Consider the following 72,089-nt stretch of genomic DNA (forward strand, 5'->3'; position numbering starts at 1 on the left):
CATTGGCCACATGCCTAAGAGTGTGAACCCAGTCACGTGGCATGCCAACCATAGGACGTTGCATATCCTCAGGAAGATCCTCTACCGCGTCCATCGGTACTCCGTGAGTGAGTCTCACCAAGTGCTGCTAGACTGTGTGAAGTAGTTTCTCTGTGTCTGTAGCTGCCTCTTCGGCCCCTCGGCTACAACATCTGTGCCATGGGAACTCATCTGGTCGTACCGGCCCAATATCTGGAACATGATCATCATATTATTCATTTGAATCCTATCAAAAACATTTTTCAAAATTCATTATTATATTTGAAAAATCACAAAAAATCATAAAATCAAAAAACACTTACCAATGTTGCCCCATGCTGCGGTCGGTGGTAATACTAGATCGGGATCTCCTCGGAAATCCAACCCAACATAAGGGTAGTCATCTATGGCGATGATCTGCTGATCCCACCAGGAAAAGAAGTCATCGTCAAATGCAGTCCGTGGGACGTCCCCACCTCCTAGACATTTCATCAGGTCAGCCCACCTGCCCATTCGTGGATCTCGTGGGGTGCTGATTGAAACTGGTACTCTAGGACGAAGTTCGGGGATCCTCTCAAAAAAGAAAGAACACAAAATAGTCCCATATCCAAAGTTTTTGGTCTGCCCTCTCTTGATGGAAGTGAGCTAGCTTCTTAGGCTGGACAAAAGAGGAGTACACCAGTCGAATACGGTGGTGAGACAGTCTACCGCCAAGCTCATGGCTACCCATGATGCCTGGTGCAGAGAAGCTGATCCGTTCACTCTAGCTATGGTGAACAGGATTATCCTCGGCGATAAACTCTCCACATGTGTGATTGAAAGCTAACTTCCAACCTTTTTTGGATGCCTCGGGCAATATATATGTACATAGTCCTCGATCGAGAGACTGCCTCGTGTCCTGCCCCTGGAATGTACTACCTCTCCCCTTCGAGAAAGGCCTGTGATGAAATATATATCTTCCACTTCTATCCTGAGTGGCATCTGGTCAATCATAAATGCATCATCCTCGATACTCTAGTAATCAATGAGCATCTCAAGTAGACATGTGTTTGCTTTCATATTTGGAAATTTGAAGAATTTTAGCAAACCACATCCCCGTAAGGCATCCAAAGCATTAGGATCGTTCATGACCTCATCATCCACTACGGTATGCTCTCTTTCTCACCAAGTCATTGGCATCCTGAAGAAAAAATGATTTTAGACCGTTAGTTTTTTTGTTTGAAATGTTCACGGCGTATACGCGGGTCCATTTACACACAGTCGCATGTAGGGCCCGCGTGTACATGGGTTTCATATACCCAACCCGCGTATACGCCATGATTAAATTTTTGACAAAAAATTCAACGGTAAAACATAAATTAAAAATTCTAAAATTAGTCACAATTGATTGCAAGACAAGTATAAGAGTTACCTGGGGATTTTGGAAGAATCTGAATGGTTGAATTTGGCGTATGGAAAATTTTGCTCCTTTTGCTCCACTTCTCTTCTCTCAAACTCAAATGGTGAAAATGGTGAGTCCAAAAACTCTTTTATAGGCTTTGAAAATGAATTTTTTTTTCAAAACTTAATTTTGTTTTGTCTCATGTAACTTTTAACTTGGGAGCTTGGAATGTCGAGAATGGTTTGACTTTCATGACATTTTGGACGTCTTTTCGACAGTTTCGAGACGGTTCCATGACTGCTGACCCGTCATGGCAGGTATTGTTTTCTTACTAGCATATAGGTTAGGGAAGCCATTTTTCCGTTGCATTATGCATACTAGCCTCCATTTGTCGATACGCTTGCCATAGGGTCAACCCCATCGTGTTATGGTTCGTAAACCACCTTCACTCGCCGATTTTTTAAATAATGCACGATGGTAGAGCCATCCTTTACATGGGCATCGTAGTTAGCACCTCACTGACATTTGTTGTCCATGCTGCTCCGACCTGAGTAGGCATGGGAGTCCTCTGTTGTCTCGCCATGACTTATGCGATTAAGACTCATTCCTCTTTGCTTCTTTGCTTCGTTCTGGCCTTATACCCTAGAGGCTCCTTTGTGTTGAGTTGTACTACTACATTGCATTTTGACCATTTGCACCTTTGGGCCTTGAGCCGGCTTGACTTGGACTCGTGTTTAAGCCAACTTTTGACCATGACAACTGCAAAATCAGACTTGCATACCTTTGACTTCTGTAACTTTCCACACCTTGACCTGTGGAAGGAACACACCTTTGAGTGTCTTTGACCAGTTTTCGCCTCCCTGCATTGAGCATAGGAATGTTCCAATCCAAAGAACTAGATCATCTGCTTCACTGACACTCGTTCTTTCCACTGTACTATAGAATTCTTTTATTATTTTTTCAGCTTAACAGAAAAAGACAAAAAAAATATATATTCCAAAAAAGAGTGGGAACGGGACAATATTTCCATTTATTGTTGGCAACTAGAGTCAGTCATGTCGCCCTTGAACAAAGCACTCAAAAGCAAAGTCTCCTCCATTTGGGCGGGATATAGTTTGACTTAGGTACGCCTTAACCTTGTTATTGAGTTAGTTCTCCCCTGATTGGTTATCTCTTCCAATCATATGGAGGGTTCGTTTGTGCCTCCTGCATGACGAACTTATACAGAGTTATCATATGCTACCACATAGTCACATTGAGTCGTGCTTTTGTTCAAGGGAAGTTAGCCTGAGTCAGCCTCTCTGCGGTGTCTCTTGACTCATTTTTCAGTCAGCCATCCCTGGTTGTCAGTATCATGTCTATCATCACATTAGCTATATTGGTCCTTTACTCGTGCTGGTTTGAGAAGGTCCCCATTGACTTCTTGCTAGCGGGTCTTGTCCTTATCGACGAAGAAATATTGCTCTGAGGACAAGCCTAGAGCTGCACCCTGGCCCTATTTTCATTATTGATAGGTCACCTTGTGCTCAGCATCGATTAGTATCATGGGTCTTTGACTGAGTGGATTCCCTTGTGTTCGACATCAACTTAAATTATCACACATTGGGATTCGTGTAGTACCTTGGTTTCCATTTGACCCTATTGGTGGATACCTCACCTTTGTGTCAGCTTTCATTATTGGTTGGTTCAGAGGGTTTCTGTCGTGCGCTAGCCACATGTTGTGTACGCCAGGAATGTGCTTCGGTTGGGTTACTACATCTTTTTCGTCGATTTCTTCCACATTATTGGCCTACGGGTTACACTCATGCTAGATTGATGAAGGATGCCTTAATGCCTTCCTTCTAGCGGATCTTTCCCTATCGACTTCGACTCATTGCTCTGGGGCTAAAATCTAGAGTCCATTTGGTAGTACCTTGGGGTTTGCAGTCATTAGTGGCAGATCCTTCGCTATCGATAGTGGGAAACCATCATTGTCTCCTTATTGATAGATTCTTACAGGTGTTAGACTTCAGCTCATCCATTCACACTTGTTAGATTGTGCTCGGTACCTTGACACTCATTATCATTATTGGTAAGTAGTCTCACGTTTGTTAACGGTATACATCAATGACCAGTAATCAAACGATTTCTCACATGGTTGACTTCAGATCATTTATTCCCATGGTGTAGAAATGTACCATAGCGGTCGGTGAAGACCTCAGCTTGCATCAGCATTCATTGGTTCACTTTGTTAGCGCTTGAAATTTCACCTCAGGCTGAGAAAGGTAAACTTCAAGGCAACATCAAACCACTTAGCCTCGTAGCTAGCCCTACGGGGCAGGAGAGGGCTCTCTCCGGTCTATCTCGGTAAAGATATTCAACGGGCGAGATAGCCAATGAGGAAACACTGATTTTAGGCTAGTAAACTGATCAAAAGGTTTAATTTGGGATTTTTAGGGTTTTGGTGGAAAATTGGGGAAAGGCAATTCTGGGTGCGGGGATTGGACACAGTTTTTGCAGGGGGTTCTTTGGGGCAAGGTAGGAGACTGTACTGATGCCTTTAAATTAAGTGAATGGATAAGAATGACCGGTGAGGAGCTAAAGAGAGCAAGAAACCTTCAAGAGTTCTCTTTAGACAGATGAAAACATAAATATTAAGCAAACTTAAAAGCAGAGCATGGCAATCATGAATTCTACTTTAACACTTCATTTGCCTAATTTGCAGAAGGAAAAGTAAGAAGATGAATCACATAACAAATTTACAAGTACAAAGAGAAACACACCATCAATACATGTAACCACAGGAATCCCAAAAAGGACTGCAAAACCCTGGTCTTTCTTCCTTTGCCAAAACTGCAGAGATACAATGAATAATACAATAGAGCTTCTCCCTCAAGAGTCCAACCATGAAAATGACCAAGAAAGTACATAATATAGGCAATATAACATCTTTCCTTGCCTCTAGGGGTCGAGCTCACCATCCTAGGAGCTGTTTCAACCAATTCTAAACTGAGCACTAAAATCTAGGCAGTCAAAACGACTTGCCTCTATAAGCTAGGAAACCAATTCATTCATTAAATGTTTGCTATTTCATGAATGAATCTTCTAGAATAGGCAAATAAGTGTCATGTAAACATGAAAATACATTAATTACATCAAAGAGGGTGAAAAATCCCATCACAAGTCAAAACTGGTCAAAACTGGGCGAATTCCTGAGCTGTAGATGAATTCCTGTGAAAACTGCCCAACAGGTCGTGCCCTCTTCCTAAACGGGTCGCGCTACTTTGGAGCTGATTTTGAGGTACTTCCAGGTGTCCAAATGAGGAAAAAGTGGGCTTGTTGGAAAGGTCTAGATGTCTACATTCCAACCCAAGTGGCATTTCTGAATTTGGTGGTCATTTGCCCCTCAAAATTTGCAATTTCCAAGACTGCTTCCTGTGTGTCAAAAAGGCGGCAGAAAGTTATTTTTTGCTTGTTTTTTGACTTTCTGGAGGCCCAAAACTTGGTGAAATTTCTTGGCAATAGCTGAGCAAGTGTATCATTGCATGAAAAATCCAAAAATGCTGAGTTTTCCCAAAACGGAGTTTCCCAACGAAAAGGTCGTGCGCAGCACGCAACCCGTTGGTTGAGAAAACCTGTTTTTTGCCAAAAAAACTCATAAATGACCAAAAATACTCAAAGTTTTTATAATTTTGTGCTGGAAGTGAGTTATTTAACACCATGCTCCTTCAAAGAAGCCTCAGCCAAGATGTGGAGGGGGTCGGGCCTTTTCCTTCGTTTTAGTGCTTTGGTCAACCGCCCTTGGATCACCTTCATTTTCGCTTTGCATACATGCATTCGGGCCCAATAGTGGTTTTTCATGTTCCGGAGCAGGTCCTTATCTTTATTGGCCTTGGCCAGCAGCCTCTCCAAATGAGCATTGACCCGTAGAAGCATAGCCTCACGCTCAACGGGTACCAAGTCACCGGGTCTCTTGCGTGCCAAGTTGCGGTCCTCATGGATCCTCCGCAACTCATCTAGAGTGTGCTCCTCCTCAAGTTGCTTGTTGCGCTGCTCCAAGTAGGTGATTGTCCAATTTGCCATGTCCAATCTTTGCTGCAATGAGTCATTTTCAGCTCTAAGGTGCTGAATGATCTCCTTTGACTCTAGGCTAGGAGAAATGATGTCAAGATCAACAACCTCTATGCCTGGAACACCTGATGGCCCCTCATCAATCTTGGGTTGTTTTCCTCTCTCTGGTACCTGTGCTGCTGAAGAAGGCGAGGCCCCTTCCACCTGGTGTGGAGATAACACTCGCTGAGCTGATGAAGACGGCGAGACCCCTTCCACCTGATGTGGAGAAAATACTCGCCGAGCTGCTGCAAATAAGGCCCTGTGGCCTCTCTGATATGTGACCAATGGAGGAGAGCTGACATGTTGGGTCTCAGGAATATCATGCTGTTGTGAAGGCCCTCCCTCCTCACGAACGATCTCAGGGGGTAATGATGTTGATACTGTGAAAAAATCCCGAGAAATAAAATCCTCCCATTGGATACCCTGCTGAGCCAACTGATGTATGACCACAAGCTGGATCAAACCATAATGATAGATGCTCCTGTGTTGCTATGCTGGACTCCTTCTCTGCACCAAGGGCACCATCCTCTCAATATTCCGGCATATGAAAACTGGTATGTTCATCATCTGTACCCGTGTGAAATGCATCAACAAGCGAATATGGTACGAATACAAAGATGCAAATCTGCCCTCACAGGTGAAATAGCGCATGATAAGCCTCATCAAGGGAACATACTCATCCCTCAAAAATCTGAAAGGAACTACACCAGTCATGTGTCTCATAAAGGCAGGTTTAATGTATGGCTCATACTGAAATCTATCCAACAGTTTGCGCTTGTTCCACACTTCTCCAATATTAGGTATCCCTGTTGCTTGGGCAATCATCTCAGGTGTCAATGTAAAATCCACCCCTGCCAGGTTCACATGCCCATCATGCAAATGCAAAACAAACAAGCGGACCAATTCCTTGTGATGCTGGATTTGAGAGATCCTTTCGCAAAATTCATAACATGACAGATAACGGAAACATGTGACTGCAATTGGACAAGCCTCCAAATCGGTCAAAGAGGTGGGCTCCTCTCTCTTATGGTGACCACTCTTACCACCCCTATGAGGCCTCCTTTGTACCTCAACCTCCGGAGTTGACTCACGGTCATCACTTTGCTCATAGTCGATCTCGGTTTCTGACATGGTTTTGAGAGCAAAGTGGCTGGAATGTACTGCTGCTTCTGCTCAAAAATCTGCTAGTTTAATTGTTGAAATGTTGTTTCAAGGGGACAAATAGCACAAGGGAAATGTTAGGGAAGGGATACTTTTAAGGGAAATTGGGAAAAATATATGAAATAGGGAGTTTAAGGGTAGGAATCATGATACACCCCATCACACAATTATCATTTGCAAAGTTTTTATGAGAAACAGGGTTTAGGATTAGATTCTTGATTTTTAGGAATAGGGGTAGGGTTTTAGGGCCTTTGGTATTTTTATTAGAGAGATTGAGTAAAAATGATGAGGGAGGTGGAAATGGGATGTAGGGAAAAAGTGGGGGTGAAGAGGATGACCTTGAAAACAGCAAGACAAACCCTAGCCTTACTAACACTTTGAGTTTCTTAAGCAAATATACATTGGACTCATTATTTCAAAATGATGACTTTAAAATACATCCTCATACTTTTCAAGCTTTGGCAAACAATGTATTTTAATGATGGGAGGCCTACTTGCAACCTTGAAGCAATCCGGAGTTGTTTTGCAGCTTGCAGGCGAATTTTGGTGGAAGAATCCCCAACAGGTCGCGCTCAAGGCTCAACGGGTCGCGCGCGCCCAACGGGTCGTGCCTGTGTTGTTTTTGAACTGCGATGGGCACCCTGACGGGTCGCGCTCACCCAACAGGTTGCGCGCAAGGCTCAACGGGTCGCGCGCGGGTACTCTATGAAATTTCGCCCAATTCCTCTTCAATCACTCTTCACTATTACTTTGAGGGACAATGAAGACTAAAGGGAGGGAGAGAGGAGCTTTATAGGTTTTGATTTAAATTAATTTCCTTTCAAACCCTCTTTCAAATGTTTTTGTCATGACACTTTTTCAAAATTTGAAAACTGCTGATTTTATAGTTTCCTTTTGTCCTGAAATTGGTTGAACTGATGTTTTTCTTGAAAATTTTTGCAGAGATAGCTTCTGAGGAATCTTGACAAAGGGGACCAGGGCTGCATGCTGACTTTCAAAGAATTTTGAATTTTTACAATGTTTTACAAAAATTTGAGAAAATGACCTTGGGCTTTAAAAACAGGGTTTTTAAATCCAAGGTAAAAATTAGTTGTACAAGATGAAATCTTTTGAAGAAACACTTTGATAGTCATCCCTCTGGCCTGCTGGGCATTTATTGACTTTTAAAGACCTGACCTTAAAGACAAATTGGACCCAAACCCTAGACCTAGGACTTTTGACCTCAAGACAAGACAAGTAACCTTGAAAGAGTTTATTGACTGAAACAACTTGATCCAGCAGTGCCAAGAGGGGAATAAAGACACCATCTCCTCCATCAGGGTTATGGCATGCCTACTGGAATGCAATGAGATGACATTGATGAGACACCTACTTATGCAAATGCAAAGAGTTTTGATCTCTGATGGAGGGCTACTAGACCGACTCTAACATTGGCTCCAATGGGGATGGTAGCTCCTTGGAGGTACCAAGAACCTTAGACCTCTGGGAGAGCAGACCAGCGCTTTATAATCATTGGGAAATGGAGTCATTATTTACACATGTGACCCAAATTGGGAGAGCTTTATTGACTTTGACAACTGACTGAAAATTGGACTAAATTTGACAAAAACTAACTCAACTTCGTACAAAAAATTGACTGATAAAAACAACATAAAAAACTCACACCAACTAATCTCCATCTTCAGAATTATAGCCTTCACCACGGGCCCCAGACTAAAGATGAAAGATCAGTTCACACTTGCAACGGAATAAAAGTAAAATGGTAATTACAATGATAATGACTAGAGCAGAAAATACTCAGACATGATACCTCTTGAGCAGCTGGCCATTCACCGACCCTCCAAGACAATCAACACCGTTCATTTCTTTGAGAAGAAAGGCATTTGGACCACGGTATGCTGCAATTTTGTAAGGACCTTTCCATAAATTATCAAACTTTCCGTGTTTCCCTTTGTCTTCATTTCGGGCATCCCACCTCAAAACAACATCATCTATCTGGAAATCATCTGGCTTTGCTTTTCTGTCATAGATTTTCTTTATGCGCTCTTGCAACTTAAGAGTATTTTGAAGGACCTCCTCTCGAGTCTCCTATAAATGAATCATTTGACTAATCCGCCTTTGCATTGGATCCTCCTCGCCACTAGTTTCTTGAAGCAACTTTGCTACCGGTATACTAAGTGAAGTAGGAAACACCGCATCTGTCCCATAAACTAGTTCAAAAGGTGACATACCAATTGACTTTTTCTGACTTACACGATCAGCCCATAATGCATTTACTAACTGTTTGTGCCAGCTCTTCTTATTGTTTTCCAGCAACTTCTTTATGATGTTTACCAATGATTTATTCGAAGATTTAGCCAGCCCATTTCCTTGCGGATGATAGGCGGTTGAATGCCCCAAGCTGATGTTATATTTGTAGCAAAAGTCAACCATCTTCTTTTATTTAAACGTTGCTGCATTATCTGTGATCAACTTATGTGGACAGCCGAAACGTGACAATATGTTATTTTCAAGGAAAGAAATAATTACCAAGTCTGTGGCCTGCTGGGTGGGAATGGCTTCAATCCATTTCGTGAAGTAATCGGTGGCTGTCAATATCCATCGATGCTGCCCGGAAGATGCTGGATGAATTTCGCCGATGAAATCTAAGCCCCACTGCTGAAACGATGCACTGACTTCAATGGGCTTGAGAGGCAAGGGCTGTAATTTCTGCTTTCCTTGAAAAATTTGACATTCATGACAACTTTTGACTGCCTTATATACATCTGAAAACAACGAAGGCCAATAAAAACCGGCCCTTAAGATCTTGTTTGTCGTGGTCTTCCAAAACAAGTGACCCCCGCAGTCACCTTTGTGAAAATCCTCTACAGCTCTCTTAGCTTCCTCCTCGACCAAACAATTCAGCAATATGCCACCGGGGTCTTTCCAATATAGTGCAGATTTGATGATGCAAAATTTGGCAGCTTTTAATTTCAATGTCCTTGCTTTGTTTCGAGGCATCCCGGGAGGTGAAGGCAAATTTTGAAGCACATATATAATATCAGCATACCAAGGAGAAGAAATAAAGATATCAGATACTTGTAGCGCTGAATTTTCTCCATCTTCGTCGGACAAGGCAGCAATCAAATTGATGTCTAGGACATGGAGATTTGTTTCAGCTATCAATTTAGCGAGACCTTGGCCCTTGATCAGCTTGGTGGGCTTGATTTCCACATCATACTCCAATAGTGCAGCAATCCACTTACCCCGCTTTCCTTCCGGTTCCGCTTGTACCAAAACATCTTTAACAGCCGCATTAGGAACATATGCCAAAATGTGAGAATTCAATATGTACACACGGAAGTCCTTCAAGGCTTTTACCAACGCTAATGCTTTTTTTTCAATGATATTATACTTCAGCGCTCCGTCCCTTATAATACGATTGAAAAAAGCGATGGGCTTCTCAACTCCATCTCTCTTTTGCATGAGCACAGCTGCCAATGTATGCTCAGAAGCAAATGAAAATAAAATAAAATCTTGTGTATAATCCAGGCTGATTAGAGTTGGGGCTGAGGATAAAATTAACTTTACCAAATTAAAAGACTTTACCGCCTCTTCGGTCCACTTGAGCTGGCTGTCCTTTTTAAGCATGTTAGTGATTTCTCTAAGGTGCTCGGTAAGATTCAGAATGAAGCGGTGCAGAAAATTCAACTTGCCATTGAAAGAGTGAATCTCTTTCTTGTTTCGGGGCTGCTCTAATTGCTGAATGGCTTCCACACGTGCCGGATCTATACGAATGCCATCTTTGGAAATGATGTGGCCCAACAACTTGCCTTCACTCGTGGCGAAAAGACTCTTCTTTGGATTCAATGAGATACCATATTTTCTGCACTTTTGAAACACCATTGTTAAATGATACAAATGCTCTTCATCAGACTTAGAAAACACAGTTAAATCATCAAGATAAGCGACCAAAAAGACATCCTTCTCATTAGCAAAGGCCATGTCCATCGCCCGCTGAAAGGTGGCACCTGCATTTTTCAATCCAAATGGCATCTTGGCATAATGAAATGTTCCCCATGGAGTAGTGAATGCAGTCTTGTCGTGGTCATCCTCATGCACCAAAATCTGATTGTAGCCGGAATAACCATCAAGTAGCGACATCCTTGATGCCCCAACGACCCGCTGCAATATATGGTCCATCTTGGGCAGCGGATAATTGTCCTTTAGTGACACCTTGTTCAGATTTCTAAAGTCTATACACAAGCGGATCTCACCGGCCTTATTTCTCACGGGCACCAAGTTGGAAATCCAATCGGAAAATCTGATTGGCACTATAATTCCAGACTTGTACAACCTGTTAACTTCCTTCTCGATCAATGGCAGCAACTTAGGATTAATTCTTCTCAACTTTTGCCGGAAAGGCTTTTGATTTGACTTTATGGGAATGGTATGTTGAATGATACTTGTGTCATAAGTTTTCAAATATGAATAATCCCATGCAAAAACATTAGAAAACGAAGACAACAATCTGATATACTCTTTCTTTACCTTTGGCGACAATGCTTTCGATAGTTTCACCATCTTTGGATTTTTAGTTGTTCCGAGATTCACTTCTTCGACACCTTCTTCTGTTGGCCTCAAGGTTGGTTTGCGAGCCACATCATCTTGATCGAACAGCTCTTCCAAAGGAATTAATCCTTTAGGAATGAAATTGTCTTTAAGCTGCAATACATCCATTTGATTTACTTCCTCAGGTTCGGTATCTATGGAAATGTCTTCGAACTTACCTTCAACTTGCAAAAAATCCTTGATTTCCTCATCATCTTGGAAAACTTGCCAACATCTTTGATTGTCTAGGACTGTAGGACGGTGCTTCACATAAATCTCAAACTTATTGTTGGAATTCATGGGAATTTTTAGATTACTTGCTGCCTTAGCCAATGCATCCGCAACACCATTTTGGATACAGGGCACACATGTCAAAGTATGTTCAGAAAACAGCTTCAAGATATCTAGAACAACATTTCGATATGCTCGCATACGAGGATGCTTGGCCTGAAATTCACCTTTCACTTGCTTTATAACCAACTCGGAGTCGCCATATACTGTTATCTTCTTTGCCTTCAACTTCCGAAGGATTTTCAGGCCAGCAATGCGAGCCTCATATTCCGCCTCATTGTTTGAACAATCAAATGCCAATTTGTAAGAGCATACTCGTACCTTGCTTGGGACTTTGTTTTGGACAGAAAATGGACTTTGAATCCACACACCTATACCAGCACCATCGCTGCCCACAGCACCATCAAAATCCATGGTCCAAAGACCATCCTCATCATCTTCTAAATGCTGAAATTGTGATGTCTCTGCACTTTCTAGTTGTTGCCCGTTCATTTCAGCTGTTGGCTCCATGACAGCGGTCCTTTCTTCACTTTCTTTACTCAAAATTTCTCTAAAATTTTCTGTAATGTCTAGTATATCTTCTGCTTGAACCAACTGGCTATCTATCTCATTAAAATTATCAGCAAACAAAACAAACGATTCCAAATCTGTATGTACATAATTTACAGGATGATTCACTGGCTTGTCCTTACTAGTGATCATGTATTTCATCTTTTGCTCCCTATATAACTTCCTCATCTGACCAAAGACCGGGATTGTAGCATAAGAAAAATCAAGCTGAAGTGTACCTTTGAGCTTCGCTCCCCAAGATCTCGAAAGCAACATGCCGAACCGCGGAGGAATGTCCGCCACCACCACATCCATCAAAACGTTCTTTGCTAGGATTTGATTTAGGCTTACCACCAAGTCCTTGATCAAACCAATACATTTTACCCGGCTAGAATCAAATGAATACAAATCATGATATTTCCTTGTGATGTCTAGTCCCAGCTTTTCCATAATTTCTTTCGGCATCAAATTATGCGAAGCTCCCGAGTCAAACTTAGCATTATGCAAAACATATTCATGCAATCGCAAACTGATATAGAATGGAGGAACATCACTTTCGGGAGACTCACCATTTAAAGCAGGCCCAAAAATCAATTCCGGCTGATCGTCTTCTACATTCACCGTGTCTAGCATTGGATCAAAATTCAGCATCTTGGAAATTTGGCCTCGGTAAGTGCTGTTCTTCATGATTTCCGTCAAACGAATGGACACTTTCAACTTTGAAATTTCGTTCTCCAAACTGAAAGTTGTAACCTTCTCACCTTCTTTAACCGGAACTTCTCTTCTTTCAACTTTATCTCTCGGTGTGCTTGATGGCTGATCCATCATGTTTTCTGATGATGATTGACTTGCTGAAGGATCAATTACGTCTTTTACTTTTGTCTGTGGGGAAGCTGAATCATTCTTTGCTGAAGTATCTTTCTTTTTCTAAATGGGATTTATGGGAATAGCTCGGTTTCTTAATTGCCTCTGCTGAGCGGACAAAGCATTGAGATATCCCCTTTGGTATTCCTCCGATTCTTCCTCAAGTACTGCCTCATTTGATAAGATATAATGCTCATCCTGATGTATAACTGAATTTCTCACAAATTCTTCTTCTTCTGTAATATAGGTAGGCAGATCATCAGGAGTGAAAAAGTGATTTTCCTCCCCCACCGTATCACCTTCATCCTCTGATTCTTGACTAACAAAATTCTGCTGAAAAGGGGGTTTAATTTGCTGCTGAACTGCTGCCTCTTGTGCTCTTGTTTCATGCTGTTTGATTCTATATTGCGGCTGCTGCGGACCTCGGAAATTAGGATTACAGATCTGTGGTTCCGGTTTGCTGAGATGAGTATGTTCAAGTGCTCTTTCAATCTTTTCAACCTTACGGAGGAGCTGATCTGATGTAGAAGCTTCTTCTTTGATTGTGACTCGCTTTTCCGCCTTCATCCTCACTCTTTTATCATTCAGATTCGCTTCAACACTAACAGCAATTTTCTGCATATCCTCCAACGTAGGCGGATCTCTATCTCGCAATGAATAAGCCATCTCTGGATCAAAACCATCCGGGAATTTAAGAAGTGCTGATTTTCTTGACGGTCTCAAGTCATCGGGAATACCATTGTACACTGTATTAAATCTGATTATGTAATCTTGAACGGACTCACCATGATTACGCTTGAGGTTGTTATATTCGGCATTAATCTGAAGCGGATCCTTTCTGATTTCCCATCGATCTAAAAACTGCCTTTGAAGTGCTTCTAAAGTAGCGATGCTCCGGGCTGTCAAACCTCTGAACCACTTTCTTACTTCACCATCAAATGTTTGTACAAACAAATGCATAGTTACATCCTCTTCATCAATATCATATAGATCAAAGAAAGTCATCATTTTGTCTATATGTTGCTGAGGAGAAATACTTTGTGGAGTGCCATCAAACATGGGAATTTTACTCTGATAATCGGCTGGCATATCATGCAAATTTTGGGGAAGAGCAAGAGGAGCAAATCGGGCAGCCATTGCTTTAGATAGATTAGGTCTAGGAGTAGCAGGTGGAGTGAGTGTAGTTGTAGTATGAGGAGTATGAGGAGGAGAAGTGGTATGGGATGTAGTGGGAGAACCAACTGTAGATTCTGGATAAGTGATTATAGGAGAAACATAAATAAAAGGAGGATTGGACTGCTCATGCGCCGTGATAGTGGATCCGATATGAACAGATATAGTTTCAACGAACTCAGCAAGATTTGTAGCATGAATATCTGACTGAAGAGATCTTAGGATGAAATTTTCAACCAATCTATTGTGTCTCTCAATTTCAAGGGCAGCTGCAAAATCAGGGTTGGGAACTAGAGAATCAAGTGCACTTTCAGATTTAGTTTTGGACAAGGACAACTCGAAACTCTCGTCAAAATCAATGTCTTCAAGATATTCAAAAATAGCTGGACATGAATGAGATTTGAATATATGACCAAAATCTGAAGCCAGTTTGAATTCAAGGAACAAATTGCCAATCAACCTGTGAAAACTCTTAACCAATCATCCAAAAGTTTAGAGTTTACAAATATACTGGGGTGAAAGACAATCAAGGTGGCTGTATTCACAAGCTCACGGAGATTGACTGAAGCAGCGTTTGTCTACTTCCGCTAATGCAAAGCAAAAGCGTTTCGAAGGCTACCTGGCATAACTTCAGGCTCCGTCTAAGACTTATGAAACAAACACATCAATCCACAGACAAGTTTGTTCTCCCCAGTATGGTCGCCAATATGTTAGCGCTTGAAATTTCACCTCAGGCTGAGAAAGGTAAACTTCAAGGCAACATCAAACCACTTAGCCTCGTAGCTAGCCCTACGGGGCAGGAGAGGGCTCTCTCGAGTCTATCTCGGTAAAGATCTTCAACGGGCAAGATAGCCAATGAGGAAACACTGATTTTAGGCTAGTAAACTGATCAAAAGGTTTAATTTGGGATTTTTAGGGTTTTGGTGGAAAATTGGGGAAAGGCAATTCTGGGTGCGTGGATTGGACACAGTTTTTGCAGGGGGTTCTTTGGGGCAAGGTAGGAGACTGTATTGATGCCTTTAAATTAAGTGAATGGATAAGAATGACCGATGAGGAGCTAAAGAGAGCAAGAAACCTTCAAGAGTTCTCTTTAGACAGATAAAACATAAGCAAACTTAAAAGCAGAGCATGGCAATCATGAATTCTACTTTAACACTTCATTTGCCTAATTTGCAGAAGGAAAAGTAAGAATATGAATCACATAAAAAATTTACAAGTACAAAGAGAAACACACCATCAATACATGTAACCACAGGAATCCCAAAAAGGACTGCAAAACCCTGGTCTTTCTTCCTTTGCCAAAACTGCAGAGATACAATGAATAATACAATAGAGCTTCTCCCTCAAGAGTCCAACCATGAAAATGACCAAGAAAGTACATAATATAGGCAATCTAACATCTTTCCTTGCCTCTAGGGATCGAGCTCACCATCCTAGGAGCTGTTTCAACCAATTCTAAACTGAGCACTAAAATCTAGGCAGTCAAAACAACTTGCCTCTATAAGCTAGGAAACTAATTCATTCATTAAATGTTTGCTATTTCATGAATGAATATTCTAGAATAGGTAAATAAGTGTCATGTCAACGTGAAAATACATTAATTACATCAAATAGGGTGAAAAATCCCATCACAAGTCAAAACTGGGCGAATTCCTGAGCTGTAGATGAATTCCTGTGAAAACTGCCCAACAGGTCGCACCCTCTTCCTGAACAGGTCGCACTACTTTGGAGCTGATTTTGAGGTACTTCCAGGTGTCCAAATGAGGCAAAAGTGGGCTTTTTGGAAAGGTCTGGATGTCTACTTTCCAACCCAAGTGGAATTTCTGAATTTGGTGGTCATTTGCCCCTCCAACATTGCAATCTCCCAAGACTGCTTCTTGTGTGTCAAAAAGGTGGCAGAAAGTTATTTTTTGCTTGTTTTTTGACTTTCTGGAGGCCCAAAACTTGGTGAAATTTCTTGGCAATGGCTGAGAAAGTGTATCTTTGCATGAAAAATCCAAAAATGCTGAGTTTTCCCAAAACGGAGTTGCCCAACGAAAAGGTCGCGCGCGGCACGCGACCCGTTGGTGGAGAAAACCTGTTTTTTGCCAAAAAAACTCATAAATGACCAAAAATGCTCAAAATTTTTAGAATTTTGTGCTGGAAGTGAGTTATTTAACACCATGCTCCTTCAAAGAAGCCTCAGCCAAGATGTGGAGGGGGTTGGACCTTTTCCTTCGTTTTAGTGCTTTGGTCAACCGCCCTTGGATCACCTTCATTTTCGCTTTGCATACATGCATTCGGGCCCAATAGTGGTTTTTCATGTTCCAGAGCAGGTCCTTAGCTTTATTGGCCTTGGCCAGTAGCCTCTCCAAATGAGCATTGACCCGTAGAAGCATAGCCTCACGCTCAACGGGTACCAAGTCACCGGGTCTCTTGCGTGCCAAGTTGCGGTCCTCATGGATCCTCCGCAACTCATCTAGAGTGTGCTCCTCCTCAAGTTGCTTGTTGCGCTGCTCCAAGTAGGTGATTGTCCAATTTTCCATGTCCAATCTTTGTTGCAATGAGTCATTTTCAGCTCTAAGGTGTTGAAGGATCTCCTTTGACTCTAGGCTAGGAGAAATGATGTCAAGATCAACAACCTCTATGCCTGGAACACCTGATGGCCCCTCATCAATCTTGGGTTGTTTGCATCTCTCTGGTACCTGTGCTGCTGAAGAAGGTGAGGCCCCTTCCACCTGGTGTGGAGATAGCACTCGCTGAGCTGATGAAGACGGCGAGACCCCTTCCACCTGATGTGGAGAAAATACTCGCCGAGCTGCTGCAAATAAGGCCCTGTGGCCTCTCTGATATGTGACCAATGGAGGAGAGCTGACATGTTGGGTCTCAGGAATATCATGCTGCTGTGAAGGCCCTCCCTCCTCATGAACGATCTCAGGGGGTAATGATGCTGATACTGTGAAAAAATCCCGAGAAATAAAATCCTCCCATGGGATACCCTGCTGAGCCAACTGATGTATGACCACAAGCTGGATCAAACCATAATGATAGATGCTCCTATGCTGCTGTGCTGGACTCCTTCTCTGCACCAAGGGCACCATCCTCTCAATATTCTGGCATATGAAAACTGGTATGTTCATCATCCGTACCCGTTTGAAATGCATCAACAAGCGAATATGGTACGAATACAAAGATGCAAATCTGCCCTCACAGGTGAAATAGCGCATGATAAGCCTCATCAAGGGAACATACTCATCCCTCAAAAATCTGAAAGGAACTACACCAGTCATGTGTCTCATAAAGGCAGGTTTAATGTATGGCTCATACTGAAATCTATCCAACAGTTTGCGCTTGTTCCACACTTCTCCAATATTAGGTTTCCCTGTTGCTTGGGCAATCATCTCAGGTGTCAATGTAAAATCCACCAATGCCAGGTTCACATGCCCATCATGAAAATGCAAAACAAACAAGCGGACCAATTCCCTGTGATGCTGGATTTAAGAGATCCTCTCACAAAATTCATAACATGACAGATAACGGAAACATGTGACTGCAGTTGGACAAGCCTGCAAATCCGGTCAAAGAGGTGGGCTCCTCTCTCTTATGGTGACCACTCTTACCACCCCTGTGAGGCCTCCTTTGTACCTCAACCTCCGGAGTTGACTCACGGTCATCACTTTGCTCATAGTCGGTCTCAGTTTTTGACATGGTTTTGAGAGCAAAGTGGCTGGAATGTACTGCTGCTTCTGCTCAAAAATCTGTTAGTTTAATTTTTGAAATGTTGTTTCAAGGGGACAAATAGCACAAGGGAAATGTTAGGGAAGGGAGACTTTTAAGGGAAATTGGGAAAAATATATGAAATAGGGAGTTTAAGGGTAGGAATCATGATACACCCCATCACACAATTATCATTTGCAAAGTTTTTATGAGAAACAGGGTTTAGGATTAGATTCTTGATTTTTAGGAATAGGGGTAGGGTTTTAGGGCCTTTGGTATTTTTGGTAGAGAGATTGAGTAAAAATGATGAGGGAGGTGGAAATGGGATGTAGGGAAAAAGTGGGGGTGAAGAGGATGACCTTGAAAACAGCAAGACAAACCCTAGCCTTACTAACACTTTGAGTTTCTTAAGCAAATATACATTGGACTCATTATTTCAAAATGATGACTTTAAAATACATCCTCATACTTTTCAAGCTTTGGCAAACAATGTATTTTAATGATGGGAGGCCTACCTGCAACCTTGAAGCAATCCGGAGTTGTTTTGCAGCTTGCAGGCGAATTTTGGTGGAAGAATCCCCAACAGGTCGCGCGCAAGGCTCAACGGGTCGCGCGCGCCCAATGGGTCACGCTTGTGTTGTTTTTGAACTGCGATGGGCACCCTGAAGGGTCGCGCTCACCCAACAGGTCGCGCGCAAGGCTCAACGGGTCGCACGCGGGTACTCTATGAAATTTCGCCCAATTCCTCTTCAATCACTCTTCACTATTACTTTGAGGCACAATGAAAACTAAAGGGAGGGAGAGAGGAGATTTATAGGTTTTGATTTAAATTAATTTCCTTTCAAACCCTCTTTCAAATGTTTTTGTCATGACACTTTTTCAAAATTTGAAAACTGTTGATTTTATAGTTTCCTTTTGTCTTGAAATTGGTTGAACTGATGTTTTTCTTGAAAAATTTTGCAGAGATAGCTTCTGAGGAATCTTGACAAAGGGGACCAGGGTTGCATGCTGACTTTCAAAGAATTTTGAATTTTTACAATTTTTTACAAAAATTTGAGAAAATGACCTTGGGCTTTAAAAGCATGGTTTTTAAATCCAAGGTAAAAATTAGCTGTACAAGATGAAAACTTTTGAAGAAACACTTTGGTAGTCATCCCTCTGGCCTGCTGGGCATTTATTGACTTTTAAAGACCTGACCTTAAAGACAAATTGGACCCAAACCCTAGACCTAGGACTTTTGACCTCAAGACAAGACAAGTAACCTTGAAAGAGTTTATTGACTGAAACAACTTGATCCAGCAGTGCCAAGAGGGGAATAAAGACACCAGCTCCTCCATCAGGGTTATGGCATGCCTACTGGAATGCAATGAGATGACACTGATGAGACACCTACTTATGCAAATGCAATGAGTTTTGATCACTGATGGAGGGCTACTAGACCGACTCTAACACACTTGACAGTTACTCTTGTTGCTGCAAGTTGATACCATTCCACCTTATATGTTGCAGTTAGTCATGGCGACATTCTATATGCTGGCATCTGATTTTGCAATGTAGTACCATCCTATTCCATCATGGTCATTTGGTACCTTTTGTGATCAGTCTTTGATATTAGGGATCCGGTTCATTCTTCAGCATCATTGACATTCTTATATGTGATATTCAGACATGTACTTGTTCGATAGTGATCAGATAATCCATTATGTATTTTCCAGTTCTGTATACTTAGTGGATCCGCTTGTACTTGATATGCGGACATGCTTTACTTTCTCTGAGCATGGGTATGCCCGCCTCAGACAGTGTTTCTTTCTGATCTTCTTTTGTGGCTTGGCAGGCTGAACTCTGGTGAAGTCCTTTTCAGTTTTTGGCAGATTTCCTTTCCATGGACTTACTTAATACATTTTGGCCATCATGTACCCCTTATGACCTCATATATTAGGGGGCATCTGTTATAGCTCCAAACCTCACTCTTGATGTTTGTGATGTTGCACTCATGGCCTAGGGCAACCCCTCCTTCCAGACCTGGTCCAAAATTTAAAAAACAGTGTTTTATTCCCTATACGCGACATTGCCCCGAGCTAAACGCATGTGTAAGTGGGTCTGTGTATACCCAACCCACGTATATGTCTTAAAACACTTAAAAAAATTAAAACGCCTTAATTTCGGGTGGAGATCGCGGGTTTTACTTGCTGATTACTTATTAGTGCCCATGGCCCAACTCTTCCCAACGAATTCCCAACTAAAAAACTACTTTGGGAGAAGTATAAAAAGGCTTCAATGGGAAGGCCTAAGGGAGGAGAGAAGAGAGAGAAAGGTTACGATGCTGAGAGTTCCCTGACTCGGTCTGAAGATCCTAGTGCCTCCTGCACTTCCCCCATTTATAGGAAACCCTTGTTTCCTTGTGTGATGATGTCTATCTACTACTTGAGATATCATGGAGTAAGTCATTGAAGGAGTTTGTTAAAGGCTTGAGACTAGATGAATCTGGAGGACGGTTCCGCTTGGAGCTTGCGAAATGATGAATCAGGTGAAATTATTCCTTTCTGTACTTTATTTGTCTATAATAAAAGAAACACTTGTCTTTGTTCCTGATATAAATCTTCTTCATGTTTATGATATCCATGTTATGATTCATATATGAATGGTTGTTTAATTCCATAACTAACTACCTTTCAATATACTATGAAGATGATTTCTTTATGATGTTTAGTCCATATATTGTTGTACTTTCTTGAATTGATTGTTTTGCAGGTTGAAGGAGCAAAAGGAACTCCAAGAGGGTTTGGACCCTGGCAATATCTTCTCAAACGAAGGACCCCCAGGTACGCCCCTTATCGTATAGTTTGCTTATATTAGCATTATGGTTGTATGGAATGTGTGTTTCTCTATATAGATAACTTCCGATCTGCTAGGGTATCAACCCAAGACCCTAGGGGAATTTATCCCTTAACACTTCCTCTCCTTACCTATAAAATAAATCCCTTCTATCTAAAAATTGTTGGTCATTGATTGGTTGAATTCCTATGCTGAAACAATGCCTAAATGCTTCCCATTTTACTAAGGAGAAGGAGTTCTTAAAGATCTTGGCTTGGACTTGGAAACTCATCCAAAGGAGTCTTCCAACATCAAGGCTCATATGGTTGTATGATTCCCTCATTTTATATTAATAAATACATCATGTGTTTACTTTCCATAAGTGTATAAATCATTATTAATTTAGTATGATATTCCTTGATCTGTCATATAGTTTATGTTAGAATAAATTATGTTATGCATGTTCTTGTCTCTTTTTTTTTATATTCATTGCAAGTACTCATCCACAACGGTGTTAAGAAGATTGAACTTGGAATTGAGAAGATCAAGGACAACATCAACAAGAGCTTAACATCAAAGTGAGGTAGGTGTTATAGACATTTTTGTGCCTCGCGACATGGAGCATGAAATGTCAATAATTACAGGGATCCTCAGTCCCTAAACATGTTGTTCTTACCCCTAAAAGAACAAGGTCATCAAACAACAACACTTCCAATCAGTTCTCCACCTGAAAACACTTCAAAACAGGCTTATTTTGGATCATGTCAGCTGCTCCACTGAGCATCTGCGCTGGAATGCAACTGCTCCTCCTTGTACCTGCGCTGGAAGTCAAATCTAATGAAGGCTACCTGCGCTGGGCGAGATTGGCCAAGTGGCACAGTCATTCTGCAAGGTGTCAACTGCCCAGGAAGCTTCCAAACTGACACTTGGTTCATGAGATTCGCCCTGTGATGAGTAAGAGGTACTTGATCACCATGTGTAAGCAAGGATCTCCAAGTGGACTCAAGAACTGAAGATTAACTGAAGAGGGAGAGGACACTAGTCAGCTCTATGCCAGCCTCAAGCTGACTCATCCTCTCTTCTTCTCTCCTATATATAGAGCTCTTCTATGAGGTCTAATGAGGCTGGAATTTTGTGTAAAGCAAGGAGGTGCTGTTGGTTTACAGTTAGAGCTATTGGGTGATTGTTTTACTAGAGGTGAAGAGGAGAGTTCTTGCTGCTGGGGAGGTGCTGCTGGATTGGAGCCATCAATGGTTGTAACCTTCTCAGAACCCTGTTACTTCTATCAATAAAGTTTTGAATGTTCTCCTATATACTTGTATTGCATTGATGTATTGTATTTACTTGTATATTTGATTCACTCTAATCCATGCATCAGTTATGAGTACATGTATCTTGTAGTTTCCTCTCTTGTTTTGTGCAGGATCTGTGTGTAGCTGGACCGGCAAAGAGAGCAAGGAGCTGGGAACAAGAGACAAAGAGAGAGGATAAGGATCGACTAAGCGAAAGACACCAGGTTGGTTAATCTTTTCTTCCTTCTCTCTGTACTTTCATAAAGGAAAACATCAAAGCTTTACTTTCCGTTGTTGCTAAAGACTGTCACCTTTAGAGTAGGGATAGGGTCATCCGCGTCGGATACTTTTCCCCACAACAAACTGGCGACTCCGCTGGGGAGCCTAGTATCTTGTTGGTGTTTGTAGTATTTTGCTATTCATTTCTTGAAGAAAAGAGTACCAAATCGAAAAGCTTTTGACTATATCAAAAGCGAAGTAGAGGGACTGCTACTCTTGCTCATTTGCTGAGCAAATTCAAGATTTGAAGAGCTTATCTACAAAAGACTCTTTACTCTTTGTGATAGCTTTTCATCCTCTTGATCATCCCTTAGCCTGTACTTGACCTATAGCTTTTTATTTCAGCAAAAACAGTGCATTTTTGAGCTTTTTATGACCCGGAATTCCTTGGAAACGCAACTCTCGTGTCTCAGTGCAGGCTGTCCACAGGCAGTCTGCATTCTAGCGCAGGTACTCCCTTCGGGAACTGCACTGAGAATCAAACTGACAGACCAGAACCTGCGCTGGTCCAGTTAGCCATTGTCTTGCTCAGTTTTCCCATTGTGTCTTGGCCCTGTTTTCACTGGTTTTTTGTTGATTGCTTGCTGGTCATTGTACTTGCTGTAAACCACTTCTCCTTGACATTATTCCGCCTCAGTTGTGTGATGAAACTGTGAATGTTCTTTCAGTATTTCTTGCTTCAGTTACATTTTCCCATTGTGAAAATCGAACCAGTATAGCTGTGGCCTCTTAGATCCTAGACTGTAAAAGTGTCTTTGTGATCTTAAGAGCTAGTTTTATTACTGTTCATGGCTGTTTGAGTTTGTTTGTTTTTCATTTTATGGTTTGAATCTATAAATTTCCTGTGTTTAAACAAGTCTATCATAAGGTGTCTTTTTGATTTTGGACAAGCTTGTTTATTTCTACTTGAAATTAGATTCAAAATTATACAACAGTTTCCTTTCTGTCTTACATCAACATTAAGGATAACGAAAAGAAATACATGCATTGTGCATTTTGCATTTGACTGTATGCTTGACGATTTAGGAAAATGTGCATTTTAGTGTGTGTTCTATGATCTGTGGAAAAAGTTGTGTCTTTCTTTTCCCTCAGTAGATTAAGGTTTTCAAAGTTGAAAGATTGAAAAGATTTGCTTCTCATTCTTAGATTGCATATAGGAAGTTGTATATATACATCTCGTGGCGACCCTGAAAGGCAAACTGTTAAGCAAGATCAACATTAAAATAAACTCAATTTACATAACAACGCTTTGTAACTTAACGCAAACATCTAGAGGTCTAGGTAGAGACGTGTTCCGGCGTCGTTAAACATAGTGACTGTCGATCTCTACGAAGGTGGGTGATTCCTCCTGAGAGTCGGTGGCACTAACACGGACTTGTGCTCCCGCGTACCGTCGCGTATATTGGGAGACTCCTATAGGCTTTTATCCTTTATCCTTAGGAAAACGTGTCGGCCGCCCTACTGATCGCGATGCAGTGAACACAGCATTCACGAAGATTGACCACCCGTACCGTAAAACGTATTCTGTGGTTTCGCGAAAGGTTTGGCACACCCTCTGCCTAGATCTCCAGAGCAGTTTCTTTTGGCCTTTTTCAAACTCTATAACTGAAAAAGTCCAACCGAGCATTTGTCACTTCGGGCTCGTTAATACATCGAAGGTGACTAGAGTCATCTTTAGCTTTTTCTCGACTCTTAAAACATGAAAAAGCAAGTTTGTGTCTAAAAGCGTCGTTAATAAAATTTATTTTAAGCGGAACATAATCACCTATTATTCCCACGTTGATCTTTCAGTTGAAAAGTATGGAGCCCACCAACCAAGGAAGTAACCTTGGCGGAAGTCCAAATCCCTTCTCCTCTTGGGGAGATGTTGGTGCGCCTCATATGGCTACTTTGTCACTTCCAGGATTGACAATCGGCCTCCCTGTTTGGCTCTTTTCAACTAATGTAGTCCAGATCGCCACTAATCCTGAGCAGTCGAATCAACAGTCAGAACAATCTAGAACTACCCACCAGCCTTCCACTTCTTACGATACTTCCTCTGATCCTTCATCTTCGCGAGGTAGAGCTGGCAAAAGTCAGCCTCCCAAGGAGAAGAAGGAAAAGAAGAAGAGAGAAAAGAAGCAGAAGGAGCCTCTGGCAAAGGCGACTGGGGGCAAGCAGAAGAAAGCTGACAAAAACCCACACACTGCACCGACCGGGCCTAAATCGCCATGTGTCATTTGCAAAGGGATCCATTTCCATCGTGATTGTCCTTGTATTCCCCGGATACTAAGGGACTGGTCCCCAAGGTTGCACAATCCGGTAGCATCAACCTCTGGTTGTCATGTTGATTGCATTCCGTCAACTAGCGAGAGTGAAGGACGAAGAAGGGGACCAAGATCACCCTGTCTATTGTGTGAAGGCCATCATGCCATCCACAAATGTCCATTCTTAGATGAGGCAAAGAGAGTTTTGGAAGATCGCCCGGTTTCACCGTTGCGACTTCCTCCTGGATACCAAAAACTCGCGCCTAATCCCTCGATAGTTGAAAATCCAGTTGACCCGCTCAAGTGGTCAGCTGAAGTGTCAGTCATTGAGAATGAACCTACTGAATCCAGACCAGACGAAAGTCTAAAGGTCGAAACGGCAGTTGACCCGGTTCTTCCTTCAGAGGTTTCATCGTCCAATGACTCTGTCATTGAAGATTCGTCTTCAAATGACACCGTCGCTGAAGAGGCATCTTCATGCGACACCCTCACTGAAGAGAATAAGGATGACACCATCCAGGTTCTTTTCATCAGCACCGACTCTGATGAGCGTCAGGGCAATGCGCCCATTCCTTTATCGCAGGAAGGAACAACATCAGGGTCATATCCGGCCGTATATTCGGTCCCACCACCAAGCAACCTGGTTGTATCCTTTGATTGGAATCAACTAGGCAGACCCCGGTTATCAGCCAGTATACCATTCAGAATCATTGTCCAGATCTATAGAATGATTATGGCTGGTACTATCATTGATGAAGGGGCGTCTATGAGTATCCTTTCCTCTATTGCTTGGAAAGCACTGGGTTCTCCAACGCTTTTACCTGAGTTAAGAAATCTCTCAGGTTTTGATAAAGGAACCAGTCGACCATTAGGGATCCTCCCCAATGTACCTGTTACATTGAAAGGGAAGACCGTCGAGATGAACGTGTTGGTCGTCCAAGGACCCTTGGATTATAACCTACTCCTCGGACGCGACTATATTTATTGCATGGGAGCGATAGTCTCCTCACTCTTTAGAGTAATGTGTTTTCCACACGAAGGAAGGATGGTCAAGCTCGTAGACCAACTTTCATTTCCGGGATCTCGCATCGCAAATAGTCAAATACCAATCCTAAATGGTCTGTTCACTCAAGATACGCCTCCACCCCCGGTCCTCCTTCCCGATGAGTGCGAGTGATTCGGAAAGAAAGACTAGGACCCAGGGGGCATGCACCCTGGTCTGCTTCGGGCAGAAGAAACCCCGGGTATAAGGAAGAATTTCCGCAGAAGAATATGACTAGTCCGTACCCCGTCCGTGGAAGGAAGTGGGGCTGTTCTGGAATAATAATCTTTTGTTAAAATTATGTGTTTGACAAAAGAGTCATTCACCTTTGTCTAAAAAAGTGGGCAATGCCCAAGTAGGAATTCCCTTATTACGACAAGTAGTAAACATCTTTGAATTCAAGCCTCGCCCATTAAAACATATGTTTTGAAGGATAAGCATGGGCAGCCTACAAAAAAGGGGACTATATTGTTGTAACAGAGGGTAACCATCTTTGGACAACCCAATGATAGACACCGCCGAAGAAAGAGATTGATTTGCGGCAGCGAATAGAACCCTCTTCGGATAATAAGAAAGAGGCAAGCCTCCCTCAATAATACCAATGTTTTATCTTTGAGTAGTGTTCTTCCATTGTCACAAATAGCTGTTTGTTAAAAGTGGGCCGACGGGAAGCCTGAGTACTGCGTAAGACCCCTTAAAATAACGAGAAGACAAGTATCGTTAACATTAGATTGGCAAGATGACAAGTAACTGTGAACACCCAAAGAAAAGCAGAGGTAGGGGAGAGGAGGGGCAGCCTCGAAATTCTATCCTATACCTGGGGGCATGCAAACTTTTGGAATGCAAGCAAGGGACGACTATTTATTTTTTAAAATTTTTAGGTCCTCCCTTTAAACCTGTAGGTCTAACCCGTTAAACTCGTAAGATTAGCCGTTTCCGACCTTGCATGAAGAAAGCCTGTGGGGCAAAAGTAAAAATTTGCCAAAATTTGGAGCATAGCTTTGTGAGATAAAGCTCTTTAAAAAATAGTTATCTCATAGGAGGCGTTCTTATTATGACTGGTATATCGAGCAGTTTTAGCATATAGTTCATGCTCGTTAAAAAATAAACGCAAGTTCGAGCAGTTTTATGACTGAATTTATGCTCGTTAAAAAATAGAAAAGTGTGAGCAAAAGTTTCCCCCAGAGTTCAAGCTCATGGAAAAAATGAACCGGTAAATAACCTTTTGAGATCGTAAATTCATCAGCCATAAGAACCTTGATCGTGTTTTCATCCATCACCTCCACTGTTCATTTGGCCGATCATTCACTTCCATTTGTGTGTTTACCTCTTTTTGAGAAACAGCTGCGAAGAGTGATTTCACCTAGCCATCCTTGTGACACTGCCGTGATTGGAAAATTCCGACCTGTACCTGGAATCTGCTGCTATCCCTGTTTATCACTCGTTCCTCAAAAGACGAGTCTTCTTTGAGCTCTTTTCACTGACTCGTAAAATATGAAAAGTTTGCCGAGTTTTGGCCTTCCAGCTCGTTAAATGACCGGAACGCTATCCCTCCTCTAAATTTTAATCTTTTTGGACCTGAGGGATTATTGCACAAAAGGATCGAGCGCTTGTCTTGTTCGGCTCGTTAAAAGTACCGAACAGCCATCCCTTCTGTATTGTTTTATACTTTTTCGGACTTAAGGGATTAGCTGACGAAAAAGGAATTATGGAGTTGACTTTCTGTACCTTTTCAGACTCTCTAAAAATGAAAAGGACCGAGTTTTCCTTGTCGTTAGACTCGTTAAAATGATTAAATAGCGACAAACTTGTCTTTAGACGAGAACGAGTTTCCCTATCGCTAGGCTCGTTAAATCATAGCGATGGGCTTGCCCGAAGGGCAGGTTATAGAACAAGCATATGTTACCCTCCTCAAGCTTGACAAAAATAAAGAGGTACTGGTCAGAAATGACTGGGGAAAAATTGGGAGAACATCAAAGTTTAATGGTAGCAAGTCACTCTTGAACATGACACTTTTCCTCCGTACCACATCGGGTTGGGTTGTTTCATTCACCGGTCTCATCACCATGGTCCTCGCCAAACCATCCTCATCTGGGGTAATGCTACCGATCCATCGCATCAGTGTCGTTATATGTTCAAGAGGGGTCATTCTGAAAGTGTCAACCGTGTCCCATCCACTGCCATACATTATCCTTCATCCATTCATGATCGCCACCCTGAATCATATGTCACAGTTTGTTTTCACCTCCACTAAAATCATTAGCTCCGTTCCGTGTCATTGATGTGGGATTCATTAAGGCCCTCCTTTGACGGATCGCTTCTTGTCGACTCCAGCTCATTATCTAAGAAGTTGATCTAGGAACACCCCCATCAGTACTTTGAAGCTTGCATGCCTCAATGGCAAGTTTCTCACTTCCGGCGACAGGTATACCTCAATGACCTTCGACCAGAAGATTTTGCGTGGCGTTCGACGCCAAGTCCTTTATTCACGCCACGTGAATTGTACTGCAGTACCTTGAGGGTCATCGTCATTATTGGTGATTCCTCTCGCGCTTGTTAACGGTTTTCATTATTGACCGGTAATCAAGCGATGTCTTTCCATGTTCGACTTCAGCGAAATTCTCACATGGATCGACTTGTACTTAGAGTGAAGATCGAACGAGTTTGAAGACCCCGGATCTAGTTTCATCCATCCGGGCTGCGATATATATTCAGGAAATATAAAAGCATTTGCCATGTACATCATTGCAACAGATGATCATCCTATTCAAAGGATGATAATTTCAGCAGAAAATTATCAGTCTACCTTCAGACGATCGTCTGTCATATGTACCGAAATGTATTTATAAAAGCTGAGCATGGGAATGCCCGCCTCAGCTAGATCATGAAAACAGAATGAAAAATAATGTATTGTATTGTATTGTATTACAGGGCGCCTCCTCAGCACTGGAATGAACTTCGGACCCTCTAGATAAAGCATTTCACCCGATAAACGGCCTCATACTTTAGGGGGCAATTGTTATAGACATTTTTGTGCCTCGCGACATGGAGCATGAAATGTCAATAATTACAGGGATCCTCAGTCCCTAAACATGTTGTTCTTACCCCTAAAAGAACAAGGTCATCAAACAACAACACTTCCAATCAGTTCTCCACCTGAAAACACTTCAAAACAGGCTTATTTTGGATCATGTCAGCTGCTCCACTGAGCATCTGCGCTGGAATGCAACTGCTCCTCCTTGTACCTGCGCTGGAAGTCAAATCTAATGAAGGCTACCTGCGTTGGGCGAGATTGGCCAAGTGGCACAGTCATTCTGCAAGGTGTCAACTGCCCAGGAAGCTTCCAAACTGACACTTGGTTCATGAGATTCGCCCTGTGATGAGTAAGAGGTACTTGATCACCATGTGTAAGCAAGGATCTCCAAGTGGACTCAAGAACTGAAGATTAACTGAAGAGGGAGAGGACACTAGTCAGCTCTATGCCAGCCTCAAGCTTACTCATCCTCTCTTCTTCTCTCCTATATATAGAGCTCTTCTATGAGGTCTAATGAGGCTGGAATTTTGTGTAAAGCAAGGAGGTGTTGTTGGTTTACAGTTAGAGCTATTGGGTGATTGTTTTACTAGAGGTGAAGAGGAGAGTTCTTGCTGCTGGGGAGGTGCTGCTGGATTGGAGCCATCAATGGTTGTAACCTTCTCAGAACCCTGTTACTTCTATCAATAAAGTTTTGAATGTTCTCCTATATACTTGTATTGCATTGATGTATTGTATTTACTTGTATATTTGATTCACTCTAATCCATGCATCAGTTATGAGTACATGTATCTTGTAGTTTCCTCTCTTGTTTTGTGCAGGATCTGTGTGTAGCTGGACCGGCAAAGAGAGCAAGGAGCTGGGAACAAGAGACAAAGAGAGAGGATAAGGATCGACTAAGCGAAAGACACCAGGTTGGTTAATCTTTTCTTCCTTCTCTCTGTACTTTCATAAAGGAAAACATCAAAGCTTTACTTTCCGTTGTTGCTAAAGACTGTCACCTTTAGAGTAGGGATAGGGTCATCCGCGTCGGATACTTTTCCCCACAACAGTAGGTCATCTATCTTACTTTGTATTTTCCAACATGAACTAGGAAAGTTTGCACGTGTTTGTCTAGTTTGTTGCTAGATCCTCTTATAGGAATAGAGAGATCGCTTCTATCCATAGAAGGGATTGTCTTCACAACATGGCTGAGAATGTGCAGTGTCAAAATGGGACCTAGGATTCCACAATTCACATTCACAATCAACAAGAGGTGTCCATCTGTTGACTGGAATTATGCAATTCGCAGTTGGAGAGAGAGGGAGGTTTTTGGAGTTGTGCATTTCTTTCTGACAAAAGGCAAGGCTCAAGATCTGCACATTTAAGGGAGTAAGTTGAGGTAAGGATATATATGAAGTCCATATTTAACCAAGTATTCACTCACATCGAGTGAGAGGAACAATGAAAATAAGAGGACAAACATGAATTGATATACTCAACAATAATGATTACTGACATACGAAAAGACATGAAATGTGAAATGACACTAGAAAATAGGCATGCAAGAGTAAAACACCACACACAAAAGCTAATAATAGAAAAATCAACAATTGTTATGTAAAAAGTAGGAAAAAATGACACTTGCGAAAGAAAAAAAAACAAAAGCGAAAGTAAAAGCAACTAAAAGCAACAGTTATGAAACTTACCCAAAATGGCGGTGCAATTGAGACCAAAATCTCCTTGTGCTCATGAGAATAGAGATAGATCAAAATATGAGTGTGAGAATGAGCTCTAAGATAACTTATTATATAGGTTAGCACTCATAAAGTTAGGGTTAGGGTATTGAGTGTGCATGCTTAAAATCAAGGAGCTAAACTTGGTCAATTGACACATGTAAGGAAAAAAAATTCAAAATGTGCCAAATTGCCATCTAGAAGTGTGCATGGGCTATCATCAGGAAGTGTGCAATTCCTATTTTTTGGGAATGCACAATTTCCTTTCTTTGGGAACTGCACATTTCACTGTCACAAGAGACTATGCAATTGTATGTCTAAGTGAAGCGTAGTTCAATGCCAAAAGGAAATGTGCAGTTTTCTTCCACAACTGATTATGTAGTTTCTTATCACAAGGGGTTGTGCAATTGACTGCCACAAGGAACTGCACAATTCTCATATCAATGCATGCAATAAGTGTCACCAGGGCATGCCTAAGCCTGTCTTCAGAAAGTGTGCATTGTCTATCTTTAGGAGTTGTACAGTTACTGTCAACAAGTACTGAATGTCATCATGAAGTGTCCAGTAACTACTTGAAAAGAATGCACATTTAAGATATCACAAGCTAGGCATGAAATAGTGAGAGGTTTCGGTAGTTAGAATTCCAAGAAGAAAACTTTACACTTAAGAAAATAATACTAAGGATTGCCTTAGAAACCTAAAATGATAGTTCACATGACCAAAAGGAGGATCCAAAATCAAAGCATAAACAACACTTTGGAGAGGGGTTGTGGCAACTACAATACTTGGTGACTCATTGGAAGAACCCAACTTCTATGTTTAAGTCCAAATTAATGCTTAGTGTCTAACTTTCAAGAAGTATTGTTTCATGCTATTGGTCACCTATCTTCTTTACTTAGATCGATTTAAAATGAAGTCTCTTCCATTCCTTTCATCAGTTTAACGTATTCATAAAGTAAGTTAAAATTCAGTTATTTCGATTAAGGAGTAGGAGTATGTAAATATGTGAGTTTAAGATGTTAGAGTGTTAATGCAATGTCTAGTGTTACTCCATTTCTAGCAGGTTTGTTCAGTACCCTGGTGGAGTCACTTCAAGGAAACACAGGCATTGCTTTGTTGCCAATGAGTATGTTCAATACCCCAACAAAGTTGCTTGCTTCACCTCTTTGTGCAAGAATGATTTCTCTTCTTTCACCTATTATTGTTTATTTCATTGTCCTCATTGCAACTTTATTGATGTTTATATCACCACAGGTGGTAGAGGGATATCAACTTATTTAATGAGCAGGAGAGGTTGTTCCTTGTTCTATAGAGACTTTATATGTATACTCTGAAGATTAGTATGCTTGCTTGAGTTTCCTACTTTCCCTTCTCTACTTGACCGATGTTGACAAAAGAACTAATTGGTATTATAAGAAGGCAAATCCAAAGAATGAAGATACTATTATAGATATGAGCATCGTAGATCAACTAAGTTTTTTGCTAGGAAAGAAACATATTTTTGTCTAAGCATCACGGAATCTTGAAGATATAGGCTCAGACAAAGAAGGGGATTAGAGTTAACCAAGTGTTTCTAGTTGTTGGAACATCCTCTTGAACTTTTACACATTATTTAGGACCAACCAAGACATATTTCATACAAAATCTTATTTATGTACAAACAAAAGAAAGAGTGAAAGACCAAAATCAAAGCAAAACAAGGAAAGACAGAACTAAAAAAAATTCAGGAAAGAAAAATAAACTAACCTACACCTACACTAATAGTTGAAAGGTCAGGATCATGTAAAATCAAATTTCCAATGAAGTCATAAAATTTGTCAACCTGATAAGGTGAGGGAAAGGACAATAAGTATCGTGATAACACAAGGTGAAAGAATACAAAGATCAACTTCAAAGACCTTCACATCAAATTGAAAGGCAGACACATTGGTGGAAAACTATAAAAAAGATTCTTTCGCTAACCATCCTACCAATTTATCTTGATGTTCACACAAGCCTTGATCACTTCTCGTAAACTTACATTCACTCATATCATGCATCTTGGAAAAAATCATGAAATGCTAAAACTTATACTTAGCAGTAGAGCTTGTCGGGTAAGATTCTTCTAACCATTCGACAATAGGATCATGATATTGAAAACAATCCATCAAAGAATCTTGTGATTGAAAAGAAGATAGATTTTCAATTCGTGTAGTTGAATCATGAAGATTATCTTGTGAAATAATTTGGATCCAATAATGTTCAAAATCCTTGTCAAGGTCGCGAGAACCTGACATAACCATCAACGAAGGCTGAAGTGCCTCGACTCCTCGATAAGTTTCCAAACTCTCAAATGGTAAATCATCAAATACAGGTGGCTTAGAAAGATCGACTAATGTATATGTACAAATATAACTAGTTGTTTCAACAAATACATTGTCAGTGCCACTAACTTGATCAAATTTATCATTTATCTCATGAGACTCTTCATGGATAAAGAATCTAGATGAATCAAAATGAGGAACCACTTGAAGATTCAGAGTTGCAAACTGTCCTTCTTCACATACTAAAGGCAAGGAATGAAAATAAACATGAACAATAGATTCCTCCTCTTTTACCCGAGGATCAACAACACCCCATACCTGATTATGATTGAAACCAACAGAAAAAGGATGCGAAAAATGTAAAGAAAAAATTGGTGTAAAAGACTCATTGAACATATCAGGAATTGATAATAATGTGTTGAAGGTGAAGAGGGAGTGGAAAGTTTGGATGTAAGATCGTCATTAACAATTTGTTCTTGTTCAAAAACTGAATCTCACACAAAATTATCATCAATAATATATCTTCGCAGTTGGTCCTCTATTTGAGTGATACAACTTTCTTGTACTTGACCACCATTAGTAGGTTGAGAATTAAGAGAATATGGAAGAAGCGTTAAGGAAAAAATCTAATCTGGTGGCCCAAGACAAAGAGGGTCATAAGGTTTAGATGATGGAGGAAAAGAGGCGTTTCTTGAAAAATAAATATATTAATCAAATTATATTCAAGAATAAACGTAAATCCTCATGAATATGGGATAGGTGAATTAACAATTTGATTTTCAATTTTCTCGGTTCCAACATTAGTACATGAGACTGTTGGAGAAGGACAAAGGGAAGAAACCAAAGGGAGAGTGGATTCCTCCTTTGAAATTCTAAGCACCCCAAGACCGAGAAATGTCGAGAGACATGAAGATGATTCAATTTTAGGTGGTTGTAAAGAAATATGAACCAAATACTGAATCTTTTCATTCACAAAATCCCAATCCCCATCATCTTCAGAAAATTCATAACAAAAGTGAAGAAAGTTGTCAAGAAAATATTCCAAAGGTTCATTAGATTTCATTCTAAAGAGAATAATCTTCTTATAAACATTTTGATAGTTATACCTATCAAAATTTTAGTGAATCTCCATAACAAGCTTCTCAAATGAGTGAATGGAGACAGATGGTAATGTACGACACTATTGTTAAACACAACCTTCAAGAGTGTGAATGGACAACCTACAAGCAACATATTCACAGTCGATTTCATATTCATCACGAAATTTAAGAAAATGAAGAGTGTGCTCAAGAATCGTTGTTTCACCCTCACCATTGAACTTTATATTTGACAAGTTATGAATGATTCTCGCACAAATTGTAATATTTTCACTCTTAGAAAAACATCCTAGGATTATGATTTGGGAGGAAGCCATTTAAGATGAAGATTGAAACCAGAATTCATAGGCTCAACTTTTCATATGACCATCCTTTTAGTGCCAAAAACCTTTTGATGGTGTTGGAAGAACTAGTAGGTAAGGTTGTCTCCCCAGTATGAAGTCCCAATTAGACCTCAAACCGTTTGGGATAGGAGCCCCATCCAAAATATAGGCCTGGTCACCATTAAAGTGATTATTAAGTAGATGCCTTGGCTGCAATAAATAACACAAGAGATAATTCACTTAAATTTGAGGTTATAAAGTGAGTAAGCTTTGTTAGACATCAATCACAATGTATAAAAGGGACTTTCATGGAAAGGAAAATAGAATGAGCCTCTCATAGAAAAGTAATAGTACTATCCTAAAAGAGACACACGAGAGAAAGGGGATATTCACTAGTTAACTTGCAAAATATTTCACAAGATAATAATGATAATAAAGAATGTAACAACACACATTCAACAACATAAATACCAAATCCAACGAACTATTTCATTTTATTTAGTATGTATGAACATAAACATATATCGTAAACATTAAAATAAAAATCTTACAACATTCACGCTACATGCATGAAAGTGTGTCGGCTCTAAGAGCTTCTAATGATTAAGTGAAAGTTCCAAGTACACAATTACATTGATGAAACACTAGATCCAATAGCGTAACATGAAGCTACCACTTTCTTCTCCAAAGAATGATCTTCACTCCTATGCTAAACTAGAGAAGCCAAGGCTAACTATTGAAGCCCAAAATTGTCTCTTTTTTACCACCTTCTTACACTCCATCCTCCTTCTTTTTGACTCTAATAACTCTAATTGAGCATAAGTTTACAAGGTTCATGGCAAGATAAGGTAATTAAACATCTTTTTTTTCATAAGTTTCATTATTATTTATTATTTAACTTAATATTTGCATGAGCTACTAAATTGCACCAATTCTATAGCTAATGACTAATTCTGCAACAAAGTCGAAGGTTCGATAGGTTCTGAAACTCAGCCGAGGAGCGAGATATATGTGTAGGTGTGTTGAGCCTTCATTTTGTCCAAATTTTCATGATTTAACTGAATAATTTTATGCTTGTACTAAGTGTCTACAATCATTATTATTTGTTTTACACATTATTAAGTTATTATTTGGAGGCATTTAGAGCTGACAGTTGTTGATCTATGAACTCTTCTTGTTTTGTTAATTTAATGTGAAAATTTCATTAATGTTAGGCTCTTTTATGGCAGGTGCTAACATTCATGTAGTAGCAGTTCCTATACCAGTTGTGTCTGCACCAGCTCTGCCTGCACCAACATGCCTGCACTAATTTGGGGCTTTCATGCATTGACACATCTCTAGGGAAATATGAAAGATGTTTTTGTTCAAAATATTGTTTTAACACTTCAAAATCAGCTAAGATACACCCAGGTCGTACGGATTTATGTTTAGGCAATAATTAATGCCTCAGCCCCAAATTTGTTGCAGTTTCCAAACTGTCAACTTCCGCCTCATTTTCCATGCAGGAGAAGGCGAATAGAGAAATTCTGGAACATGGGTTTTGGTCCCAGTATAGAAAATTGACAAAACCTCAAATCCATTTCTAAAATTCATAATGGTATAAAAGTTACATAATGGTCTTTGAGGCAGTTTTCTAAAAATAGATGGTTTTTCCAGAATTTTAGCGTCTTAGATTTCAAACAGTCATTTTCGGGCATGATTTCTGAGGCAATGGATCTGAACTAGAAAAAAATGTGAGAGGTTATTGTTGAAAATATAACAAGATAGATTTCCTCCAAAAAATTTTCCAAAATTCATAATGGTTAAGGAGATACACAAAGTTCTTTAGAGGCATTTTGTTAAAAAACACTGATTTTTCCAGAATTGTAGAAAACGGCCAAATTTGGGAAATTCGTGCCAGATCCTCATTCCTTCAATGGGTAAATGGCTGTACTAATATTCTATTGATGAATATCAGTTGAGATTCATTCCCCATGTTATTTTCGAAAGAAACTATCATGTAAAAACCAATATAAAAGAGAGGAGCTACGTAGGTGGGAGAGGATGGCAGTTTGTATTTTGTAAATTGTATTTCAATTGCAGAACAGGGAATTAGATCTTGCTATGCAGGGAAGGAGGAGCTACGCACCAGTGGGATGATCCATGGAGGGGACCATTGGAGTCAACGCTGCATTATTTAATGAATCTGTAACAAGACTTCTGAAATGAATTTCCTTGGCATTAAATTTTGAATTCTGGTTTCTACTCTGAAATGAGTTTATTTGGCAATCACTTCTGAGTAATTTTGTTTCTCCATATTGTTCTGAAGATTGTGACTTAATCGCTGCAAGGGCAACGAGCTGGATGGTTGGGCCCACCAGCCAGTCTGTTGCCCCAAACCTCTTAACTTTCTTTTGCTGCATTTTAGTTTGCTTGGTGTGAGTGTGATCTTAGATAATTTCACAATTTCATTTCATAGCTCTTCATTCAGTCATTTCATTTTCAATTTCATTCCGAAAGCTTTATTTTACTGCTCTGGCTATTCAAGTTTAATATCAATGCTTTTGGATGTATTTTGATAAAGGCTGAACTAAAGTAAACGGTGAATGTTTTAATTGCATCTCTTATTTATTCTTACAAAGATTTACCCTGATCTCATTGCTGCATAACAAAGTTTATTTCCAGAATGTAATGGTGAAATAATTGTTGATCAAGAATTCTGGTTAACTTAACTTAACATGTATTCATGATTGCCTTTGAATATTATATGAGATGGATTCCTGTACTTTTGCATAAAAACATTTATTCCTACACTTTTGCAGAAAAACATTTATTCTTGCACTTTTGCAAGTAGATGTCAGGATCAACATAAGGAAAGATTGTGAATCTTGTTGACAAAACGCTCACAGAATTCTTCATTATAATTAAATGTTGCATATATTATAAGGAAGTATTTAATAAGATCAGGCCAAACAACACGAATTATATATTGGTTCTTATTGCATATTTCTCTAAAAGTTAATTATTAAATTGTCTTTAAGAGAAGCAATGCATTATTATCTTGATTCTTCTTAAAGCATTCAGTTATTTCCTTAGATTAGTTGTAATGCAGTTGTGTGATTTCTAGTTTAATTTTGTTGACACTTAATCATCAGGATTGGGTGAATAACTGAAATTGATGTAAATAAATAATAGAAAATATTAATAGTCACCAGGAGATGAAATGAACAGTCTCTCCCTCATGTATATAATAAAGACCAACCTGAATGAATATCAATGAATTGTTTTGAGGAGTTACCTCCTGGTCTAACATGGTATCAGAGCCAACGCCATTTTTGGCTTCCCTCTGCTTTGTAACTCCCTATTTTGCCTATGGTATTCTAAATCCTGTGCTAGCTTGGCAGCTCTGACACTTCCAATGGCCTCAACACATCATTATTCCCCTGCGACTCACCTATTATTCTTTGCTACACTGCTCCACCTGCATACAAAACGCTCATGGTTCTTTCTGCGCTCTCTGGCATTGCGCTCTCTATGCTCTCTGGCATTGTGCTCTCTGACATAGACTAATAACACTGCTCTTCGGCATTGCGCGCATTTCGTTTTGAAGATTTTCTATCTGGTCTTACTGTCACCTGGAGGAGCCTCCGAGAAGGTCGTGGTATCTGTTGTATTATATTGAAATGCTATCGGAATTGTAGGAGTTGTTTGATGCAAACGGGCTGCTGTCAAAATATATTGAAATCTGGTATGAACACTGCATTGAACTCTGCATCAAAATATATTGAAATCTGGTATGAACACTGCATTGAAAGGTTTGTTTGTTGTTCTCTGCGTTGATGACTACTGACGGTTGGTGCGTGAAGGCATAGCAAACCAACCCATGCTGCATTGAACTGTGCGAAGGCTGTGGTATATATGTTGCGTTGAACAACAGAATGGTATCATTTGAAGGTCGTTCTGGTGATGGTGCCGTAGAATGGTATTCAATTCCAATTTTTTATGTCGTATGCCTCAGTGTTTGAATAGTGTATGCAGTCCTTCCGGGTTTAAATCCACTGCATAACAGTCGTATAATACCTCTCCTCCACCATATCACCCCTACGTTGGTCGTTGTCTGAACGTTGGCTCTTAACAATACCGCGCTCCCCATACATGCGCTGCCATAATCCACCATACAATACCGCTCCCACTCTCGTTTTAATACACTGCTGTGGTTTTCAATACATCATTTTTAATACATGCGTTGGCCCTCCTCCACGGCCCTCCTCCATACACAGTCCTCTGATACATTTACGTTGAATGCTGTAACGTTGTTGGTCTCACAACAGACGTGGAGGTGAACGCATACGGCCTACAGTGTTGAATCTGGAATGAGAGGTGCGAAATGGTGCGGCTCACACCATTGGTCTGAGCTTGCATACCTTCGCTCTGCGTTTCTTTGAGCTGACATACTCTTGGCGATCATGGTGGGACTCTCACCTCTAAACTTTGTGCACTGACGTGAAGCAACGGAATTTTTGAAGGGATTCATTTGGTAAACTCAAATACATTAGATTTTTTGAAGGGATTCATTTGGTAAATTGAATGTTGTTTTCATATATACGCTGGTCCAGAATATTACCATGCTACGGGTGTTTTTTAATATAACTGTGGTGTAATATTACACATACCACCAGTCCTCTGCGTTTGAATACCCACTGCGTTTCATTATAATACTATATTTCAATATAGTACTGTCATACCAATGCCCCTTTGAATCCACCGCAATGTTGTTTTCATATAACACGTTGTTGGGCTCCCATAATGTTGTTTTCATAACATAGTTAACGCTCCTGCGTTTGACTGTGTTTAATATATATTGTTTGTAAATACTGTCATGGGGCCTGAACACACTTTGATATCTGCTCTAATACCTCTATTAGAATCGTTTTTTTAGCAGCAAAAGTTTTTTTTTCTCCACAAAAGCACATTTTTTGCCAACAAAAGTATTTTTACAGCACTCAGATTTTACAATGCATTCAATCATATCTTCTTCTGGAGAGTCTGTGGGCCTTGCTCATAAATAAAAGAATCTTTCCCAAGATTCTTCCAGAGGAAAAGATGGTTGAAGAGGAAGAGGAAGATATTTCAGAGGCAGGGGGGCAAACACTCTCAAGGAGAAATGTCAGATTTGCACTGCATATGCTGCAAAAGAAATAGATCACATGATGCCTCTACATGCAAGTTACCTTGGGACAAAATTGAGGAGCAAAGAAACCAACCCAAAGGTAAAACTAATGACACAGACAAAGGTAAAGCACCTGAATCTGCTCATTATGTTGTGACACAATGTAATATTAGAGTAAATGAAGACTTATTTAATGCTTCACTTGCTTCTTGGAAAAATGATTGGTTGCTTGATTCAGGAGAAACTTGCCACATGAATCATAGAAAAGATTTTTTGAAGAATTTACTGACAATGTTGATGAAGCAGTATACTTTGCAGACCAATCAAAACTCAAGCCATCAGGGCTTGGCACAATCAGGCTTAAATTGCCTGGTCTTCCAGACTTTCTTCTGCATCATGTTCTATATCTCCCACAACTGAAAAGAAACTTGTTGTCCTTGGTGCATATCCACCAGCAAGGTCACTCCATTCATATTTTTGATGGCAAGCTTGAGGTGAGAAAAGCATCTGACCACTCACTTGTCATGAGGGGAATAGAAGAAGAAAGGCTTCTCAAGTTGCAGGGTACTTCTGCTCATGCACAACATTTCTCATACAACTCTCATTATGAAGAAGGTACACTTCCATCAAGTTTATTATGGCATGCTAGATTTGGACATTTGAACTATGATAGGCTCCACTTGTTGAAGAAAAATGGTGTTACTGGTTTGCCTACAATTCCTAGGAAACTTAAGCAATGTGATGCTCGCATTCTAGGAAAGCATAGCAAACAGTCTTTTCATGATTCAGATTCAAGAGCACATAGAAAACTTGAACTCATTCATTCATATTTATGTGGTCCAATGCCTGTTCCTTCTGCAAATGGAAACAAATATATGATGACATTTATTGATGACTACACTAAAGTGTGTTGGGTTTATTTATTGAAGAACAAATCTAATGCTTTTCAAACATTCAAGAACTTTCATAAATGGATTGAAAATGATGCACAATCTCATATTGGCTCTATTCGCACTGATAATGGAAAAGAATATACTTCAAATGAATTTGAAAACTATCTTCGCCAACATGGGATCAAACATCTAACAACTGTGCCTTATAATCCCCAACAGAACGGTGTAGCTGAAAGAATGAATAAGACAATCGTAAATATGGTGTGCTCTAGGGTGTTTTTCAAAAATGTAAAATTGATGTTTTGGGTTGATGCAGTTCTATGTGTTGTATATATAAAGAATAGATATCCATCTAATGTTATCAAAAAAAAGACTCCATATGAAATGTGTTATGGGCACATTCCTTTGGTAAAGCATCTCAGGGTCTTTGGTTCCACCTATTATGCCTTGATACCAAAGGTACATAGAAACAAACTTGGTGCAAGAAGTCATAAGTGTATCTTCCTGGGGTATTCAAACACCTCCAAATCATACCGTCTCTATGATGAAGTCAATAAAAAGTTTGTTGTATCTAGAGATGTAATCTTTCTTGAAACATCCAAAACTGACAATGTTGTTGAGCGGCAACTTGATCACTTGGATAGATTCACAAATGCAAAATCATTTCAAGAATTTGATAATCAGATTTCACATCTTGAAGGGGAGATTCCTATACTAGATCAACTTGTGGAATATTCTTCTGAAGCACTCTCTCCCTTGCATGAAACTCCAATAATGGATGATACATTAAGTGATGTGATTGATAGAATTGGAAGACTCAATCTTGACTCAGTCCCAACTCAATCAACGGAGCATCCTGGACCATCTGAGAAAGGTCCCCAAAAGTGGCTGACAAAGACACTTGAAGTGTTCATCCTGATGAGGTTGGAAAGGCAGGAACTAGAAATTCAAACCGACAAAATGGAGGTGATGTAGATGACTCTGATTCACTTGTTGATATGGATGTTTCTTGTGATTGTGAATTAAATTTGTCTACAGATTTTGAACCAACTTCCTTCAAAGAAGCTACTTCTCATGATGAATGGAAAGAAGCGATGCAAAAGGAGTATGATGCCCTGATAAAGAATGGCACTTGGAAGCTGGTTGATCATCCATTAGGAACCAAACCAATTGGCTACAAGTGGGTCTACAAGAACAAGTATAAAGCTGATGGCTCACTTGAAAAGCACAAATCCAGGCTTGTGGAAAAAGGCTTTGCACCGAAGGAAGGGGTCAATTATGAGGAGACTTTTGCCCCCACAGCAAAATGGGCTACCATCCGGACACTCTTTGCCCTAGCAGCTCACAACGGTTGGAAAGTCCATCAAATGGATGTAAAAACTGCTTTCTTGAATGGAGATCTAAAAGAGAATGTTTTTATGTCCCAGCCTGAAGGATTTGTTGTGAAAGGACATGAACATAAAGAATACAAATTTGGGAAATCCTTGTATGGCCTCAAACAAGCACCGCGAGCCTGGTATGAAAAACTAACTGAGCATCTTCTTAAACTCAATTTCAAACATTATGATCTTGATGATGCAACTTTGTTTGTCAAGAAAGTTGGCAAAGAAATTGTATATCTTGTGGTGTATGTAGATGATCTTTTGATGACAGGGAACAGTGAAAGCTACATTGCATCCATAAAGAAGGAGTTGAGGAAAGGTTTTAAAATGAATGATTTGGGCTATGTTCATTACTATCTTGGTATTGAAGTAACTCAACATCTGAAGTCCATATTCCTTTCTCAAAAGAAGTACATTGGAGATCTGTTGAACAGGCTTGGCATGATAGAATGCAATCCTCTTACTACTCCAATGGAACAAAACTTAAAGCTCACATCCATTGAAGGAAAAGAATTTGAGGATGCAACAAAGTATAGACAGCTTGTAGGAAGTCTCAACTACCTAACTTCTACCAGACCAGACATTTTGTTTGTTGTTGGAATCCTCTCCATGTTTATGCAAAAAGAGTTCTAAGGTACTTGAAGGGAACTCAAGACTTTGGAATCAAGTATACACAGGTGGACGACTTTAGCTTGATTGGATACTCTGGTACAGAATTTGATGGAGACAAAGAAACTGGGGTATCTACTTCAGGTTATGCTATGAGTCTTGGATCAGGAGCTGTCTCCTGGAGATCACGCAAACAATCAGTTCCAACAGATTCCACAACAGAGGCAGAATATGTGGCAGCAGCTGAGGCAACAAAAGAAATTGTGCGGCTCAAGAAAATTCTTGAAGATTTGTAGGTAAAACAAGTACAATCAACTCCACTCATGATTGACAATACCTCGGCAATAAAGTTGGCCAAGAACCCAAAGTTCCATGATCGAACGAAGCACATCAATACTAAATATCATCTGATTCGACATCATGTTGAGGCCAAAACAATCCATCTCTCCCATTGTTCCACTAATGAGAAAATTGCAGACATCTTCACCAAATCACTTGGAAGAGAAAAGCTTGAAATATTCAAAACGATGCTTGGACTCACCAACATCCCTTCAGATTAAGGGGGGGAATGTTGACACCTAATCATCAGGATTAGGTGAATAACTGAAATTGATGTAAATAAATAATAGAAAATATGAATAGTCACCGGGAGATGAAATGAACAGTCTCTCCCTCATGTATATAATAAAGACCAACCTGAATGAATATCAATGAATTGTTTTGAGGAGTTACCTCTTGGTCTGAAAAATTTCATGTTTGCAACATAGCAATAATGTTTTAAGAGGTTTCACATTCTTTATTTATTGAATCACATTCTTTTGAACAGGGCCTACGTTCCCTTGTCCCCTGGACAACTAAGGAAGACTTACTGCAGGAGTTAACTCAACCCAGAAGAGGAGCCAAAAGTAGATTCCTGGAGTGTGTTTACTTTTCTTTGAAGAGTCTTGTTTATTTTTCTTGAATGATGCTCCTTTTGAATTTCTTGCAAGAGCTTGGTTTTTATTTAACAGATCCTTGAGGTCGTATTCTGGCATATATTGTGCTACGCCTCTAAGTTTACTTACCCGAATTGACAAATTAAATGTTGGTGTAAATCTTGCATTTATACCGCCCGACATTTTGGCGTCGTTGTCGGGGAGGCGTTGTAGGATAAGGCCTCAACGATTTGTCATGCTTTTCCCTTTCCTTCGCAATTGAATTTCTAGATTAACGAGATTCCCCTTGCTTACTGAAGCATACTGGATGACATTCCTAGAGAGCTCACAAGCAAGGTTTTCCTTTCTGCAAATGAGTGATTTCCTTTACTGCAAATTGCGATGCCTGATTTGTTTCTTTTATTGCAATTTAGTTTTTATGAGTATTTTTTCTTTCTACAAAGTGTGATGCTTGATTTTACTTCAATTGAGTCTTTATGAGCAATTTCTTTTACTAAGTGTGTTATTTTTTTGCAATAGAGGCTATTTAATTTCCGCAAGTGTGATTTCCTTAGTTTACAATCTTGGTTTGTTCTTTTTTTTTTGGTCAAGTAAGAGTGGAGCCTTCGATTAACTGAAAAAACAATATTACATATGGTACACGTCTTTACAAGTGTAAATACTAGCAAAAGATAGACCCATTGATGATAAACAAACAACAGGGTCAACAAAACCTGAAACATTACACACAAAAACAAAATTAGATGCTTCATCCCATTCTCGGCTTATCGCACATCGTAGTTTCCGCAAGCCGCCAACACTTGATTCCTGCGAAATGTGAGAGTTAACCTCCGCCATTCGATCAACCCTTTGATCTGATGGTCCATAGTCCATCGCAACCTCGCAAACCTCGGCACATTGCAAAATTGGGTTTATCGCTAACCAAACTCTTTTATTGAATGCGATTTGCGATAAAATCTCTGCTGTCGATCTGGTTCTTAATCCGACGGTTGTCGCAACATCGCATCTTGGTTTGTTCTTTTTACTGCAATTGATCTTTTGAGTTCCTTAAGTGTTGAAAGAACCCCCCATCCTACATATTGACCATTCATGTGTTAACGAATGTACCAGTTGGCTTGCTAAAAATAGGAAAATGGTATTTTGAGGAATCATCTAATGAGGAATCTTTATGCTGCTAGAGAGACATACAATTCATCCAATGAAGAATTAACAATTGAAAATTTTAATATTTTGATTCAACATAAAAATGATATCATTAAATCTTGAATTTAAAAATTGGATGATTTGCAGGAAGAGTGGAAGCAGGATGAAAACCCGCCGCTTATCTTTTGTGCCAACTGTAGAAAGAAACACCTCCTTGGAAAGTGTCCACTTAGTAGCTTGAAAATTTTGCAAAATTTGTGAAGAGGATCATCTAACGGAACATTTCCTAGCACTACCAAGATTACTGTAGGTACTCAGGAAATCAAGTAAGGAATCAAATCGACTACCAGGTATAACTCAAAACCCCTTATCATTTGATACTTGGAATAATGCTTATTTTCCTGAGCAGGTTTCTCAACATGTTTATAATCCTGCAATTTCATGGCAAACTTTTAATCCTCCTCCAATCGAATATCCTACTTCATGGTCGCAATGGCCCTCTCCTTGGCCCTCATCCTCGAGCCAGATATCACCATGGCCTTAAGAATCGTTTGGATCCTTATCTCTAGGGAAATCTCCCATGCAAATTCAATCATATGAGCACCAACAACAACCACAATTTCTTTCCAATGCACCATTAAGTTATCCTCCCCCATGGTCTCAGCCGCATGTGCAACCTTACCCTAGCCTCAATCCATACCCTACCCCTTATCCTAATCCTTACCCTACTCCTTATCCTTACCCATACCCTAGCTCTCATTCAAACCCTAATCTGTACCCTAACCCTAGTCCATACCCTTATCCATACCCTAGACCTAACCCTTGTTGAAAATAGCAACAAGAAATGCTAAAAATAGCATTGCTATAGATATAATTTTGGGATACATTCCAATTTTAGTTAGTCCCTGAAATAAAATTGAGAATTAAAATTCGAATTTGATCTTAGCAGCTGTTTGAAAAATAATTAATTAATTCATCTTGAGTTAATTAGTTGGAGAAAATCAAACATGAAGTCTATGTGAAGACATGCAACAGTTATCCCTTTGATTGAGGAAGTTATCCCTTAATTAAGGAGATCAGGATGAGTTGTACTTTGAGTTGTAATTAGTTAGCTCAATTAACTGAGTTAAGTCCAGTTAGATTAGTTCCAACAGTTTGTGGAACTGATTGTGAGTTCAGTTAGTTAATGCATGCATGCATGTAACTAGTGTACTTCAGATAACTGAATATTCTCTCATAAATAACTCATGCATGTCAGTTCATTCAGAGACCCAGTTGAGATCAGAGGAAGGGACAATGTACTATCAGTTGTAGGAATATTACCATGAGGATATCTCTTGCATGCAGAAGGAATTCATTCCTTAAGGATTGCGCAGTTATTTTTGAGTTCGGTGAGCAGTGTGTGAGGTAATTACACACAGGTGGCAGCTTGAGGACCCATGAGAAACTGCACAAGGAAATAGGAGGATTGGAGGACTAAAGGAAGGCATATGTGTTTTCTATTCTATCTATGAGCAGCAGTGAGGGATTGTACTGAGAGATGGATAGCTTGTGAGCTAAAGCTTTGTGTAATCCTAAGATATTTCCACTTGTATGATAATGCAGATAGCGAGGTTTTTAGCTGAGGCTTTCCCCAAAGTATTCTTCTGTGTTCATGTGTGATTGATTTCTTATTCTCTGTTATATGTGTTCTATTTGATCTTGCTCAAAATCGATTAAGCTTCCACAAGTTTGTTTGTAGAAGTAGATCAAGTATTTTGCTTTAGTATATTGCATTATCAGGTGATCTACAGTGGGAATTTCTACAACCCTAGTCTAAACCCTAATCCCAATCGAAACCTAAGCCTTAGTCCAAGCATTAACCAAAACCCTAGCCCAAACCATATCATAAACCCTAATCTAAACCATGAGGTTTCACAACAGTTGGAACCACCTATTCTTCCGGTTGATTCCCATGTTGAACAAAATACTACATCTTCCATGTTTGGAAAGGGAATGAATTTGGAAACTTCCCCCATTACTGCTAAACATTCACCCCGGGAAGTTATCATTCAAAGGCCACCAGAGGAGCAACCTTTCATTGGAACTTATTCTCAAAATTTTGTTGAAGCTCAAAACCCTAGAATCTCTCTCAGCCATTCTTTTCAATTTGAAAATCAAATATTTGAGACTAAATTTGAGGGATTTATCTTTTGTCTTTCACCAGATTCTTTGTGCCTCTAGGAGAGTGACTATCAAACTGTGGAAGACTTGCATCAGTTGGAGAATCATACATATGTGGATTTCATTGAATCCTGGTTTCGAGCAGTCATCAAGCCACCTTATTTCCTCATCATTTAGAAACTCTTGGTACCATATCAATTGAAGCAATTGGTTTCTCACGCTTTGGTATGTCTTGAAGTCTATTCTGTAAAACTAAGTGTGAGTATAATTGGCATTTTGTTGCGCACTTGGTTGCATTAGAAGTCCTCCTATACTTAAAAGGGAGTCTTCCACTTCTTAGGGTAGAGTAGGGTAGAAGAATAAATAAATGCCATGAATAAAGTTGTTACAACAATGCAATTGGGGTTTTGACTTTCAAAGCATAGCCACTGAAACTGCTTTTAATCCACATCAGTTTTTAACACACACATCTATGACAAATCTTGTTGAGTATGATTCACTCTAATACCTCATGATTTTTCAAAAGTAACCATGATTAACCACTCTAACGAAGTTGTCATATGAGATATATATTTTCAGTTTCCCTGAGAAGGTACTATTGGAGAGCCCCCTAGGGTGGACCACTCCTATAAAGATCATAATAAGATATTCATGAGAATGCTAGCATTATTAACTTAAAGAATCTTTCAGTCATTATCTGGGATATTTTTAATAAGTCTTTAAGGTAGAGGAACTAGCCAGTAATGATTAGTCATTAAAAACTTTTCACGCCATCCCGTACTCTTAAGGAGTAGATCTGTCTCCCCACTTATTAAGTAACCTTTAAGGTGATCACAATTAGAATTTATAAAGTATTTAGGGGAGGATAGGAGGTCTCGTGATGAGCTGACCTACCACGATCATGAGACCTAACATGCATGACATTACTGCTGCTAGTCACCAAGCCAGAGTAATGGATTTCAGCTGAAAAGCTGGAAGACAGGAGGTCTCATCACGAGCCGACCTATTCATCCGTGTTATTCTTGTGAGTGGCACTGCCATTAGCTAGTTACCAAGCCACGATAGTGGCCTTCATCTAATTTTTAAAATTAAATAAGATAACTCTGAATCTATATCTAGTAAGTGGGACACAAGCATTTCACTGGGTTAAAAGACATCCCTGCCGAGGTTATAGACACCTGCGGGCAGCAGGGCCATGTCTGTGGTATTAAAGTTAATTGCATACTATGATTTACTTGGTTATCTTTATCTTTCCCTAAAACTCATCATTTTATTTCTTGGATAATGGTTTTAATATGCTTTGAGCATGATGCTTTGAGTTCTATATTTCAAAAATTAGGAATCTTTAATGATGTGGTACCCTTAGTGGAGGTAATTTTTTGTACTAGATTAAGGATAAATTTACTTTCGCATCTACATGACAACAAATTTGGAGTGTTCAATTTGCTGATCAGTCCAAGAAGGTTTCATTTTTTTCTATTTTTATCTCCCTTTTCTGGTATCATGACTCACTTAATTTTTTAATGGTATTTAGAGTGATGAATTACTCAACGATGATTACTCACCAGGTGTTGATGGAAAACAATGTCTATTGATTGTGGTTGCCTCTAAATAAGCACTATGTGATGTAGGTACAAGATTGTTGTATTAGGTGAATGAATCTTACGGTATTTTTCTTGAAATTGCGCCTTTTCAACAAAGATTTGATTTTTATCATGATTGTTAATAAGACTTTGGACAAAAATAAGAGCTCTGAAATCTATGACAAGCAGGGAATTCAATTGAAACAGGACAACAGGTATGTGATGTCTATCATAAAGGTGCAGTATTCTTTTTCCATAATTTATGGTACAAAGCATTGCTTTCCTATACTTGATCTTGTTGTAATTTTATCATTCTCGCACTCTATACTTTCATAAGGGATGTAACATGGTTTTAGTTGTCATAATAATAAAAATGTTGCAAACTTGATGAATACTTTAAATGATGACATACCATAAAATCTTCATATTTCCTTGCTAAGATTTTTTGCTCACACTTTTGTTGGAAATTATAATTTGATCTTTAAAATATTTCTCGTGCCTTCTTCCATGCTTTTATGGTCCTATGGTTTGACTTGCATGAGGACATGCAAGAAGGTCAGCATGGGGGAGTGTTGATCCTTCATTTTTTCCAAATTTTCATGATTTAACTAAATAATTTTATTCCTGTACTAAGTGTCTACAATCATTATTATTCGTTTTGCACATTATTAAGTTATTATTTGGAGGCATTTAGAGCTGACAGTTGTTGATCTATGAACTCTTCTTGTTTTTTTAATTTAATGTGAAAATTTCATTAATGTCAGGCTCTTTTCTGGCAGGTGCTAACATTCATGTAGTAGCAGTTCCTATACCAGTTGTGTCTGCACCAGCTCTGCCTGCACCGACATGCCTCCACCAACATCCCTGCACTAATTTGGTGCTTTCATGCATTGACATATCTCTAGGGAAATATGAAAGAGGTTTTTGTTCAAAATATTGTTTGAACACTTCCACATAAGCTAAGATACACCCAGGTCATACAGATTTATGTTTAGGCAATAATTAATGCCTCGGCCCCAAATTCGCAGTAGTTTCCAAACTGCCAACTTCCGCCTCGTTTTCCATGCAGGAGAAGGCAAATAGAGAAATTATGGAACATGGGTTTTGGTCCCAATATAGCAAATTGACAAAACCTCAAATCGATTTCTAAAATTCGTAATGGTCTAAAAGTTACATAACGGTCTTTGAGGCAGTTTTCTAAAAATAGACTGTTTTTCCATAATTTTAGCATCTCAGATTTCAAACAGTCATTTTCGGGCATGATTTTCGAGGCAATGGATCTGAAACAGAAAATTATGAGAGAGGTTATTGTTGAAAATATAACAAGCTAGATTTCCTCCAAACAGTTTTCCGAAATTCATAATGGTTAAGGAGATACACATAGTTATTTGGAGGCATTTTGTTAAAAAAAAACGATTTTTCCAAAATTGTAGAAAATGGCCAAATTTGGGAAATTCGTGCCAGATATTCATTCCTTCAATGGGTAAATGGTTGTACTAATATTCTATTGATGAATATCAGTTGGGATTCAATCCCCATGTTATTTTCTAACGAAACTATCATGTAAAAACCAATATAAAATAGAGGAGCTACGAGATTGCTAGCTCCACAGGCTAAGCCAGATATATGCTTTGATACCACTGTAATCTCCCTAACCCGGAATATTCCTCAAACCCCAGCAAAAACTCCAACCAAATATGTGCAAACGATATAATAACCCAGAAATGATAAAATAACAGTGGAACAACATATAATAATGTAAACCAGAAATATAAGTAGATACACAAGAAATGCAGCGAGAAATGCTAAGCCATTTTATTATACTGAGCAATAAAATGAGTACAAGAGGTGATCAGACAGATGGCACATTGACTTGCACAAGGCAAGTGAAGAAATATTCTCAGAATAACAAGGAATGGCCTCTCTACGTGGATGCTACTGGAGAATTGTTGTGTTGTTGCTGCTGCTGGGAAAACAAATAATGATTTGGGGCTGCTCCCCTCCTCGGTAAATGCTGAAACTCTGGAATCGGGCTCTACTCGAGAAACCCAGAAAAACCCAGAAACCTTTCCTGGAATAGACGACCCTCGAAAATCACCCCCCTTGGGAATCTGCGCAGTCCCTCAATGCTCTACGCTGCCACTAAAGAAACCCCTCCAGAAATCTGCCTGAAACTCTGCCAAAAATCCTCCAAGATGCAAGGGCTAGTCCCCCATTCAATCACCTAGCATAAATCCTCCTGTGAAAACCCCAATCCAGCACTGTTACTAGAAAGAACTGTGTCCCTCTCCAAGTGTTGCACAGTCCTCCAAAACGCTGCTGAAACTGCTGCTGGGATGCTGATAAAAATACTACTGAAATGCCCAAGGAAATACCTTGCCCGAGCAGGCACTCGAAGTCCCCCGGGGCTAAGGGTGAGATCTCCGAACGGAGACACTCAGTGCACTAAACAGTGTTGCATACTAGCTAAACAGCCAGCGTGCTCTGAATTCGAAACGACTAGCTCAAAATGCACATAACTGATTAATCAAAATGAAGGGGCTTCTTTCTCTTTTATAGCCTTTTCCTTTCTCAATCCCAAGGCTCACCTCCTCCAACGTAACTCCTCTCTTGCCACGTGTTTCTTTCCTTCTACGCAGTCCCTCCAAGTGTCTGCATGGGCTCCATCTCTGCGTCCCCCCTTTGGCCCCCTTGGCTCCCCTTTAAATCACAACGTTGTGCTACTAGGAAGTGACTTTTATTCTAAAAGTGAGTTATGTCCCCTTTTCTCACCTTTTTATTTATAGATAACTATAGAAGGCAAAAATTGAGCAAAATCGAATATTCCAATTAGCCATGGCTAATTAGGAATATTACAACCTGAGATGGAGGGCAAACATTCAGCCCATGCAGGAAAAAGGACCAGACCTCCTTCAAGAACTCGCACTCTATAAATAAGTGATCAGAAGTTTCCTTTGCGCATTTTCATAACACACAGCGATGGGGGCCTACTATATTCCTTTTGCACAAGTTTTCTCCAGTCAGAATTTTCTTGTGCATCAAAGTCCAAAAGAAGAAATTAATTTTGGGGATGCTGAAGCTATCCCAAATCTGCTTCCAAAAAGATTCCTGGTGAGTCGATTCCTTCCTAGTTTGCATCTGAATGTAGCCTTGAGCTGCCGAATAGACCCCAGTCTTGCCCCAACCCCAGGAATCTTCTTCTTCCTTGTGGACCGGTGCGAAATCAGAGATTGCTTCAAAAAGAATTTCCAACTGCATTTGTAAATGTTCTGGAGTTCTAGGAAACTTCCATCGCTGCCAGTTCCCATGGTTGTCCCATTCCGAGATGTCTTCTATTTTCCTGATTCCTTTCGCATGTAACCATGCTCTTAACTCAGAGATTTCATTAACTTCTGCAAGAGGAGGATGGCCCATAATGTTGTCTCTCCATAACATTGTGTTTTTTCCATTGCCAGGAATCCGATACAGGTAGGATCTAAAAAATTCAATGCCTCTGCTACACAACTTCCAAGCCAAAGATCCTTTTGGATTTTTCTCCACCGTGAATTGCCTCAACGACTGATTGTTGAGATATTTAAGTTTGATTAATTGGCTGACCAGGTGGCTAGGCTCTGCATGGATCTGCCATAATAACTTGCATCCCATTGCTAAATTGGCATGTGTGGGGTCTCTAATTTGCAATCCACCTTCCACGATAGGTCGCTTCACCATGTCCCAGTTTATTAAGTGAAATCAGTTATTGTTTCCACGGCCTCCATTCCACAGGAAATCGCGAATGAGCCTTGAAATCTGATCGGAGATTGCTTTTGGAGCCAGCATTAGAGAAGCCTAGAAAGTGGGCAGTGCCGAAAGAACAGATTTGATTAAAGTGAGCTTGCCTCCTGTGGTGAGCCAAAAACCTCCCTAGACAACAATTTTCTTCTTGAATTTTGCTATAACTTCCTCCCACAATTGGTTTCTGTTGGAACCCAGCATTAGAGGAAGGCCTAAGTATTTTATTTTTTCCCAGGAAATGTGCCCAGCAAAGCCTAAATGGTTTGCAATTTTCTCAATTGTGTGTTGATCTGTGTTCCATCCAAACACAACACTTTTCCTCTCACTTATAAGGGCTCCCAAGATGCTACAGAATTTTTGGAGGATGACTTTAAAAGAATTTTCTATTCTCAGAGAAGCTCCTCCAAGCATTAAGGAGTCATCTGCGAACATAGCATTGTTCACAGGTTCAATTCCTTTTACTATTCGAATCCCAGGAATGATGCTAGCTTGTAACTTCAGTAACATTAACAAAGAATCAAATAACATGATACCTTTTTAACATTAATAGGGAATCAAATAAATCTACATGCATCATTTTGGAGTGGTTACAGTTATAATAATTGCAACATAACAAGATCAAAGCTTTTCTCATTTACGTTGGGCGATTCCCAGAATCACCCGGCTGCCAATATATTTTAAATTTAGGAATTTTAATTTGAATCTAATTCCTCTAAATTCTGGCAAAGTATCATTTATTCTAGTGTCACCCATTATGATTTTCAACCATAGAACAACAAACTTTATTTATTAATACTTATTTATTAATTCAAAAAAATATTATTTTCCAATGAGAATCAACTAATCTCAATCCCTAATGTTTTAGGTTAAATCAAAACCCTTAATGTCCAAACTATTATCATTATATTTTAAGTGATACCAAAGTTGTTAATCCACTTTATTAATTCCTCATTTAAAAATCCAAGAGTTAAAATGATAAAATAGTAACTTCAGTAACATTAACAGGGAATCAAATAACATGATACTTTTTTAACATTAATAGGGAATCAAATAAATCTACATGCATCATTTTGGAGTGGTTACAGTTATAATAATTGCAAATTGCAACATAACAAGATCAAAGATTTTCTCGTTTACGTTGGGCGATTCCTGGAATCGCCCGGCTGCCAATATATTTTAAATTTAGGAATTTTAATTTGAATCTAATTCCTCTAAATTATTCTAGTGTCACCCATGATGATTTTCAACCATAGAACAACAAACTTTATTTATTAATACTTATTTATTAATTCAAAAAAAAAAAAATTCCAACAATCAACTAATCTCAATCCCTAATTAAACCACTAGTAATAATAAACGAGACACAAAAACTGACAGTCTTAATTACAACACGGGTGTTACAATATCACTCAAGCTGCATAATTTTCCTGCAATAGAATAAATCCAAGAATTTATTTTTTAGAAAAAAAAAATGATTTTTTGAAAAAAAAAAAAAAAATCATTTAAAAAAATTATTATTAAATATTTGTAAATGATGGAAATTTAAAATGAATGCTTATAAATAATAGTTATTATTAGCTTGGAATTTAATTATTTTGTATTATAAAACAAATTTGTACAAGTTGTTGAAAGAAAAATTTCAAATAAAAGCAGGCAGACGCTCACAAATTTGATTGGATTAAAACGTAAAATGACATGCAAAAAAAATCATCAAATTTTCCTTAAAATTTGACAAGGAGAGAGAATGAAATTCCAGGCCTACATCGGCATACGTGGGAACTTTCCACACACATTTTAAGATATGAATCACATCCACTCTCCCAGTTTAATCTTTTATGAATTTCAAAGTTGTGAATTATGCCATCACGTACAACAACAGGTCACAAGCGACGTGCATATAACCAGAGAAAACTGTTTTAGAGGTTTCTATTAATAGAGATCATATAAATGACCTGAGATCATTTTCGTGGTAACACATTTGAACTCCATGCACACACCTTTCATTTTTTTTATTTGTGTGGGTTCCTGACAAGTCCGTTTCCACAATATTCAAGTCTATTTTCCACCGATTTTCAAATGCGGAACCCACGTTCTCCTTCTGAATGACCCAATATCTTGCGTGTCACATTTAATTTGAAATAAAAATAATTCAATGAACAAAGTATTCAATCATATGGAAGGACAAAGTTCTTTTAGATCGTTGTACCAAGAAGGAAAATAAATCCTAACACACCTCCAGTATTCAATCATATGGAAGGACAAAGTTCTTTTAGATCGTTGTACCAAGAAGGAAAATAAATCCTAAATCCTAACACACCTCCAGTATTCAATCATATGGAAGGACAAAGTTCTTTTAGATTGTTGAACCAAGAAGGAAAATAAATCCTAACACACCTCTGTCCTTTATGACGCAATATCTTGCGTGTGAAAAACATTTAAATTTTTTTTAAAAATAAATATTATTTGTTTGAAAAAATTAAATGTATTTTTTAATAAAATATTAGTCTTTTTTTAATATCAATTTTTATTTTAAAATAAAATAATTGCAACATAACAAAGTCAAATCTTTTCTCCCCAAAAGCCAGCAGGTTTACGTTGGGCGATTCTCGGAATCACCCAACGCCAATATATTTTAAATTTAGGAATTTAGAGGGATTAGATTCAAATTAAAATTCCTAAATTTAAAATATTATGAATAAATACCAGTGTAAATACTCGCGTGTGATAGGGTAGCTAGGAGTAGGTGCATCCGGATTTGTCATAATCTGAAAACACAGAGTTAGTATTATCATTTTTTAATCTAAATCAAAGAAGACTCCAAGCCTTTTAGAATAACAAAGCAACTAGACTGAGATTCGAAGCAGCTTTTAGACAGTTAGGACTTCTATATCATGTAATTGATAAGAGATTACTCGGTCAAACTATTTGTTCCTTGAATTTATTTTCTCCCTAAAAACATTTCAAATTTATTATGAAGGCATAGATAGCACGATAACAAATCCATATTGATGTTGTGGTCAGAACTGAAATTATTGTAATTATTGTAAGTTATATCTATCAGAACTCAAATTATTGTATATGATATCTATCAAATATATTGGAATCTATTGTGAGCATTATTTTGAGAAATCGTCCAAGAACAACTTGGATGATTCTAATGAAAACAATCTGGATGACTCTGGTGATTACTCGATTAGTGAAGAACAACTTGGATGATTCCAATGAAAACAATCTGGATAACTCTGGTGATTACTCTAATAGTGAATGAATAGATGAAAATTCATTTATCTCTTAAATGACTTCGTTGTAAATATGATAAACATAACAAAGCTAAACCTTCGTTTATCTCTTAAATGACTTCGCTATAAATATGATAAACATAACAAAGCTAAACCTTCAGCCTTCCTCTTCCTTTGTCGTATCTAGGCATATTTTGTTTATTGCAAAGGATGTTTATTAAATGTTCTGACAATGGAAAACCTTTAGATACTGAGATCGTAGTACACTGATTAAATGGCTTTAGATACTGAGATCCTAGTACAATGATTAAACGATTGTTTTGATGAAGTTTTGTTATTCTAATAAAAAAATTATCGAAAAAACTTTAAATATAGAGATCCTAGTACAATGATTAAACAACAATCTCGATGAATAATTAAATATAGAGATCCTAGTACAATGATTAAACGACAATTTCCATGAAAGTTTATTATTCTACGCATAGAAATATCTCGATTACACATGCATGAAATTAAAAAAAATGGAATGAAAGATTTGAATGTAAGTATTTTATATAATTTTAAAGTATAACATATTCAAATAAAAATAAATATATAATAATTTGAATTTAAATATATAAATTAAGATAAATTTATAATAAAATTTATATAGTAGTTAGTAGGTGTCATTTAATTTAAATATATTTTAATTAAATTAAAAAAATAATAAAGACAGTTTTTATCATAAAAATAAAACAACTAATAAAACACTTTATTGTTAAATGACATCACCAAAAATTAAGAAATATGACTAATTAATATTGTTTTTATATTAAGATATCTACACTTTAATATATATATTTAGGTGTTTTATATTTTATTAATATATATAATTTTTTATAATTAAATTTATTAAAATATGTTACACTGATTAAAGAGCGAATGAATATATATATATATATATAGGGGTATGATGTATTGATATAAACTAAAACATTCAATTTAAAAAAACATACACATAATGTTAATATTTTTAAGTATTTTTAATGAAATATGTTATGAGCGTTATATAATAAAAAATAATAATAATAATACTAATAATAATAATTTTAATTTTTTAATTTGAATCAAAATTATATTTTTATTTTTATAGGGTAGTGTGAGTCTTTTTTTTTTGCTTTTAAAATAATTTTTTTTTTTTTTAACAATCTTAAAAAAAAATTAAATCGAAATTTTAAATTTTAAATTTTAAATTTTAAATTCGGTTTTACTCGCTAAAAATTGACTCTAAAAAAAAAACCATCATTCCAGTATCAACACTTTTCATTTTCAGGGTGTTTTTTGCACAATTTTTCCACAAAAAACATCATTTTCACTGCCATTTTTAAAACATGTTCAAAATTGATCGTAAAAGAAAAAACCATCGTTCCAGTATACACACTTTTCGTTTTTAGCACTGTTTTTCATGTTTTTTCAGGGTTTTTCGGCCAGAGTTCTCATTTTGAGTTTATAGTTCCTATTTCAAAGTTTACATTGTTTAAAGCATAAAAGAACTATTCCACCACTGAACACGAGGGATTGGCTATGGTGTACGCGCTCCAAAAATATCGGCACTATCTGCTAGGAGGACACTTCAAGATGTATACAGATCATTTCACGTTGAAATACTTGGTCAATAAGCCTGTGTTGGGGGGGCACATATGTAGGTGGCTCTTATTGTTCCAAGAATATGATTTTGAGGTCATTGTGAAGCCTGGACGCCTGAACGCGGGACCAGATCACTTGTCGCGCATTGAGACGGGAGAGGAACCTACTAGTTTGGAGGAAGGATTACCTGATGCACAACTCTTTGTTGTGTGCGTAGCAGATGGAAACTTTAAAGATATAGTCCACTTTGTAACGACGGGAACTGAGCCAAAAGAATACTCCATCTAGCAGAAGAAGGAACTAGTCGTGCGCACAGCAGATTTTTCTGTCATTGTAGGGCACCTATATAAGATGGCAAATGATGAAATACTGTGAAGGTATGTACTTGAATATGAACAAATCTAGATCCTTGCGGACACACATGGGGGCGCTTTGGGAGGGCACTATGCAAAGGCGAGCAACTGCGCAGAAGATCCTCCGCGCAGGGTTGCGGTGGCCAACCCTTCATCAGGATTCAAAAGCACATTACAAGGCCTGTGATGTATGTCAAAGAAAAGGTAAGTCATCACGGAGCGACGAGATGCCTTTGAATCCGCAAATGACGCTGCAACCCTTTGAAAAGTGGGTGATCTACTTCGTAGGACCTATCAAACCTCAGGGAAAGATGGGCGCGAGGTACATTATCACTGCGACGGAGTACATGACTCGTTGGGCAGAAGGGCAGCCAATAAAAGATTGCATGGCCGTCGTGACCGCAGAGTTTCTGTTTGAACACATATTGACATGATTTGGATGTTCTAAGATCTTGATGAGCGATCACGGTACACATTTCCTGAACGAAACAATCACCGTGCTGACAAAAGAGTTTTAGGTGTATCATCAGAAAAGCACACCGTATCACCCTCAAGCCAATGGGACGGTAGAAGAATTTAACAAAATATTCGAGACTCCGCTAACGAAAGTATGCAACGCGCAGCGGAGTGATTGGGACCTATGTGTACCTACAATACTAAGGGCTTATAGGACAACGTGCAAGAAACTGACGGGACAGACACCTTTCCGGTTGGTCTATGGAGTGGAAGCTATCATGCCAATGGAGTATATTTTGCCTAGTTTGTGCATAGCAGCACTCACAGGTATGACAGACCGCGGAGCCCTGGAGGAGAGGCTCGCGCAGTTGGAGGAACTTGAAGAGGAACAGTTTTTGGCTGGCTTCCATCAGTAGGTACAAAAGCAGCGCGAAAAGGCCTGGCACGATTGACATATTAAGTTGCGCACCTTCAAGGTAAACGATTTAGTGTTACTATATGATAGTAAGTTTGATAAATTCCTGGGGAAGTTCAAGATGCATTGGTTGGGCTCGTACATTGTTAAGGAAGTCACAGATGGAGCGCGGTGCAGCTAGTCAAGCTAAATGGAGAACCTCTCCCAGGCAAAGTGAATGGCAGTCGATTGAAGCCCTACATGGGTGGCCCGGCTATCTGACTAGCCGAAAGAAGCACAGTCGTCATGCCCCATGGAGATGAAAGAAGGCGTGGGACTATCAAAAGATGCAGGGGACGCAATAACATATACAGGGAAGCAGTTCTGACACCGCTGTCTCTAAACAATGAGTAAAGGAGATTCATCAGGCAGCTGCTTAGTGCGCTGCTGACCTTGTAGTTAACCGAGCAGAATTGGAGGGTATCCGTGCAAAGATCTTCGCACCGACAGAGTGACTCGAGGGCGAGTCACGATGTTTGTGTTGGGGGGATTTTTGGCATGGCATCCCCCTCAAGGCATGTTTTGGGGCTTAAAGCCCAAGTTTTGACTAAGTCCATTGTAAAGACTTCGTGATTTGTGAGCGAGGAGCGCGAAGCCGTAATAGGGTCATAGGGTTGTCTGCCCTTGTTTTTGTAATGTAATGTCAGTTTGAAAGATCTACCCATGGTCCGTAGACCAAGGGATTTTATAAATAGAGTGAGGCTCTAAGTGTATAAAAGGTCATGGATTGATGATCTAAGGAATTAATGAAGTAGGGAGTCGAAGTGTAGACTTGTGTCTTTGGGGCGTAGAGTAGGAAAAGGCTTTGCAGCTGAGTGCGCAAAGGCCTAGTAGTCCACAGCTAAGTGTGCGGACCCCTACAGTTGAGTGCACAGAGTAGGTTAAGTCTGTAACCGGTTGAAGCATTAATAAAGAGAAGTTTTACCGTATTTCTATGTATCTTTTTCTATTTTATGAATTGAAGTATATTGGGTATAAATTTATTGTTATTTTGTTGCGCGAACTTATATGAATGTGCTAAACAAGTAAATATAATATAAGGCATCTGTGTACGCAAAGATAACTAATTGTTATAAGAATATAAGTAAGATCCACGGTGTGACTTGGGGAGACAGTGCAGATCACTGCTCCAGCAGCGTGAAAGCCCCACAGCCCCTGGTTAGGGCTGTGCCAAGGTGAATATAACAAGGCGCGAAGGCCCTGGAGGTCAGGGAAGTGTGTGGAGTGACCTACGCACAGGTATTCACAATTGGACTAAATCAACCCCTCAGACATCTCAAGGGTATGAAAACCTGGTTCCAACACCCCCCCCCCCATACTGCTTCGAGTGAGACTTCATTCCACGCTCCACGGACTGTTGCCGAAAGGGCCAGCAGTACAGGGATTTTTTTGGCTAATTAACTTCGAACCTGGGTCTGACCCAAACAAGCCAACAGGTGGGGTGACCCTTGACATTCCCCTTTGTGACCATTCAACTACCCTCATGACTCTTCACCTATTCTATGACTGTACATCCACTATTGACACTTGACTTACACTTGACATGACTCAACATTACAATGCACATGTACCCATATGAACAAAATAGCTTGAACAAGCCAAACTAGACATCACTCTGACTTAGACAACTATAGAAGTCCAATTGTTCTACATCCTCATGCTGATCAACAGTAACATATTAATGCCAAGATTTGTAGTCCTTGATAATGTCTGTGTGTTCTGCGGTGACATCTGTCTGAAACCTGAACCTTGCCTCCATAGCATCCGGGTACACTACTCAGGCTCCTCTATCCAACTCATCTGAAAGCATGCGCATCATTGTCTTCAATGTGGCCGGACCAGCAACATACTTGTGCATGATGTCTAGACTAATAGGCAAGACTAGGCTGGTGATGATGCACATCAACTCATCAAAGTACGAGTCAAGCTCTAGTCGAACGTGTTTCTTTGTCTTCGCCTGGGTGAGAGTCCCAAGTGATGGGATCGCATGTGTGTGCACCACAACATCCATGCTCTTGAATACTTGTGCATGGGAAGCCTGTATGCTAGTGATGAGTTGCGGGAGGTCCTCATAGTTCTGGATCTGACTTCGGATACATGCTTTCAGCTCGACCGCATTTGGCCTCATCGTCTTTAGAAAGTGAAGCGGGGCTCCCTTGTACTTCATCGTCCATGTTTGCATGTCATCAACAACAACATATACGTTCATCAATCTTTATTCTCTTCTAGCACATCGCTACTTCCATCCGTTGAGATGGACGACTACCTTGTGCATGGTACCAAACTTGGAGTAATATGCTCGTATAACTGTGTCAAGGGACAATACTTCATCTAGTATTCCCTTCTTTAGTTCAGCTCAGGCAGACATTGTCACCAAGTCTCCTCCTTTCTTGGCCACCTCTGGTTCCTTTTCCATTCACTCATTCTCAGCTATAAAAAAATGAACACTTGAGCTAGTGGCTTCGGCATACACTCTGGTTGCATCAGCCAAGGCAGTTGTATGTTTATGCACATCACTCACGATCACTCATTCTTCAACTTGCGTAGGAGATGTTTGATCCCCCGGAGTTGGTACTATATGAGACTACATAACACTGTGATGAGATTCATCAAAGGATATGTTGTGCATCTCTCCTTCCAGCTGACTACTAAGGATTCCAGTGCCTCCTTGGTCATTCGAGACTTGCTTATCATCTGGATGTGTCGAAGCGGGTGAGTCAACCTCTTTGTGGTGAGGCATGAGGTCGATGTCATGTTCCAACTCTTGTTGCTCCATGTGTGCATCCAACTGTTGAAGTACTTGTTCTATCTCATGAGTGAAGTCTCGCTCCTACGATGGTTCACCCTGTTCGCCTGATGCCTGTTGTTCATATGAATCACTACTTGTACAGGCGATACTTTGTCTATCTGCACATGTTGCACCCCCTCTTGTATCTGCTGCTTCTGCACTTCCCTCTCCTGTTTGTGCAACTCTTGTTCCTTTCAGAGTTGCTCCCTCAGCTCATGCAACTCCTTCTGTGCTTCTTCCATTCTCTTCTTATCCCTCTACCTTCGCGTGATTCGCTTGTCGTGCTAGTGCCTCTTTTCCTCTATAGCCATAGCTGCTTGTTCTACAAGTGGATCTACTCGAAACTTGCAGCTTTCCTCCTCATCCATGTGATCAAAAATCTTCCTCTTACCTTTGTTGTGAACTAGTATGCTTTGCTCTACTGCCTCTGTTGCTATTGCTACTACTACTAGTCCTCTCCGTGATGTTGCTTCATGCTACTTCGCTAACCACTCCACAGCAAAGCCAACCTCTTCATTGGGTCTAGAGGAACTCTAGCAATACCTCCATGAGTCCTCCTCGGCCCAATGAAATGCCCTGTGGATCCAGTTGAACTAAACTCTCGTGCAGTGATCCTTCACAATGCAATGTGGGTCATACGGGTTGAAGCTTCAGAGGTCGAACGGGTACTTCTTCATCAGTTTTGCTTCGACGTCCGCTTGCTTGATAATCCATATTTCATATAACCCAATCCACAACGGAAGAGTGGGCCAAGGTGCCTTTTTCTTCCGATGCAGTCTAACTATTAATCCTGCCGAGATGAGATACGCTACTTCCTGCATGACAAGTATGTCCAAGGCAAAATTTGGTAGAACATGCGGAGGCTTCTCCGTATTGAACATTCGGATGAAAGTGTCGGACGGTGAGGCATACCAATCTGCAATGCCTATCAATGCCTCCATTGCTTCCTTTGACATGCAGGGTGGATCGTGTTTGAATATCATCTTGTACACTAGGTTGAAAAAATGGTCGGACAGCCGTGTGATTACTCCTCTAAAGTTGCATTCGGACAACAACTTGAAATATGTGTTCACAGCAATCTCCACTGATGACCATGCCCACTCCAAGCGCGAGAACTCATGTTGGGCACATATTTCATCTAGGATGTAGGCTGATTCAGGTGGATCTTCAGACACCATGGCATGGAAATGCTCGAAAATCAAAGTGTTTGGAATGATGTTGAACCAAGACCAGAGTGTAGATCTCATCTTCCTAATCATGGAGGTGCAAACGGTTCGTTAATCTGAGTCTGGATGACAAAGTTATCACGAAAAGTGTTTGCCATAGTTCCTTTAAAAAAAGGAGGTTTTTTTATAAAACTGGACTTAAAGCCTTTATAAGGCAAATTGCATCAAGAATCATGCAAAGGGTGGACTCAAGGTGGGCCTTTGGAACCCCCGATCAGTGCTCTCCGATTAATCGGGATCGGGGGTAGGCAATCGGCAATGACGGGACTTTAGAACCAGCGATGGAGCAATTGCCGATATCAACGATCGGAACGATCGACGCTAGGCAATCGGCATCGACGATCGGCGTTGGTGAAACCCAAAGGCCGAGGACCAAGACCCCGGGCTGCAACAATTGCGATTAGCGATTGCCGATATCGGCAATCGGAACGATCGGTGATCAGCATCGGCGGAACCCCCGATATGCAGGGCTATGACCTCAACGATATGCAATTGCGATATAGAGTGGACCCAATAGGAAATAAAGCCCGATTTGATGAAATTTGAAATCCGGTCTATCGGATTTTTCAATGTTTTATGTGTATCTTTGTGTTCTGTGGGTATTTGTCTGTTTTAACATAAAAAGGCATTTTTGTGGTTCTGTTGCGCCAGTCAAACCTTCTGTTCGAATGGCTTTTATTCTAAACCAACAGACCCCGATTGATAAGCAGCCTTGTCAAAACATGTTATAAAACACGAAATTGCAAAGAGCCCGAGAGGCCGGAATGCTAAATGCTAAATGCAAAGAGCCAAGGCGAGGCAGAGTGCCCAAGAGCCTGCATGCCAAAGGGAGACAAGGCCAGAGAGCCTATACCAGAGAGCCCAAGAGCCTGTGCTAGGGTGTGCTAGAGAACCTGAGTGCCAGAGACCTCAATGAAGAGGCTGCACCTGATGGAGAGCCACAGAGCGCTTGAAAACTAGAGCACCGACACACCATAGAAAGCCATAGAGCGTGATCGAGGCAGCACTTCAAATCCTCAAAACCGCAAAGCTACGGAGAACCTGGAAGCTAGAGGGCGCTTGAAGTTCTGACAGATCGCAGAGATGTAGAGCGAGAAGTCCATCGTAGTTATTATTTTATGATCGATTCTGCTTCTTTTTTATCGATGATTCTTCTTTGATCAATTCTTCTTGCAATCGATATTCAGCAAGCTTCAGCCTTTTTATTGAGCAACTATGTGTCAGATGTCCACTTTCTTGTGCAAGCAGCCATCTTCATGAGGATTGATGCCTTGAGAGCAATGGTTCGAGAAGCTTCAGCCATGTGACATCCACTTCTTCAGATGGCCCGTGGTGTGAGGTATATGGTTATTGTCCATGTACTTCTTCTTTTCCATTATGTTGCATAGATCCTTGATTGATATTGATGCAGGATCTTCTTTATTACATGTTGTCATGATTCCTTGCTTCATGTTATGCGGAATCTTTTATGTGATGTACTTTCTGTCATAACTTATCATGTTATGCTTTGAGATCCCTTGTTGTATGTTGTTGGGATACTCTTGTTGTCGTCATGCATGTGTTTGCTTTGACATCCCTTTTGTGCCATGTTGGCGGGATGCGCACCATGCATGTTTTGTGTCATACTAATAGGAGTCTTTTGATTGAGAGTTCTAGTTGTGGAACATCTCTTAGAGCCGCTCTTGCATGAGGCCATTCTTCCTTGTATGATCGAGACATCATCTCTTGTGTACATCACCATTATTGACAGCACTTAATGCAGTGGCCTACACCATCTTGACACCGGGGCCCGAGACGTAGTCCCTCCTAGATGAACTCTGTTATCAACGACTTTGTTTTCATGTGTTGATGATTGATATGTTCCTCTTCTTTTCCGCATGCATATGTATTCATTAATGTTCTTTTAAAAAGAAATTTTAGCACATCATGAAAGTAAAAGGTCTTGGAAGGGTCCTTCTTCACACCCGGACCTGGATCAAGTGGTATCGGAGCAGTATTTATGTGTATGTGAATTGCAGTGTGAAAAATGGAACGAACAATGATAGAGGATGAAAGAGCAATGTACGAGACCATGCTTAACATTTCCAAGAAGGTGGAAATTATGTATAAAACTCTACATAAAGAAACAGAGGAAAAGGAGCGGTTACAGCTTCAGTTGAAAGCCACAAAAGAGGCCATGGAAGAACTGAAGCAAAACAAACATAATCTTCAAACAGAGAATGATGAATTGAAGATGCGTCTACATGAAGAGAAAGAGGAGAAGTAGAGTTTGCTACTACAGCTGCAAGCAAAGGATGAGGCCTTGGAAAAGTTGCAGCGTGACCCATGTGAGGTAAAAAGTAGTTCTCCATCTTCATGTATGTTTCCTAATGATGATTTCGCTGTGTTTGAAAATCACACCATAGGAATTGGCTCCAAACTGTTGAAGAGAATGGGATATGAAGGGAAAGGCTTGGGCATTAATGGCCAAGGCATTTTCAATCCCATCAAAGTAGAGGAATTACCCCGTCAGGCAGGACTTGGGTATGTCAGGAAATAAGTTGGGGAATGTGCTGAGATAGTTAGCAAACCACCAACAACGGATGATGAGCAGCCCTCATCAGTTCTTTCCAAATCGAAAGAGAAGGTAAAATATGTTGATTTCATTTCGATTTCATCTTCTCATATTATGAGTTCTATTGGAGATTTGGAGATCCCGATTACAGGGACAAACATGAGGCTCCTTACAAAGACAAGGCACGAGGAGAAAGGACTTGGTGTTAATAACCAAGGCATAACTCAACCTTTGGAGGTTGTGCATGAACCTCGATTTGTAGGCTCGAGGTAAACTAAAGGAGAGTGCTCAAAGGTGTCAGATTCGTCCGAGACATCGTCGAGGAAAGAGAATGATGGGAAAACATCCCCATCATCCCATGGTAGTTTCCATTGCAGGGAGAGAGCTGAGGCAAGCTCTCATCGCCATGCTGACATTAGAAACAACAAAGGAAGGTATAATCACTTTTGATCTTCGAATGTTCATTTTGATTATGATCATGTTGATAATAATGAATGAAGATTAAGGCATCGAAACACATGTACTTTTTGTGGTTTACCTAACCATACCTTTTCCAAGTGTTGGAAAGGAAGGGCAACACTCATGAGGCATGAAAAACCCTCTCGACAGCATGAAAAGAAATAGGTTAAGAAGATATGGAGGAAGAAAGCCTACTGCAGTCATTGCAATAGAAATGGCCATCAAAGAGCCACTTGCTGGAAGCTCCATCCAGAGCAGCGCCTTAAAGACAAAGCGTCGGTGCGTGAACCGGAAAGAACAGTTGCTCGACAAGAAAAACCACCTCAAGGAAGTGACCCATTCACATTGATCAGTGAGAAATGGTTTTTTTGACATGTTGTCTTTCATGCTCCTTATTTTGTAAATCATTTGTTGCATTTTTTAAAGTGAAAAAGTGATAATGTGTTTTCCATCACTTGGTCAGCAACAATGGTGTTTGGTCATGTTTTGAGTCGTATTTTGAGTTGCATGTTAAAACTATGAAAGTGATTTTATGTTTCCGTCACTTGTCAAAACAATAGTGTTTGGCCTTATGACTGTAAATCATGTGTTGCAGTGATGATGTGTTTTTCATCACTTTTAAAGCAACCATGATGAGTTGGCCTTGTTATCATAGCTGGGGTATTACGTCCATCTTGTTGTAAACTTGACCACCGAGTATGTGTTATAAACTCGTGGCAGGTATGGGATGTTTTGGGTCTTTATTTTGGTCATGTTATTCAAAGCATGTGATTTGCAAGCAATGTACTACAAGTGGCAGAAGTAGCAGGTGTCGGTTTTTCACTTAAGCTCCGAAGAACAAAGGTGAAGGAGATGGAAGCGAGACCTTTTTAGGACACTTGTGATGCAAACAGGATACAGAGAGAAAGTCCAGATTACTTTTTATGCTTTTGGAGGACCAAAAGCTCCTCAGTGGGGAGGATTGATCCAGGTGGATCTTTAGATACCATGGCATGGAAACGTTCGAAAATCAAAGTGTTTGGAATGATGTCGAACCAGAACCAGAGTGTAGATCTCGTCTTCCTGATCATGGAGGTGTGAACAGTTCGTCAATCTGAGTCTGGATGACGAAGTTATCGCGAAAAGTGTTTGCCTTAGTTCCTTTGAAAAAAGGAGGTTTTTTCATAAAAATGGACTTAAAGCCTTTATAAGGCAAATCGCATCAGGAATCGTGCCAAGGGCAGACTTAAGGTGGGCCTTTGGAACCCCCGATCAGCGATCTTCAATTAATCGAGATCGGGGGCAAGCAATCGGCGATGACGGGAATTTAGAACCAGCGATGGAGCGATTGTCGATATCAGCAATCAGAACGATTGGCGTCGGCGAAACCCAAAGGCCGAGGACCAGGACCCCGGGCCGCAGCGATTGCAATTAGCGATCACTGATATTAGTGATTGGCATCGGCGGATCCCCCGATATGCAGGGCTATGACCTCAATGATATGCGATTGCGATATAGCGCAGACCCGATAGGCAATAAAGCTCGATTTTATGAAATTTGAAATCTGGTCTATCAGATTTTTCAATGTTTTCTGTGTATTTTTGTGTTCTGCGGGTATTTGTCTGTTTTAAAAAAAAAAGACATTTTTGTGGTTCTGTTGCGCCGGCCAAACCTTCTATTCGAACGGCTTGTATTCTAAACCAACAAACTCCGATTTCTAAGCAGCCTTGTCAAAACGTGTTATAAAACATGACATTGCAAAGAGCCCGAGAGGCCGAAATGCTAAATGCTGAATGCAGAGAGCTGAGGCGAGGCAGAGTGCCCGAGAGCCTGCGTGCCAAAGGGAGACAAGGCCAGACAGCCTGTACCAGAGAGCCCGAGAACCTGTGCTAGGGTGTGCTAGAGAGCCTGAGTGCCAGAGACCTCAATGAAGAGGCTGCACCCAATGGAGAGCCGCAAAGCGCTTGAAAACCAGAGTGCCGATATGCCGCAGAAAGCCACAGAGTGTGATCGAGGCAGCGCTTCAAATCCTCAGAGCCGAATAGCTATAGAGAACCTGGAAGCTAGAGGGCGCTTGAAGTTCTGACAGATCGCAGAGCTGTAGAGCGAGAAGTCCAGCGCAATTATTATTTTATGATCGATTCTTCTTTTATGATTGATTATGCTTCTTTTTTATCGATGATTCTTCTTTGATTGATTCTTCTTGCAATCGATATTCAACAAGCTTCAGCCTTTTTATTGAGCAGCTATGTGTCAAATGTCCACTTTCTTGTGCAATATGCCATCTTCATGAGGATCAATGCCTTGAGAGCAATGGTTCGAGCAGCTTCACCTGTGTGACATCCACTTCTCTAGATGACCCGTGGTGTGAGGTATATGGTTATTGTCCATTTACTTCTTCTTTTCCATTATGTTGCATAGATCCTTGATTGATATTGATGCAGGATCTTCTTTATTACATGTTGTCATGATTCCTTGCCTCATGTTATGTGAAATATTTTATGTGATGTACTTTTTGTCATAACTTATCATGTTATGCTTTGAGATCCCTTGTTGTATGTTGTTGGGATACTCTTGTTGTCGTCATGCATGTGTTTTCTTTGACATCCCTTTTGTGCCATGTTAGCGGGATGCGCACCATGCATGTTTTGTGTCATACTAATAGGAGTCTTTTGATTTAGAGTTCTAGTTGTGGAACATCTCTTAGAGCCACTCCTGCGTGAGGGAATTCTTCCTTGTACGATCGAGAAATCATCTCTTGTGTACATCACCATTATTGACAGCACTTAATGCAATGGCCTACACCATCTTGACATCGGGGCTCGGAGACGTAGTCCCTCCCGGACGAACTCCGTTATCAACGGCTTTGTTTTCATGTGTTGATGATTGATATGTTCCTCTTCTTTTCTGCATGCAGAGGTATTCATTAATGTTCTTTTAAAAAGCAATTTTAACACATCACGAAAGTAAAAGGTCTCGGAAGGGTCCTTCTTCACACCCGGACCTGGATCATAGGCGGACATGTAAATCTTTGCATGCATACCTTCGGGTGACTGTCAAGCCTTCATGACTTGTTCCTTCAGTTGATGAGCCAACATGTCGGACCAGTTACATGGTTTTCCTTCTCTAGCCAGTTGGTCCAGTGGGATCACCCAACTCAGTGGAAAGGTTTCAGTGCTTTCTTGTCCATACAGTCGACATGTGAATATGACCAAGTATTGGTACGCCTTCCTCAGTATCTTCATCTTGTAGATCTGGTTGGGTGTCATCCTGAATCGTGCTGGCTCTTTTACCCAGTCCTTCAGAATGTCTCTGGAGTTAGCTCTATTGTTGGGCAAGCTTAATGGAGTACTCATCATAGTCACGGGCTCTGACATATGATATATCTCATCATAATCTCATGCCCAGAAGGTCACAATCTTTGTCCCACTGACACTGCTCAAGGTCATCGTCTCGGGATCAGTGTGAGAAATGATCTAGCGAATCATGTTTGCGCATTGGAACGTGGGGTATCTACATGTAATCTGGTACAAGTCAGACTTTTGAATGTTCACGTACACCTGATGGTCTTCGAGGTCTTCCCAAAAAGTTCCTACGAATTTTTCATTGACCTATGGCCACTTTAGTTTGATGTCCTTGTCTAGATACAACTTCGTATCTTCATAAATCAGCAGACTAGAGGACACCCGCTCAACTTCTGCTCTAGCTGCAATTCCATCAGTGTCTTGTGATCATTTTCTCTTGGAAGCCATTTATACAGATGAACACCTGAAAGATTTTGAGACAATCAACATGCACGGCAAGAAATATGTCAGTGAAAACAAAGCAAATTTGGGGAATGACATAGCACATACCTGGGCAACTGATGAGAAAGATTGCGCAATTTCTTCTGGGAGGTTAGGTGACTTACTGCTAAAACTGCAGAAAAGGAAGTCTGGGCTATTTGGGAGGCAGTACTGGCTGCTGGATCTGCGCAATGCGCAATCCAGACTTGTTGTTGGATGATGGGATTATGCAATGCGCAAATTCCAGCTGGGAAGGATTGCAGGCTCAAGGACTGCACTACGCAATTTTCTGGGCTAGCATTCATTGTCCCTCGGGAATGTGAAAAATATTCCTTGAGGTTAGTGCTAGGAAGAAATTCACATTTTGGGAGAGGAAGGCAGAGCCTTCCTTCCCCAGATTGCGCAATGCATTCTCAGTGAAGGCAAGGTTCGGGCCAAGGTTGGCTCTACTCGTCGACAGGGCAACTGAAAGAAAATAAGACAGTGAATGGATGGTGACACTAAGTGATATTAGAAGTGATTGTAGTGCATGCAAAACATGAATGAAATATTCAGAAAACAGATCAACATGCATGTGGGTGAAGCGATTCGCTCGTTCGGCGAACGTTCGTGCAAAACAATTTCATGCATGCGACAGCAGTGAGATAGCAATAAAAACTGAAACAGAGCTAGGACAAGCTAGTATACATGTAAAAGACAGCGCGTTCAAATAAATCAAGCAAAAAACACTCACACAAGTGAATACACAAAATGTGACAGAAATGCTGAAAAATATAATTTAAGGCCACTTACCTGTGAATAGTTGAGCTGGATGTGTCGAAGAGTCCTGGATGTGCTGTGAGATGTCAGAGCTCCAAGATCAATGTGAATGAATGAACTGTGATTTGTCAAATAAATAAGTTTGGACTCATGACGCGCATGCCACAAATCTAGGAAAAAGCGACACTTGGAGGGAAGTTGCTAGGCATGTAACCCCGGCTGCTAAAAATAGTTCCCTAAATCATGGTATGCCTTTTGCATGTTGCTTTTTTCTATTCTAGGAAGAGGAATTCATGCATGCATGCAAATCAAGCTTCCTTGGTACTAGGTGGAACTGGTCAACCAGACTGCTCATGCATGCAGCTGCTCAACTGCTATGGAAAAATGCGCATTTTTGGCTGGGAGCTGGGCTGACTTCCCAGGACGTTTGCGCAATTTCTGGGTAGAGAACCTAATTGTTGCACATATTTGTGCAAATTCTGGGCTAAGAAGCCCTGCTGGGGAAAATTACGCAATTCCTGTTGGGAGTGTTAACTGGAAGAATTACGCAATCTTGGAGCCCAGCAGGCTGTCAGACAAGATTGCGCAATTTCTTGAGGGATGGTTGGTTTCTCTCCATAAATGCACAATTTTCTTGGGGAAGCTGCTCAGCCTGTAGCTGGACCAAGTCCAGGTGAACAGTCTGTGAGGGGAATGGATCAAGCTATGATTGAAAAACTTCCTTTGTGCAAGAAAAACACTGAAGCTTGTGTACTTGATGAAGCAAGACAAGGTATTGTGAAATGATGGTAGGGAGGCTCCAAAACAGGATAAGGAAAAATTTTGGAGGGTGGTTGTAGCCGCTACAACAAGTCCAAAATATAATTGTTCATCCTCAATTTCTAAAAAATCCTACATTTCCAGATCAGTCATCTTCTAGTAAAATTTATCTCCTAAACAACCATTTTTTCCACAACAACAAATGGTTGCATTTAGACCAATTGTGAGAGCTCGGTATGCATCACTAGTACTTCCACTAGCAAATCAAATACATGAATTCCCATAAGGATATTTGAAATATCTACCCAAATTTAATGGACAAAACAAGACCATCAGTAGAGGTTCATGTGTCTACATTCCTTGAATTTGCAAACAATATGAACATAGAACATGAAGATGTTTATATGAGATTGTTTATTCAATCATTAGAGGGAAATGTCATAATCTGGTTCAAACAGTTACGTGCAAATTCTATAAATTCATGGACAGAATTAAAAAATATTTTCATAAACCAATGGGGAATTAAAAAGGATCTTGTTTATTATTTGATAGAATTTGAAGATCTAAAAAGGAATTCTGGTGAACTTGTTGCAGAATTTATTAAAAGGTTTAATAAGATTTACAATAAAATGCCACTAGATTGTAAACCTCTAGTTGTTGCAGCTAAAGTTAGATTTTCTAAAGGATTTGATGATGTTTTTTCTTTAATGTTAAGAGAAATAAAATTTGAAACCTTAGAAGATATGCAAACCAATGTAATTGAGGTAGAAGCTAATAGGGTAGCATTAGGTAAATTGAAGGCAAAGGTAGAAAAAGCAGAGAGGAAATTGAAAGCTAAAGAAGAAAGTGGTTCATCATCAAAGAATAAAGAAGAGGAACAGAAAATTTATGAGATAACTTCATTATTGAGAAATTTGTCTATCGAATTTCAAGAATAGAAACTCGACCAAGAATACCACAACAGAATGTAAATAGATCTCCAAGACAATACAAGAGACCTTTTCAACCACAATATAGTAAAGTGAAAGACCAAACAATTACCAGTAAATTCAACCTCCATTAATGATAGATGATTAGACCTTGAAGAAGTAATATCAAATGTGCACAATGATATGAATTATTTTGATGACCAACCATCTGAAAATGCTATTGTCCCTCTCAATCAAATTCATCCTCCTATTCAAAATAAAGAATCTTCTAAACTTTCTATGAATCAATCTTTTTCTGAATTTCTAATTATTGAGTTGAATAAAAGATATGACTTAAGACCTAGAAAAGGCCCAGGTAGACCTGAAAAAAATGTTATCTTTGATGTTCCACAAGATAAATTTGTTGAAACTTCATCTGTTCAACCTCAAAACTAGTCGCAAGACCAATAAACTATAGAAAATTTTGTACCCCATTGTTATCAATGTAGAAAAGGAATTAGAAAGGGTCAAAATTCAAGATCTTGTTGTGCCCCTTGCCTAGATTCTTGTGGAAAAGGAATTAGAAAGGGTGACAACTAGATCTTGGTGTGCTAATATGGGAGGAAGCTTACAAATGGATATGTCCTACGCTACCATCATTGTTTATGAAGGTGAACATCTAAGATTGTATAAAGAAGTGAGATTTATAAATATCATTTGTAATTCTAATCAAGCAGTAAATCACCTTGCATATGCCATTTGTTTTGGGCAATTTTAGTGTTTCTACAAACGACTAACCCCTAGACCTAGTAGCTAGTCTAGAACAACAGCCAAAGTAATTCATTGCTTTTCCTATAGCTAACAGATAAAAGAAGGAGGAACTAAGGAACCAACCTGTATCTTTCACTCGATCCTTCTCCCCTTTGACCGATTTCGCCGCTCCCTTCCATACTTAACTCGCTTGGAAGGTACCTGCACAAAAGTCGAGACAAAAAACCATCAAAGCATATAATAACGATCTGTTAACTAAACACATTATAGAATCGAAAATACAATATACATCATATAAACACATGAATGGGAAAAGCTTAGAATTCTTTATTGATAAAGGAAAGATTACAACCCATGAGTAGTCATGTTCGATCCAGTGTCTTCC

This window comes from Pinus tabuliformis, chromosome 2_1 (assembly GCF_031772625.1).
Source record: "Pinus tabuliformis cultivar Carrire ecotype Pingquan chromosome 2_1, CPIR1, whole genome shotgun sequence".
NCBI classification, from domain to species: Eukaryota; Viridiplantae; Streptophyta; class Pinopsida; order Pinales; family Pinaceae; genus Pinus; species Pinus tabuliformis.